The 72089-nt window shown below is 42.4% G+C and overlaps 1 protein-coding gene across 1 annotated transcript; it reads left to right on the top strand.

The window, feature by feature from the left end:
- Positions 1–31312: 31312 nt before the first annotated feature.
- Positions 31313–48981, top strand: LOC126178105 (histone deacetylase complex subunit SAP18-like). The gene is made up of 2 exons (XM_049924509.1): positions 31313–31530; positions 48738–48981. Exons 1-2 carry the CDS (start codon positions 31313–31315, stop codon positions 48979–48981), a joined length of 462 nt encoding a protein of 153 aa, XP_049780466.1.
- The last annotated feature ends 23108 nt before the right edge of the window (positions 48982–72089 follow it).

Genomic DNA, 72089 nt, shown 5'->3' with positions numbered 1-72089 from the left:
ACATAACAGCATTACGGCAAGTGGACAGCTGAGGACTCCGCACGAAATCCACTAACAAGGCATAGTCCTTGCCACTTCCACCAGTGGTTTCCGGTGATGCTATTGAGGACACCGGCTCTACTACTCATTCTTTGCGGAACGTTCACCAGGAGGATACTCCTTGCCAAGGCTCGTCCGACTACCCATGCAGCCCATTAGCGTGAGTCGCTGCACTCTAAATGCCAGGCAGCTCTAAAAATGTTCAAATGTGTGTGAAATCTTATGGGACTTAACTGCTAAGGTCATCAGTCCCTAAGCTTACACACTACTTAACCTAAATTATCGAAAGGACAAACACACACACACACACACATGCCCGAGGGAGGACTCGAACCTCCGCCGGGACCAGCCGATCAGTCCGTGACTGCAGCGCCTGAGACCGCTCGGCTAATTCCGCACGGCCCAGGCAGCTCTCCAGAAAGTGTGGAAGTTCCTCCTATTCTCACTCCCAGCGAAAAGGAGTTCCCCTGGTCAAGACCAGATGCATTTAACGGAAGAAACTACTACAAGAATGAAATGTTAGAAGTTTTGTATCCCGCCTGGGAGCCGGCGCGTGGGTAGGAACGGGAAAAGGTAATACAAGTCGGTACTGCAAGACCGTGGTTTAGTGGTGCAAAAACAAGGTGATAAACGGTTACATAACTTTGTACGTAGGCTGGCTGCAACTGATCAAATGGGCTGAAGCAGTCGCGGAGCTCGTAGACCTAGACAGCACCGGCTAGAGGGCGCTGTCGTCTGTCTCTCGTAGTGCCAACTTAAGAAACTATTCCGTGGCGTTGTTGCTATCGATACCACAAGATGGGCGGGTTATCTATATTGATAGCAATAAGCAATACTGGTGGAAAGTTGATAAATAAACTGAATCGAAAAGTAAACTAAGCCAGAGAGTCTCATAAGCAAATTCATTATGCAAATAGCATAAAATGTGAGGAGAAAGGCCGGAGACAAGCCGACAGCCCTGAGAGCGAGGGACGTTCCCAAGGGTGGTCCACCTGGACCAGCGACGGAATGGGCCACCCCAGCAATCCCTTCCCTAGTGGTGTCACACATTTGCTGGACAGGAAACCGTGCGTGGACCATAACCAGCAGCTGCGCCATTGACACAAGCATGGCGCCTGACGATTGTAGCAGAAAGAGGACGATCCGGAAAACTATGTGCAAATGAGAATGATTGAATTATGGCCTGTTGCGGCCCGTGTGCCCCTGGACGCTCACTAAGATGCGTCACTACGTCTTAACCAGTGCAGCACATCGTTAAGAGCTAGAGTTGTGTATGAATGACTCAAGGCGACACTAAGCACGTCATTTTGTATTTACATAAAAACGAGAATGGTAAAGACGAAAACCTGTGAGCTAAAGGCTGGATTCAAGTGGTATTCGCTGTGTCAAAAGAAGAGGCAATACCTCAATTCTAATACCAGTATTAAGACTAAAGACGTTCCATTCTGCCATTAGTGGACAACACTAACCCGATGACGAGAAGATATCTTCTTGGAGCCTGTCATCCGAACTTCTGGCCGGAAAACGTTCCCGTCGATATACTCCCCATCCTAACACACTGTGGTCACTTGATGGGCCAGGCGACCTGCGACAAGGAGACGACTCGAGGTACAATGCGAGAAATAAAGCTGATCGCTGTAATCGAGGATCAGCGGTCCGTCTATACCGACATGCAGCCACAGAACCCTCCCTCCACTTCCAATTGCCCTGTGACACGTCCCGATCGTCTGATGTAAGAGAACAGTAAAGTATAAATAACGAATTTAGTAGTAAGATTTAAGCTTCGTGTGATCATGTGTAGATGTAGCTTGCGAAGTCACTGCTTCTGCTTCGTTGTATTAGGTCTTGCATATGTGTAATTACCTTTGATCTCTTGTGTGATCGTGTTCCATATGTCCCGTAATTTTTTTCTTGTTTAATGACACTGGTCGGTGACTCTAAAGGTATATATGACGGTAGTATCTGTTCCCGAAAGAACGGTTACCGTGGATGACCATGCAGCTCTGCTAGAAATGAAATGATAATTAAATGGACATCCCAACATGTCCACACCATTACATTCGTAGTGCGCCTAATAGATTAATCTGGTAGATTAATCTGCCACGAGTAATGAGTATGATGGGCAAACATCTATTAGGCGCACTACGAATGTAGTGGTGTGGACATGTTGGGAATGTGGATCTCACGGGGAGCGTGCAAGGGGTAAGTCCCTGCAAACGCACTATCCTCTGTGCCCGCGGTGGCTCAGATGGATTGCCGGCACGGTAGCTCAGCGTGTTCGGTCCGAGGGTTCACAGCCCTCTGTAACAAAAAAACTGAGTTAATCGATCAACAATGAACTTAAACGGATGTCTTACGACGTCCGCCCTGAGCAGATTCAACGCACCAGAGCGAACAAAATGAGATTAAAAAAAAAAAAAAAAAAACAGATGGATAGAGCGTCTGCCATGTAAGCACGAGATCCGGGGTTCGAGTCCCGGTCGGGGCACACATTTTCAATATGTCCCCAATGAAGTTCATCAACGCCTGTTTGCAGCTAGGGTGTCCATTTAATTACCATTTCGACTCTAAAGGTGGCCTATTAACACCCATTGAATAGCTAGTAAATTTTTAACTTAGTTTAGGTGAGCATTTCTCTTGTGTACTTTTGCAAACTATGTCTTTAACGATTTCTTATCATTGTTTTCCTAGCGTATTGTTGATCGGTATTTGCGTGTAAAGAGCTTCTCTAATTTTTTCGTATGCACGCCAGTTTCCTTCGTATTTTAGCTTCAGTATCTGACATTGATTACATGTACAAGTCAGACACTTCTTCTCTCACTGTGACCTTTAATCAGTTACCATTTCAGTTTTTTGTCGTACATCAATTTAAATGTCATTGATGACTGTGTTGTTCGTTGCTTGATAAGCTATCTGTGGTGTCAGTTTTTTTAATATAATTTTATGCGTTGCAGTTTTCTTTTCGCAGTAATGCTTGTCGATTTCTTTTTATTTCCATGACGCCATTTATGGGCCAATTCAAGGATATGATTTAACTAGACTAGATATACATATTCTAAACTTACTTCGATTTGGATTTGAAAATGCTTACTCATGTAACTGATATATATTTCTTATAGATATATTAAGCGTTCGTCTTTACTTTCACAGTCCAAGTTGATTCGCGTCCTTTTTAAAAAATGGTTCAAATGGCTCTGGCACTATGGGACTTAACTTCTGAGGTCATCAGTCCCCTAGAACTCCGAACTACTTAAACGTAATTAACCTAAGGACATCACAGACATCCATGCCCGAGGCAGGATTCGAACCTGCGACCGTAGCGGTCGCGCAGCTCCAGACTGTAGCGCCTAAAACCACTCAGCCACCCCTGCCGGCTCTTCCTTTTTAAATTGGTACGATTTTGACCGCACTGTGAGAGAAGCAAGTAATAAACATTATAGAAAAAATACTTTAAACTACATTTCCATTGGGAATATACTTCTGGCGCATTGTTTCCGTTCGGGACATTGGCCTGATGAGAGATTTATTGGATTCTTCGCATATCGTTGTGCTTTTCTAAACTATTCGTTGGCTCTTGCCACTTGCTAAATTTTTATGAAATAACCAGCCTCACAGAAAGATATGCTATTGTTTTCTTGGAGTTTGATAAGTGATAACCTGGGTCTTGACTCCCCACTTCCTTCCAAATCCAAATAATATAAAAATCCAATCTGGCAGCAAACAACAAAAAGGAAAAAGGAGCATTGGAAAAGGCTGGCATGTGTCTCACTACCTGCATTTTGATCGACACATCCTCCTGTTCTGTTTAGAAGTCGGCTAAGGTTGGTTTCCACTAGTAATTTCAGTGTGAACAGAACAGAAACAATTGCAGTCCTCCTTTTGGTTCAAATAGTTCGAATGGCTCTGAGCACTATGGGTCTTAATATCCGAGGTCATCAGTGCCCTAGAACTTAGAACTACTTATACCTAACTAACCTAAGGACATCACACACATCCATGCCAAAGGCAGGATTCGAACCTGAGACCGTAGCGGTCGCGCGGGTCCGAGTTGCTAGGAAGGCAGTCCTCTTTGTGTCCCTCAGACACTGCAGAACCTCCGCGTAATGGATTCAGAGGACACACTGCCCAGGGGGCGGGGGAGGGGGGGGGGGCGCTTCACATGTCCGATAGGGGTTCGCGTGGTCCATTCTTGGAGCTATGCACCAGGGAGGGCGTTTCACCGATTAACGGTGGGGACATGCCCCTTGCAAACATGACGGTTCAAGCATCGAAAAGACTGTTTAGAAAGTGATGACTCCGTACACCCCCAGGTAACATACTGGTGCCAGTGGAGAGATAACAGCCTGCTGATTAAGTGGGAAGTTACGGCCACGGCAGATGTACTGATGCCAAAGCTCTTTTACCAAAACCGTAGGGAAGAGTTTCAACGCTCTCGAAAGTATTCACTGTTGTCGTGGAATAAACGAGTATTTGCTAGGCACGGCTAGAGCTCTCATTGGCTACTAATATGTGACATGGATCATTCTGAGAGTCATAGTACGAGAGGAAGGGCCTCGTTTAGAAAATTTTCAACCTTCCGATTGGTCAAACAGATTAATATGAGTTCTGCTTGGATGACGCTAGCTTTTGCCATAATTATTTATGTTGAGACGCCAGAGTTAGAGAACTGAAAATACGAAGAACAGTCTGTTCCGGAAAGTGATGGAGAGAACTTTCTATTCCGGGCAGCAGCGAAGAGAACTGTCTACTCTGGAGAGCAGTGGAGAACAGCAGCTTCCTTGTTCTCAGATCGATGGTGAGCAGATGGTCTTCATGTAAGATCCGAGCCAGCAGTCAGATTAGAGATTATTCTAGCTACTGTATTTGCATCTAACTGAGATGAATATCAAGCGAAGTTTCGGAACTTTATGAAAAATTTAGAGTCGTTCCACTGCCACAGTCACGATTTTTAACTTTTAATTTAAATTCTTTTGCGTTTCGGGATGCAAAATTTGTTACAGTGAATCTTGAGTTACCTTTGATTTGCTCGTTAATTCAACTGGTACACGTGTTAATTCCGGTTCATGTCTAACCTCTGTTTAATACCATGGGTGAAGCAGGTATTTCTGCAACATCAGATCGGTCGCGATCTGGACGTAAAGCCTCTTTTACACTGTGTTTTCCAGTACCTTCCGGATACACCAGACGGGCAGTATTTGTAAGTGAGACAGTTTAGTACTTCAAGTACTTCTATTTATTTTGTATGAAGACGTTCACCATGCTTAGCTCTCGTCGTATGTAGTTCTTTGTGAAATAAATGTGTGGTAATAGTATTCTTAATGTCATTTGAATATACACTGGTGGGAAAAGTCTAGGTAACATATATAAGTGATTAATATTGCAAAGCCGGCCGCTGCAGCTGAGCGGTTCTAGGCGCTTCAGCCTGGAACAGCGCGACCGCTACGGTCGCAGGTTAGAATCCTGCCTCGGGCATGAATGTGTGTGATGTCCTTAGGTTAGTTAGGTTTAAGTAGTTCTAAGTCTAGGCGACTGATGACCTCAGATGTTAAGTCTCACAGTGCTCAGAGTCATTTGAACCATTTGAATATTGTAAAACCTCATGTTAACGTAAGTGCGAGGAGGCCACCACAAATGTGAAATGCTGGTACATTAATAATCGTTGTAACCGCAAGACCATTCAATGCAAGCATGCAAACGTGCATGCATTGTTTTGTACAGGCGCATCGGGAATGGTTAATGCTGTTAGTGAATGACACTGGAGTTGTCGTCCGATGATGTCCCATACGTGCTCGACTAGACACTTATCTGGTGATCGACCAGGCCAAGGCAACATGACGCCACTTAGTACAGTATGTTGGGTTGCAACATCGGTATGTGGACGAGCGTTATCCTGTTGGAAAACACTCCCTGGAACGCTGTTCATGAATGGCAGCACAACAGATCTAATTACCATATTGACGTACCAATCTGCAGTCGGGATGTTTGGATTAAGCAGGAGACTGCTCCTCATGTCATGCAAAATTGCACCCCAGACCATGACTCCACGAGACAGTTTGGTTGCAGGGCCTCAACCTGCCTTCTTCTAACCAACACATGGCCATCACTGGTACCGAGGCAGAACCACCTTTTATCAGAAAACGGAACTCCACTCTGTCCTCCAATGAGCTCTCACTTGATACTGCAGAAGTCGCAAATGGCGGTGGTTTGGGGTCGGTGGAACGCACGCTACACGGCGTCTGGCTCGGAGATTTCCTCAAAGTAACGGATTTGTAACAGCTGGTTGTTCCACTGTGGTGCCAACTGCTGCTCGATTGCTGCGCTCGGTAGTCCCACGTGATCGTCAGGGGCCTGGTTTTCTTCCGACTGTACATCCTCGTGACCACTAGCAATCATATACAGTGGCTACATTCCTGCAAAGTCTCTCTGCAGTATCGCAGAAGGAATATCCAGCTCCTCGTAGCGCTATTACATGACCTCGTTCACACTCAGTGAGGTGTTGATGATGACATCTTTGTAACCTTAAAGCCATTCTTTACTAACATCCAGTCAACGTAACTAACGCTCACGAACGTTACAGCCTGTATTTAAAGCTAACTTGATTTGCATCCTCATAGTGGCGCTACTAACGCTACTCTTATGCGAATGGTGCGAAATCTGAATAGATTTCATCTTTCAGATGTAGAAACACTCCTGCCAACTTTCGTTCATATCGCATAGCTCTTTCTAGGTGTTGCCATTTTTCTCCGTCAGTTTAGATTAACCAAGGCCTTTAGCTAAACTTCTATGGGAGAGACATTGTTTCTTATGACAATTCATGGTGAAAATCTTCCTTTAAATAACGAAGAGCTTCAGATCAGCCTACAGGCAATAGGATAATTATATTCGTTTATTTTGTGTTAATCACCCAGGCTCGGACATCTGGCGACCCCTGTATTGACTCATTATTAGAATGTAACAGTAGCTGGATGCATATATTCTGTTATAGTAGAACTCCTTCATTTAGCTCACCCAGCCAGAATAACAGTAGACATCTTTCATTCAACTCATCCAGCCAGGATGTTATTCACATATTCGTTAATAACAGGCTTCTTTTAGTATATAACTCCCATTGTTGAAATGTGTGTGAAATATTATGGGACTTAACTGCTCAGGTCATCAGTCCCTAAGCTTACAAACTACTTAACCTAAACTATGCTAAGGACAAACACACACACCCATGCCCGAGGGAGGACTCGAACCTCCGCCGCACAGTCCATGACTGTAGTGCCCTAGACCGCACGGCTAATGCCGCGCGGCTAACCCCCATCGTATTTTTCATAAAAATAATTATACAAGCAATACAAATAATGGGTGCGAATTTTCAAAATCTAGCGGAAATTGATCCAGACATTGCTGAGTTGCGCATGTGCTCTTCTACATGCCCTTTTCATCCTCATCCCGACTCCTGTAAGACGCAGATGTTTCTTACCCCCACAGCGATTCTTTACGGATAATAAGAGTTATGTGCACCAAGTTTGGTCCAAACAGGTCTACTGGTTTAGGAGAAAATGTATAATGTACACATACACGAACAAACATGTACACAAACAATGATTTTTATAAATATGTAGATAGTGAAGGTGAAGCGTTATCTCTTACCTGCGACCAGTGGCTAATGTGTGATTTGTAGTTGTGTCGTCATGAGGTCTTGATGATCCATTGGTGTTAGAATGAGCATAGAATAAACGAAGATAATGAGACACGATATCTCTTCGTAATGTATTACAGAGAACTGTCAAACATCATATAGTTTTATGAAATGACACAGGCATGCTGACCAGTGTTCAACCTCTGGTCGTCCAGGTAAGAACTGTTCAAATCGATAAGTGTTTAAAACTCAGGTCGCTATGGAGTTCTTCTTCCATCCTGGTAGGCTAAACTTGTACTTCGTCCGTCTACGAGACGTTGAAATCTTCCTCATTTTGTTCTGCCTAGTACAAGGTGCGTTCCATGTTAATACACAGCATTTTTTCCTATGACTCATCGTGCGTCAAACGACTCATCGTTGCTGTTTACAAGAAAATAGTTCAAATGGCTCTGAGCACTATGGGACTTACCATCTGAGGTCATCAGTCCCCTAGAGCTTAGAACTACTTAAAACTAACTAACCTAAGGACATCACACACATCCATGCCCGAGGCAGGATTCGAACCTGTGACCGTAGCGGACACGCAGTTCCAGACTGAAGCGCCTAGAACCGCACGGCCACACAAGCCGGCCCGAACAACATGGAATGTGATAATCAAAGATAGCGCTGGACGACGTGGTTTCTGTGGAAGGAGACTATAACAACTGCGGACGTTGAGAGATGTCTGGTGGCAGTGTGAGGAGACAGTTGTAAGTAGGCTGTTTAGGTTTTCTTATTGGTAACGCCACGTAGCGCTCTGTATAAAAATCACTGGCTGTGCTGTGTGCAGTCTGTGGCTAGTTTGCATTGTTGTCTGGCATTGTAGTGTTGGGCAACTGGATGTGAACAGCGCGTAGCGTTGCGCAGTTGGAAGTGAGCCGCCAGCAGTGGTGGATGTGGGGAGAGAGATGGCGGAGTTTTGAAATTTGTAATACTGGATATCATGAACTGCTATATACATTATGACTTTTGAACAATATTAAGGTAAATACATATTTTGTTCTTTATCAAAACCTTTCATTTGCTAACTATGCCTATCGGTAGTTAGTGCCTTCAGTAGTTTGAATCTTTTATTTAGGTGGCAGTAGTGGCGCTCGCTGTATTGCAGTAGCTTGAGTAACGAAGATTTTTGTGAGGTAAGTGATTTGTGAAACGTATAGGTTAATTTTGTCAGGGCCATTCTTTTGTAGGGATTTTTGAAAGTCAGATTGCGTTGCGCTAAAAATATTCAGTGTGAGGAGACAGTGCACCAATCCAAATAGCGTTCACCGTACTATCCTGACTTGGCCCTTTCTGATTACCACCAGGGCTATGAAGAAACCTGTATGCTGACATCATTTTGCAGTAGTCCAGGAACTTCGAGCAGCTGTCCTGCATTGAGTGGTTGAAGGAGGGCCTGCAGAAGTTAAAGGGGTCAACTCAGGAGAATGCGGTAGCTGTGACAGTACCTGGAACCCCATTACAGCTTTCAGCTACGACCGTCGTGGTTTTCCGACTGGTATGGGAACGAGAGTTGTCGCATTGCAAGAATATTTTTAGAGGCGGTGCACTCTCTCTGCACACTGTCACTAATCACCTGTAAATATTCACAGTGTTTATACTCGTCTTCTACAGAAATCACGTCTTAGAGCGCTGCACTTGATGATCCAGTCCGTCTTGTCCTTTCATTTAATGACAGTCGCTGGGAAAGTGCGGTGTACAGAGCAGGAATTGCACTTCTAGTTAACGTTCTGCTATCTGCGGTTAGCCCAGGGTACTACATACTTGAAGCTGTAATGACTAGTCAAATTGCGCACTATGAATGAAGGAAAAATATCGTATTACGTAAATAAGTCTCTCGTCGGTTGTAAAAAAAAATTGTTCAAATGGCTCTGAGCACTATGGGACATAACTTCTGAGGTCATCAGTCCCCTAGAACTTAGAACTACTTAAACCTAACTAACCTAAGGACATCACACACATCCATGCCCGAGGCAGGATTCGAACCTGCGACCGTAGCGGTCGCACGGTTCCAGACTGTAGCGCATAGAACCGCTCGGCCACCCCGGCCGGCTCGTCGGTTATAAATGGTTGTCTATAAGAGAATTTTATAATTTCGAAGGCCACTGTTTTCAGATCCAATGGCTCCTCTTGGAAGTCTCAACACTTCGTCCCATTTCCTGAGTTACGGCGTAGATGTATAACCAATACTTACCGTGCTCGCTGTTGACAGTAGTGAGTGTTCGCTGAAACGCACATCACCACAGAAGCGTGAAACCGCATTTTAAATATAGAAATTCGAGCAGGTTTCTGCTGCCAGCGTTATTGTTGTCGTCACCGCTATTATCCCAAAGCGTAACGACACTACCCTTACGTTTTTATGCCAGAAACCAAAGCTATTCACCTTCTATCTTGCTATTAATGCTAATGGCGCAAAAACTGGCGAAAACTACTCGGTGGAAATGGTCAGTAAGTCTGATTTCCAGGAGGAGGAGGTCACAGTTTCAAATCCCGGTAGTGTTAGTTTTTTCCGTGGCAGGTGGATAAGAACAGGGTGCACCGAGCCTCATGCGGAAATCTGAGAAGCTACACTCGGGGAATCAGGCAGAAAGGGACGGGAGGGGACCAACTGTCCCTCAGGCTTGGGTCCAGTGGCGTCAGCACGAAACAGCGGTAAGCTGGCAACACGTGCTTCAAGCGCCTCCATTCTGGGATCATTACTTTGTTTAACACTTGGCGTGCTGTAAACAAGAATTTAGAAACAGCAAACACATATCGCTACAGAGCCGTAACTTCTAACTTTGATTAGAAAAGGCAGACAGAACTTTTGTGAATAGTCCACGTAGCATTCTGATAAATATACTAAAGTATTTACTTGCCCATTTTCGCTAAGCATCACGCTGTTGTATGAGGCATTCTCAGAACAAATTTTTCAACGTTTCATTTCTATTGTATCGTTTTCACAAAAATGAGATGCGAACGTCCTCGCCTGCTGAAGCTGATATAGTGGGAGCTATTCGGAAAAAAACAGAGGGTGGACAAAAAATGGATATAGCGCTAGAAATGGCTGCTTGAACATAAATACCATGAATACAGCTGTTAGCCAAGCCTGCGTGTTGCGCTGTTATATCTGACTACGAACGGCACTTGTGTATTGTCCTCAATAGGTTGCAATTGTAATTTCTTGTCAGACAGTGTTCTGCGTACTTGTGAGTGCGATATGTCGGAGCTCAGTGGATTCGAACGTCGGCAAACTAAAAAAAAATGTTCAAATGTTGAAAGGTGGCTACACTGAGCCACAGCGCCAAAAATCGCGCCAGAGAGTATTGTTCCGCCGCCTCCACTGGCAGTGCTTATTGAGACGTAGCGGCAGGCAGTTCTTGCCGAGAAGTTGTGGTGGACACTGCTTGTAGCTGAAGTTAGACTGAGATGCGGTAGTGGAGTGTGTTGTTCCATGTTTATGCAGTTATTTGATGGGAGAGATAGCAGATGTTGTTCCAATGGAGATATTATAATGATCTGAGTGCTTTTCGTCAATATAAATTAAGGTAACTAACTACTGTTCTTTATTTTCTTATTATTTGTGTGTCCTGAATAATGCTTCATTACAGGTTCAGTCAACAAAGCATCTGGCGTGTGTTCTTGTATTAGAGTGTAATTTTGGTTTTCTTGAACAATTATAGTATTTCTAATTTTCTTTTATCACGTCAGTATAATTGGTATTTAAAAATTCTTGTCTTGTTGAAGAAGAACCGTGCCAGATGTGCGTTGAGTCATACTTCCACATACAGAACAGCTACACTTGAGTTTGTTGTTTCGTAGGTTTTATAGTTGCTGGGGACTTAATTAATTAACTGTGTTAACGAAAATTTTCTTACATTCTTTGTTGTCATTCTATGCAGTCAGATTGCGTACTAAAACTAGTCAGGGCCAGCCGTTTACGAGACTTGCGTAATCGGACATACAGCTAACAAAAAAATATTTGCATTCCATAAATATAAAATAAAGCCCCCATGCACGTGGCGACCCTGCCAGGATCGTCCCTTGGAATTCTTATGATTGGAAAAATAGTAGACAGTAGTATTGTTGTAGTAATTTGTAGTTTAGTAATTGTAGTTTGTATTGCATGTGTAGATTTGGTGATTGTCATTCTTCTATTGTTCGTTAATCGTGTTTGAAGGAAGCATTTCGTGTGATTGATATTGTTGGTGATAAAGTGTCATTGTATATAAATTTCATATAGTGACGAGTTTTGTATGTTTTGTAAATGATTACGCGATCTATGGAAAAGGCAAAAATGATGAATAGTGAGAATAACGAAATTGTTAACATGGCGAATTCGCCAACAGAGGAAAACAGTATCATGAATAATGAAGTGGAAAACAATTTAATCAGTCGGGAAAATAGTCCGGAAACAGTTCAAAATTTTTCACAATCGAAAAATTCTCAGAATACGAGATTAACGATAGAAGATTCTGAAATATTATCGAACACAGATAGCGTTATGGCTATGCAGAAGGAAGTTAGTTTTGCGGGAAATGTTAGGGGCGAAAAGAATTTCGAACCGGCTAACATGGAGCAGTTGATGGATGCTATATTACATTTGGGATCACAGATGGGAACTTTGCGATCTGAATTAAAAACAGAGATAGGGACAATTAAAACAGAAATGGGAACAATGGAAACACGGTTAGACTCATTGGGATCACTGTTAGGATCTGAATTAAAAACAGAGATAGGGACAATTAAAACTGAGATGGGAACAATGGAAACACGGTTAGACTCACGAATAGGGACATGTTTCAAAAACATGAAAGATGAATTAAAGAAAGAAATCAGAGAAGAAGTACAACCGATTTTGAATGCTCACAATAATAGATTAATTGCAGTAGAGATTAGACAAAGGGAACAAGATAGAGAACAGGAAGAAAGAGATCGCGTGATAGTACAGAAATTTTCAGAGTTAAATTTACAACGTGCAAAGGATAAGGAAGAAATATTTGAGAGAATCGAGGAATCCGTACCAAATGACAGATTAAATAACCTAACACAACAATATGAACAGCTAACTACCAAATGTGTCAATACTGAAACCCGAGTCGCGACACTTACGGAAGACGTAAATAAACAGAAAGAACAATTAGGTGACTTATCGGAAAGAGTTGAGGAGATTTCAGACAAATTGACAAATCTTAGTTTAAGTGGGGACAGAGATTCAGATGATACAGCACCATTGCCATTTGCAGAAACCGAAGAATACCAGAACATAAATAAGCATGTTGAAAATCAGGGAAAATTTAATGAACGCGTGAAAAGGGAATTTGAGGTATTAAAAAAGCAAGTCAAACAAATTGAAGGCGAAATCATAGGAAAAGGCGGCAAAGGAAATTTAGAATCACAGATACCAGAAGGGTTTGAAGAAAATAATTTGTTTCATTTACGGGATGCAACAAGAGAGCGCCAGGCGCGCGAACTTGACAATAATCGACATTCGGACTGGGACAGACGCGGTAGGTCTTTGTCGCCACGAGGCGAAAACTTTGACTATAAACACTTTTTGACTGTTCGGAAATTTAAGATCTTTCGCTAATCTAAGAATGACATACATCCATGTTCATGGTTAGATCAATTTACGTACGCACTTCCGCCAAATTTGCCACTAAGTCACAAACTGAAATTTATGTGCGGCTATTAAAGTCCTCAGGGGATTCACTACTCTTAAGTGAATATGTGCCGTAGCGAGCATAGGGCCCCGAGCTGTAGTGGTGCTATTTCTCTTTTAGTTTTCTGTACCGCTGCCTACTCTTTCACTATTCTTTGCATCTGTCAAAACAACTCTTCGACTATCAATCTATCTAGTGAGTAAGTAAACAATAACCGGATATGACTATTTACCTAAATGTGATTTCGTAAATTACCGTTTGGACTTTACCTTCAGCAGCATTCATTCGTAGTTTAAATGAAATTTTACCTGTTTATCTTCGTGACAATATTACTTCATATGTTGACGACATTCTTATTGCTAAACGTTCTTGGAGTGAGCACAACAAAATTTTGGATTCATTATTACGTATCTTTGCAAGAGTTGGCATTACAGTGAACTTAGAAAAATCTGAATTTGGTCGTTCTCAGGTGAGATTTCTCGGTCACATTATTTCTACAGAAGGTATTCTTCCTGATCCAGAAAAATTAGACGCTATTCGTAATTATGCTGTTCCTACCACAAAACGTGATGTTCGTAGTTTCCTTGGTGTCTGTAATTTTCTTCGACGCTTTGTTAAATTGGACGATTTGGCCACACCTCGTTTATGTGAACTATCTGGAAAGAAATCTAATTGGTGTTGGGATGAGGAAGCTCAGTCAGAATTTGAACAACTTCGAGATGCTTTAGTTGCTGCTCCACTTCTTTCACACCCGGATTTATCTAAAGATTTTTGTTTGGCGACGGACTCATCATACAAAGGCCTAGGTGCACATTTATTTCAAGAGATAGAAGAAAACGGCGTTGTAGTACAAAAGACTATTGCATTTGGAAGTCGTGTTCTCTCGAAATCAGAAAAGAATTATTCGATTACGGAACTTGAAGTTTTGGCTGTTGTTTGGGCTTTTACAAAATTGCGCACATTTTTGTTTGGCAGACATACTAAGGTTTACACCGATCATCGAGCTCTGGAGCTTCTTATGTCGACAAAATTAACTCATGGGAGATTGTCACGATGGGCGTTGTACCTGCAGGAGTTTGATTTTAGTATTGTTTACATACAGGGTTCTTCAAATATTGTTGCCGATGCTTTATCACGTGCACCTATGGGTTTGAAACAAAGTGCTGAAGAGGACTGCAAGGAAAACAATTATTGTTTGATGTATATTCAAGGTGTTGCGTTTGAGAACTTTATTTCGTCTTCGCTTCAGGACATCGCTAAGGAGCAAAATAAGGATCCAATCTGGAAGGACATTAAGGAGAAGTGGAGGAGAAAGGAAAGCGTAGCGATTAGACAGCATTATTTAGTTCGCAATGACATTCTTTTTAAACGAAAATCGGTCGACAACTCTGTTTGGTTAGTTTGTATTCCTGATGAGTGGGTTAATAAGCTGATTTGGTATACGCATTTCAGTTATGCACACTTTGGTCCCAGAAAATGCTTTCATAAATTACAAGAAAATTGCTACTTCAATAATATGGAAAAACGTATTCGATTTGTTCTTGCCAAATGCAAATTATGTCATAAGGCTAAGCCGCCGACAGTTTCTCACAGAGCACCGTTGTTTCCTATCATTCCAGCAAAATTAAAGGACATGGCTGCAGTTGATTTGTTCGGTCCAGTGGTTCGATCTACTAATGGTTTTGCGTACATTTTCGTAGCAGTGGAACTGACATCAAAATATGTGTGTTTTACACCTTTACGCAAAGCAACAGCTCGTTCAGTATCTAACGCTTTCATCAAACATTTTCTTAAAGAAGTGGGTCATGTTGATAAGGTTATATCAGATAATGGATCACAGTTTCGTTCTAAAATTTGGCTTCGTACTCTACGGCGTCGTAAAATTAACCCAATTTTCATTTCACTTTTTCACCCTCAATCTAACGCTTCAGAGAGATGGACGAAGGAAATCAATAAATTGTGTCGTCTTTATTGTCATCAGAATCACAGAACTTGGGATCAGTATCTTCATATTTTTCAAAACATTCTGAATGAACTTCCTAACGACTCAACTTCTTTACCACCTATACTGATATTAAAAAACAAAGCACCGACAAATCGCATTTCTGAAATCGTTACTTTTCCGCCTACACGGAAACTGCGGCATTCTGAAGTTGTCAACCTGGCTCTACAAAATATTGCATCTGCGGCTGCTAGAAGAGAGAAATCAGCTAAGCGTCCTGGTCGTTTAAAAATCTTGTCAGTTGGTCAGAAAGTGTTAATTAAGTCTCATCGTTTGTCTCAGAAAGGAAAAGGCTTGTGTCGGAAATTTTTTTCTGCTTTATAACGGCCCATATAGAATTCGCAAAATTATTCATGATAACACTATCGAAGTAGAAACTCTTAAATCACGACGCTCTAAGGGAATACATCATATATCTAACGTTAAAATTTTTGTGGAATGAAATACTTTTGAAAAATTTTTGTAGAATGACATACTTGTGAGAAACTAACAGCTACATGTAAACATGCGGAGAGTACAAGGATACCGCGCTGTGTTTTGGCGGCGGCACATACTCAAAGCAACAGTCAAGTCTGCGCGCCGCACAGGGCAGTCGTTGACCGCAAACAATTGCTTCCTACGTCACGCGCCTACAGCTGATCGAGCGCTCAGTGCGAATGCACTGACAGCCGTAAACAAATACACAGTCTAATTTCTCCGACTAAATTCAGTATAAAGCTATAGTGACTTGATGAATTCTGTTATTAACATTCAGTATTTTTCAGGATACGGTTCTATAAAATATTTAAGAACTTCAGGTAAATTCTGTGCGTGTCCGACGTTAAAGACGACTTGCTATCGAGAAAATTTCAGGAAAAATGTCATTTCGAAGAAGAAAGTAATAAACTAAAAAGGTAATTATTAATTGAGTTTATTTTTCAGGTAACATATTTCCACTTAGGTACGTACTTTAGACGTAACTTGCTGCTCGCGATTACGTGATTCATACTTTGTGCTAATTACATGTTCAATGAAATTACTTGTGAAGCGACGTGCTTGCGTACGTTAACTGATTTTGACAATGATTATTAATGAACTGGATTGTTACTTGTGTATATTATGCATCGCTTGGCTGCACTGCTTTTTCACTGATGTCATATTTTTAATTATGTGCCTGCTGTGCCTATTTATTTAAATTATAATTGTCACCTGATTAATTGTGCTGATGTGGTTAGGTATGTAAGTTATACTTTGTGATTTATCTGCTTGCGCCTTCATGTTTACTTATTAAGATACGATGCTAATGACCTGTTTAGTACGTAAGATATATGTTTACTGCTATGCGTATGGATTGCACATTTACACATTTCTGCTTGTTGTCATAACTATACTTTAATTTGGTATATAGCAATGCTGATGTACAGTGTACAAACATAGAGTTTAGGTTACACTATGGTACTAGTTACAGATTGTTCGCTTGGCAGAGCCTCGTTGTAAGAATTGTGCTGCATCCACTTGTTGACATTCTGTTCACTACTGGTATATTTACTCGCTGTTGCTTGTTTTGCTTACGCTCAGTGCTTTATGTTTTAACATAAGAAAATGAACTGCAGTAATTCGACGAGCGACTTTAGTACAAGAAACATCATAGAAGTCACATGAGCTGAAGGTTTTATGAAAGCTGTATAAATGTATGCCAATAGGAAGGAAGCTAACGACATGACATACCAACACAGTTATTGCACTGCATTTTTCGTGAGCAATTGAAATAGGAAGTGACACTTGACACAAGAAATACTCCACATGTTTGCTTCTGTTTGCCATAATTCTTGAAGTGGTGTACACACTGTGAAATATTAGGATCATTCACACTCCGTAATCGTACTTAATTACTGAGAGTTATTCGAACTAAGTCTGTTAGAGGTCATGTATGCATTCTTTGTTTATAATTCATAATGAGTAGAAGATTTTGGTCAGATGGATTACACAGAGGTTGTGTGTTGACAGTGTGTCTTCGGATTGTATGGGATGAGGAGGTTTGCATTAGGATTTTATCTGTACTCGATCGAGGAGACTGACTAGAGGAAAGAGTTGTTATGGAAGTGAAATGATACTGGCAATAAGGTTTATATGTATCGACGTATTGAAGAGGTATTATGGAGGTATTGAGATTATATGAAGTTGATTGGAGTTATGGTGTATAAGAGGTAAAATAAGTGAGGTGCATATTTTTTTTTTTTGTTGTTTGTCCATATGGAACAAGGAGGATGAAGATAGCAGACTAGAACACTAAAATGGAAGGAAGATTGTCTACACACACTTTGTTAAATCACTAAGCAGTATGTACTTTTTTTTTTTTTTTTGGAGAGAGGAAGTTGCATATCTTGGCACACTGACAGTTGTTCAGCAACCGTACATTTTGATCTGGCTTGGCAAACATTGGTCTTGACATGATGACTATGACGTTGACTTAACTATTATTGACTGTTATACATTGCTGCCACTATTACTTGATACACATGATGAACATGAAATTTTGACAGAAGTGCATGTACACAGTTAACACTGTTCAATTACACAGTAGTACTTAATGTGGATGAAAGATGAGTGAGTGTGTTTTGTGTGTTTTCCTTTCCTAATCCTACCCACCTATCTCCTAAATATTATTTTATTTGTTTGTAGTGGCTTGCACTGACACCCATAAATATTATAGGTTTACTGATGTTTGTGTATTTGTAATAGTAATATAACAATTATCTGATATCATTTGTGTGTTTGTTATGATTTGTATGTTTAGTGTAAGAGCATTGTAAAGGCATTTGTATGTGCATTCAAACTATTGTTCATGCTTGAACTGTCTGATTAGTGATAGTTAACATTATGGACTGTTACTTGTACTTTTCTACATGATTGGTGACACTTAGAAATGTTTAATTTCTGCTGATGAACTGTCTAATTAGTGATAGTAAATATTATGGACTGTTACTTGCTCTTTTTCTACGTGATTGGTTCCACTAGGACATGTTTCATTTCTGCTGATAAACTCTGATCAACAGTGTGATTAGTGATAGTGAATATTATGGACTGATGTCTGCACCTGCTCAACATTGCTGGGTGCCACTGATGGAACTGCTTTTACTGAAATGATGTCACTTGTTGCTGTCTGCACCTGTTCAACATTACTGGGTGCCACTGATGGAACTGCTTCTACTGACATAATGTCACTTATTGGTGTCTGCACCTACTCAACATTGCTGGTGCCACTGATGGACTGCTTCTACTGAAATGATGTCACCTGATGGTGTCTGCACCTACTCAACATTGCTGGGCGCCACTGATGGACTGCTTCTACTGAAATGATGTCACCTGTTGGTGTCTGCACCTATTCCACAGTGCTGGGTGCCACTGATGGACTGCTTCTACTGAAATGATGGCACCTGTTGGTGTCTGCACCTATTCCACAATGCTGGGTGCCACTGATGGACTGCTTCTACTGAAATGTCACCTGATGGTGTCTGCACCTATTCCACAATGCTGGGTGCCACCGATGGACTGCTTCTACTGAGATGATGTCACTTGTTGCTGTCAGCACCTATTCAACAGTGCTGGGTGCTACTGCTGGAACTGTGAACTACTTGTTGTGAATATTTGTATTAACTGATTTTTTGTGTATTACTGTTTGTGAACAGTTATGAGACTCTTACCTGTACATATTCGTCATTGCTGACGCCATTGATTGAACTGTTTAACCACATAATACTTGTGTAAACTATTATGTAAAGTCACATGTATGAAAGAATTTGTATTGCTTAGTGTATTTTATATATTAGGCTATTGAAAGGTCAGCGCAAAGCCAAAATTTTATCTAGTTATATGATATTTACGTATTAATATTATCTTTTATTTTTGTCTGTATTTTTTTTGACGAATTTGGTGGTATTTTCACCACCAATGCTGGCAAAAATACCATCAAATTCTAGCCCGTGGAGGAAGGGCATATGAAAGGTGGCTACACTGAGCCACAGCGCCAAAAATCGCGCCAGAGAGTATTGTTCCGCCGCCTCCACTGGCAGTGCTTATTGAGACGTAGCGGCAGGCAGTTCTTGCCGAGAAGTTGTGGTGGACACTGCTTGTAGCTGAAGTTAGACTGAGATGCGGTAGTGGAGTGTGTTGTTCCATGTTTATGCAGTTATTTGATGGGAGAGATAGCAGATGTTGTTCCAATGGAGATATTATAATGATCTGAGTGCTTTTCGTCAATATAAATTAAGGTAACTAACTACTGTTCTTTATTTTCTTATTATTTGTGTGTCCTGAATAATGCTTCATTACAGGTTCAGTCAACAAAGCATCTGGCGTGTGTTCTTGTATTAGAGTGTAATTTTGGTTTTCTTGAACAATTATAGTATTTCTAATTTTCTTTTATCACGTCAGTATAATTGGTATTTAAAAATTCTTGTCTTGTTGAAGAAGAACCGTGCCAGATGTGCGTTGAGTCATACTTCCACATACAGAACAGCTACACTTGAGTTTGTTGTTTCGTAGGTTTTATAGTTGCTGGGGACTTAATTAATTAACTGTGTTAACGAAAATTTTCTTACATTCTTTGTTGTCATTCTATGCAGTCAGATTGCGTACTAAAACTAGTCAGGGCCAGCCGTTTACGAGACTTGCGTAATCGGACATACAGCTAACAAAAAAATATTTGCATTCCATAAATATAAAATAAAGCCCCCATGCAATGTGTGTGAAATCTTATGGGACTTAACTGCTAAGGTCATCAGTCCCTAAGCTTACACACTGCTTAACCTAAATTATCCTAAGGACAAACACAAACACCCATGCCCGAGGGAGGACTTGAACCTCCGCCGGGACCAGCCGCACAGTCCATGACTGCAGCGCCTCAGACCGCTCGGCTGATCGTGCGCGGCCGTCGGCAAACTGTTGGTACTCCTATGGTGGGTGCTTCCGAAGTAGATGATGTTTCAAAAGGTACCGTATCGAAGATTTATATGGCGTACGGGGAAAGCCGAAAAAAATCATCCGATAAGTCACAAACAAGGTGGACAAAAGTGTCTTGTGAGTGATCGTGACAGACGGTCACTGAAGAGGATTGTATCGAAACATAAGAGGACTAGTGATACAAACCTGAATGTCGCACTCGCGAACTCTGGTAACTCGGAAACGACTCGAAGAGAGCTTCATAAGCCGGGAACTGCAGGGCGACCTCGAATTCCAAAACCACGTATCAGTGAAGCAAATGCCCGTAACAGGAAGATGTGCCGAGGTCATAAATCTTCGGCTATGAAGAAATGGAACAAAGTCATTTGTCGGATTAGACCTACCGTTCCCAACTTCTGGTCGAATTTACACCACAAGAGTGAAACCGGGCGGGGTATCGGTGATGATTTTGACAAGCATATCGTGGTATTTCATGGGCCCTATGGTTACTCTGTGAAAAACACGAGGATGGCCGCCAAATTCAGCAATCTGAATATCATTCGTCCTTTGTGATCTGCTTTGGAGAGAAAAGTGTTTGATCACTATTCATCTCCATAATCTTTATCTGAACCTGGCACTATTTCGTAGGTAGAATGGTTTAAGACATTTTCTATTCCATTCTAGCAGTTCCGAATTATTTCGGAATAAAAACAGTCTTGCCTGCGAAATTATTTAATATCAAAGAGGCATTTCACTCTTTTGGGACATCATCAGATTCTGTAAAAGTAGCTGGATGTCTAACCCATTCGTCTCAAAGCCATATAAAATGGAAAATGGACGTAACAGTAACTGCATACGTAACCCGTCCGTCGTAATTATACATCTAGTTACTATTCCGTCTGTTTTCTATTTCACATGGCTTTACGACGGATGGGTTAAGTATCCAGCTACTTTTATAGAATCTGATCATGTCCCAAAAGAGTGAAACGCGTCATTGATTATAAATAATTTCGCAACCAAGACTGTTTTTATTCTGAAATGGTATTAAATTTCCTTTAAAACCATATAGGACCTGTATTTATCAATTCCGAGACGATTGGTAGCTGCTTTGTATGCCAGCAGGTTTCCTCCACAATATCCGACATCGTAATGTGCTATATTTTCTGTGTTTCCGTATTTGTGTCCAACCCCTGTACCTTTGAAAGGGGGAGGGGGAGGTGTACGTCTTCAAGCCTTCTACCACTTACAGATCTTTCCGCCACTGTAAATCCAATCTACGCAACATACAAGAGAAACACTTACTTTTTGTCATATTGCTCTGTGGGACCAGTACTAAACAAGACTAACAGGGGATACTGATCGCATACAAGGTAGGGCAGCACGAACTGTCACGGGTTTGTTTGGCCTGTGGAAGGGCGTCATGGAGATGCTGAAACACCTCGACAATACGTCACTACCTCGCAGAAAGTTAGTTACAGAATTTCTGGAATCAGTATTAAATGATGGATAGAAGAATGTACGACAATTCGCTACGTATCGTTCCCATTGGAGAACCTCACAGAGATTCGGAAAAATCTCGACTGGCAGGCCATTCAAAATATACGTCACTAGCTCCCAAAAGCTTAAAAAATTTCAAGAACCTTTATCAAATGGGGAACTAAGGAATATGCACTAACCCTCTACGTATCGCTCACTTCATGACCGCGAAGAGTAGATTAAGCTTAATACACGACGCGCAGAGGCTTTTAAGGGACTAAATACATGAATGGTACGGGAATCCGGGTCTAGTGAAGCAGGGGATACACCCCGTCGGCTTTGACCAATGACGTCAGAATTGGCCAGAGAGCATTTATTACAAAGATGAAAGAGCTGAGAAGAATGTTCAGAAACAGAGTAATGCGAGAGAGGAAAACTATAGTTCACATATATAAGGACCAGTAGTATTTTCACGTTAACGATATCGCGTGTTGGTATCTTATTATTTCTCCGCAAAATAAAATGGAAGAAATGAATGAAATATGTTAGTAGCAAAGAATACATCACATCACATGAATATGAGTTGTATCTCGAAGCTCATTCGAACTGTATTGCGTAAGTGCAGTACGGGATACAAGTTTAGCGTACGTCGATTTCTTCGTTTTCACTAGCATTACTGTCCTGTTGGTCACTTGCACTATGTATCCCCTGCTTCACTAAACCCTAAATGGAACACGAGATACAAATTGTAGATGCGTTGTTTATTTCGTCTCTGCTATTACTAACAGTCTATTCTTACGGACATATCAGTACTACCGATGACAGAAGGAGCTACGTACATAATATTTGTATACCATACTTTCGTTGACCCCTATATATGTACACTGCTAACGAAAAGGTAGAAAAAGATGTACGTTACATTTGCAACCTGTACCTCAGTTGAACTACACGAAGAGGCAATAAGACGACACATATACAATTTGTATCCCGTACTTCACTATGGGGTAAATTTTTTTGTCGCCTTCGACGCTAATAGTATATAATTTTTTATTTGAGCTATCTTGCTATAAGCAACATTTGTAACTTGCACTCCAACTGACATATGTAGTGTCAGTGTAAAGATGAAGGACGGGATACAAATTTTAGTTGTGTCGGGGGTTTCGCCTTTAGTATACCAAGTACAGATTCGAAAAAGTTGAACTGATACTAGTGCTAGGAAACGAAAGAAGATCGACAGCTGAGAAATTTCTATTACGTACTTCACTACACGAAAATACACATATTGGTGCAATGAAATACATCAAAATAGTGAAATACAGTAAAAGAAGCAAATGGAAAAGTGAACTTACCAGACGGAAATCTCTCTCTCTCTCTGTCACACACACACACACACACACACACACACACACACACACACACTCACAGACACATCCATTCACCAACCCCCCCCCCCCCCCCCCCAATGTGAAATTAGCTGAGATATTTGGGACGGTACATTTTGACAACATGTTTAATAAAATATTTAAGCGGGCAAAATGTCCGCGGAATACTGTGTCTCCATGAATACTCGTCTAGGTGGCTTTGAAGTGTCGAAATCTGATGTTTCCCTTTCCCTATAAGACGTTTCACCGCTGACCAGTAACCCTCTATACTGTCTGTGTAAGCCCCTGTGGATAATGATCTAAATTCAATGTTGTAGTTTACTACAAGATGTTGATAACCCCTATCCCCTAAATCCCTATATGGAGAAAACCCGTGTGTTAATAACACTCTGCAACGTGATCTTCAATTAAGCTAACCAAAACTTCCTTACTTCCATTCGGTACTACTTTGAACACTACATCGTCACAATGCTGACCTGAAACCACTGCCCCCAAACCCATAATCCCATCGGAGGTTCCCCCCTCTTGTACTTCCTTTTGCCAAAATGTGATTCGTCAATTTCGACCATAACACCTGCCCCCCCCCCCCCCCCCACCCACCAACGGCCCCCTATATTTCATGTATTCCCCACAAACTTCCCTACAAAAAGAGTACCAGTCCACTACCGTACGCTTACTCACACGACATTCGTGCACACAGAGTCACACAGTATATCTTAAACACCAACCGTAAGCGATTTTCATAATGTCTCTCAGGGCGAGCTTAGATTTCTTGAACCACGTTCCCCTCCTAATGGATCGCCACAACCTATCTCTGCTGCACCTCCATACAAATAAGTCGTGAGTCCGGCGACAAGATACACTGGTGAGGCGCTTATGTTCGCCACACTCACGACATCAGACGTATTCAGCAATAAGACCACACATGTGCAAGAAACAAATTGTGGTCAACATGTCTTCGCCCATAGCTTGTCGCAAGTCATCAAGGTTCGTTGAAACAGGCAAGTCCATTCCTACAAACGAAAATAAGACACTAAAAATTGTTCTACAGTAAGAAACTAATAGTCCAAATTACCTCAATATCACTACGAATGACATTAAGCACCGAATGAATGAGAAACAACCAGTTAATTTAATTAAATCACACGAGGAATATTTTGAGCAATACGAGGGAGGAGGAGGAGGAGATTACTGTTTAACGTCCCGTCGACAACGAGGTCATTAGAGACGGAGCACAAGCTCGGATTAGGGAAGGATGGGGAAGGAAATCGGCCGTGCCCTTTCTAAGGAACCACACCGGCATTTGCCTGAAGCGATTTAGGGAAATCACGGAAAACCTAAATCAGGGTGGCCGGACGCGGGGTTGAACGGTCGTCCTCCCGAATGCGAGTCCAGTGTGCTAACCAATGCGCCACCTCGCTCGGTTTTGAGCAATACGAAGCGATCGCTTTTAGAATCACATTCAATTATTTCAATGTATAATGATACCGCTTATCCGGGACCTTCGACCATAAATATAATAGACTGGCCCTGATGTCAGTTTCGTGGCTCCAACATCTCTGGGCTAAAGTCACATGAATGTTGGCAAAACATGGTTGTTTCGTGTTGCGCTTATGGCTGTACTCAGCGTTTTGTCGGGGGAAATGGCATTACATTTCATGTGTGATTCTATGATAGTGCAGATGCGTTTATGGAAATCTGCTGACGTGACTTTTATATGTTTTTTATACTTGAAATAGAGTATCACGTAAATTAAAGTGTTGAAAGTGATGCCTGTAAAGTCAGACTCATACTACATTTTGGAAAGTATCTGTGACAATTCGGTTACAGAAGTAAGTATAACTGTTTCTCGTTCCTACTCATAGGTTCACTAAGAATGAAAACCGAAGGCAGCTTTGGATACAGGCCCTGAATCGGAGAAACTTTAAGCCATCTGCACATACGATGTATTTGTTAGATTTTATAAATGGTGCTGTGAAAAAATCCAGGTCAAATGTAGTTCTGACATAATTTTTCGCAAATAAAAAAGTAATTTTTGTTGGAAGCGTTTGGCAGTCAATTGATAAATGTGGTAAAATAAGATACAAACATAGGATGGCAGACCGCTGATTTGAAATCCCGCCACGTTTTGCCAACAGTCACGTGGTTTATGTTGGAGCCACACCAGCCCTATAGCTTCTGCACTGCAAGGCCGGTCTACTAGTATCTATGGTCGAAGTCCGGGACACAAAACTGTTTAATTATCTATGCCTCGAAGTGAAGACATTACTATCTATGACTAATGTATGACGTCATTGGTCAAAGCCGACGGGTTGTATCACCACCACCTAGAGACAAGGCCGCGGCGTGAAATTCATAGCAGGCCGTGACGTCACTCCAAGCGGGCCACCAGGTTGTGTTTCGAAGCGTTTGTTTATCTACACGTTTGTTGGATCGAGTGCTATATTCGTGCTTAAAACTAGCGATTACAGTGTTTACGTGTAGTGAAGCTACTGTGAACATGGTTTACAAGTGTTGTGTGCCAAAGTGTCGTGGGAATTACGGAACTCGACCGAAAGTAATGTTGTTTTCCTTTCCTAAAGATGCGAATCTGCGATGGAAATGTTTTTCAGCGATTCATCGGGACAATTTCCAACCCACTGAGCACACGAAGGTATGTAAAAACTATATACCTAGTACAATTATTATTTTTTTCTGGTGGAATATCTTGCATTTTGGATACATTTGACTAAAATTGTGAGCAAAAGTTCGCAGTAAATAGGCCTAGTATTCGTTATCAAGTGGCTTTATTTTGATTTTGAAAACGAAATATAAATTTGAGTCTCGTGTTACTTTTTATTCGTATTTAAATTTCTCTACAGTTCGTATTTTGTTACGCATTACCGATACGTTTTATTCTCTATTTGTGAGTGAGTGTTGTTTTTCACTCTCGCATTAGTTAGCATGAGTGCTAACGAATGTTGAAACTGCTGTTTTCATGTTTAAAAAGCGATCTCTCTGTATGAAGCATATCTGTTTTATTTTTCGATGTGTCAAACAACGGAACAAATTAATCTAGAAATAGGTTAAATTTATTATTGACGTTTTTAGCTTGACACATTGTCTCATTCCAACTGCTGCAAATGGCTGCTGAAGGTTTGTAGATTTTCACTGTTGACTTATGCTCAAAATCTGCCATATTTTTACAGGAAAGAAAATTTACATTACAATAACAACGCATAATTGTTTTTGTGAGGTGAGTTAAAAGTGATTGTTTGCTTGGGGAATGTACTCAGCTTTCCTGAGGGAGCTCTATAAACAGCTACACAATATTTATTTAGGATACTAAAGGCAGAGGAATTTAATATTATACACTGTATTAGTGCAGAATTTTTCAAGTGAGTGTAAATAATAGTTGTCTGGTCCAGAAAGAATGTACTTTATCACAGTGCATTTTTCACAAATGTACCTTGTTTTATCATGTATATCGCAATATTATTTACATCCCGCACTCGTACATTTTCACTGGCTATTGATAAGCCTTATGCAATTACATTACCGGTAGAAAAGAATTATAACCTATAGTTTTTGCTATATCGCGATTGATAAAGTTACTTATTTTAACCATTCGGCAAAGTACTCTCCTCTTTGCGTGGTATCATTTGCCAAGATCTCGTTTCGTTATCTCCAGCGGTTTACGAGATATGACAGGCGTTATGAATATTTCATTCCCGCGCGTTGTGATTGGAAGTGAAGTTGCTGCAGATGCTCAATTTTTTCGAGATTGGAAGCAGATATTGATCCAAAGTCTTACGAAAATTTCAAAACCTCATCTGTATTTCATACTCAGCAATAGAATGTGTAATATGCATCAAACACAAATTCATAGCGACCCCTATTTTTTATGGCAACGTTCTCAAATTTGATACTCATCTGTGAAATACCACAATAGTTATGACCATTATCGAAATGATTGGCACTTCATCATGAAGCTGCCATATAAAGCTAAAAGTATTTCAGAAATTAATTATTTTTTACGGAATAGGTTCTGTAAAACCGTTTGACACAGATTTGCAGGCCGTGCGTCTCGATTCTTTAAGCGCAGCGCCAAGCCAACCCTGGCCCGCTTTGCGTGACGTCACAAGAGCGTGCCGCGGCCTTCTCTTTAGGTGGTGGTGGTTGTATACCCTGCTTCACTAGACCCGGGAATCCAGGTGGGCGCAGAAAGCTATGTGCAGAAAGCAACGTGTTTTCTCAGTTGTGCGCATGACGTCACGGTGGAAGCAGCTGTGCCAAACAGTACACAGTTCGAATTGTGTGTGATTGTTTTTCTTGTGTTGTTTCGTGTTTGAAGGAGTATTTTGATTGAGTTCTTTCTTCTGAGGTACTCAGTCAACAGCGGAAACATTCGGAATTCAGGAGTGTTAACGCTTTTTGCTGTAATTGATATTTGATTCGGAACTGAAATAGTTAGTTATAGTGGACAGCGGAATCAACATTGTGCTCGTCAGCTCTATAGTTTATGGTTCATCTTGTGAAATTCTTATTGGAGAATCTACAAGTGAGTGAGAAAATTAATTTTTACAATGCCAGGCTGTGCTGTAACGGGCTGTTTTTCCTACAACTGGAGCACAAAAGGAACTGACGTAATGTATCACAGTTTCCCGCGTAATGAAACATTACAAAAACTATGGTTGTCGAAATGTTGTAGGAAAGACAGTGTAAATGTTGCGCATGCAAGAATATGTTCTCGCCATTTCGCAGGAACATATTACTTAAGGGATTTACAGTCTGAATTACTTAATTTGTCCCGAAAAAGAATGCTCAAGCCAGATGCAGTTCCTTCACGCAATTTGCCGTGCAGTAGTGCGACTGTCAATGTGTTACCCGCAACAGAAGATAGAACCAAACAGTATAAGAAACGAGAACTACATAAGAAATCTCTGGAAACTCTGGAAAAGCTGTCACCAAATAAGAAACATCATAATAAGAGCACATGTACAGATGACAGTTTTTTTTTCAGACACAGATAAAGTTACTTTGATGAATACTATAGCGGCTTTAGAAAGAAGGAATGCTGTTCTTACAAACAAGTGTGTGAAACTTCGAGCTCTTAAGTAAATTCATTTCAATGCGATTAAATGAATAGTTTCTGATTTATTTGAGCCGAGGTTTCGAATTTCAAGTGTGTGTCAGTGTGGTTGTGATCTGACATTTTACCGATGTGTGAGGCATAAGCTGCGAAAGAATATAACTCATCAGTTTTAACTGTAATATTTTAGCAGCAGAAAAGCAGTTTAGACATCTCATTTCTGGTATAAACAAAATCTACCGCCAAAAACTTGACGTAAACGCGCATGCCGTGTCGACTGCTTGTGAGCGCTTGCTTCCACGCTGACGTCACTAGGCCAGCCAATGGCAGAGCAGAGCGCTTACTGCCCAACCTTATTATTTAGTAACCTTGCGGGAATCCTAATACGTGGACAATTCTAGTGTCCGATACCACCCGTCGGCTTTGACCAATGACGTAATGTGTGATGTTATTTTGTTTGTGCCGCAGATTGCTGTCGAAAACGTTAAATGATTTCTCTGGATTTCCTCGTTACACGCGTATATTAAAAATTCGATGTAGATTGTTTCGTTTTCATCTCGTAATTTGTTTTCGGCATCTTCTGTTAATGAAAGTAGTCGTGATTTATAAGGTCTTGATATCTGACGCTGTTCGTTATGGATGAGTTAGTTGTTTTTACTGCGAAAATTCTGCTTCAGAAAATGAGTGACCGTAAATAAACTATAATATTTTTGCAGTCATTGGGCGTCATTGCTGAATTTTGCAAGTGCGGTGTCTGTGGAAATTAATGGTTTTGACAAAGTTTTTGTCATCACGAACTTCCGACGAATTCATGTGGAGGTGCAGAAAAAATATGGCTGAGCGGTTCTAGGCACTTCAGTCTGGAACCGCGCTGCTGCGACGGTCGCAGGCTCGAATCCTGACTCGGGCATGAATGTGTGTGATGTCCTCATGTTAGTTAGATTTAAGTAGTTCTAAATATAGGGGACTGATGACGTCAGATGTTAAGTGCCTTAGTGCTTAGAGCCATTTGAACCATTTTGCAGAAAAAATAACAGGGAAGGAGAAGGATTTCTGTGATGCAAGGCCTTTTAGATGAATACTGCTGGAGGAAGAGTATTCCTAAAGGTTATTGTTTATTTCTTGCATTTATGAAAGTAGTCAGCAAAATGTACAAGCCTCGTTTTGTTAGTTAGATTTCGGTGGGTCTGGAACTTTTTCTTGTTTTACGTTGCGTTTTTTTTGTTACTGTTTTGTGCCAGTGCTACTTTTTTGTTTCTCGGGAGGGAGGTTATCCAGTCGTTTTAATATTTTCTGGTTACAATGGTGGGCCTAGGGGTATTGCTGTGTCTTTGCCGGAGGGTTTATGTTATTGACTCGTGGTTTCATTTTTTTTGTTATTTTAAAATTTTGCGTCTGATTGAGGGCGGGTGGTACGGAAGAAATTACTTGGGTGGTACCTCATTCGTGCCAGGTAGTTTGTGTTTCTTATTATTTTGTTTCATTAATTATTCTGGATTATGCTTCTTTCGTTACAGTTTGGCCTTCTAACATTGTTATTTCTTGTTATGGCCTTATTTCGTTCTTGTCAGCCTCGATCTTTGAATCCTTTGGAAGTTCATATGCGGTAAGTTTCTCTTTATGTAGCCACTTTTATGTTTTCCTTTTCGATGTTTCTGCTACACTTCTTTTATTTTTACTGCCACTCGGGTCGACAGAAGCGTCCGATCCCACGCGTCGGCTCTGACCCGTGACGTAAGGGTGTTGTCGTGTGTGACGTCATGACGGCGCGGAGTTTGGTTTGAGTGTGGCTGTCTCCAGTTCTGTTTTATTTTGTTTACTTTTCTGATCTGTTCGTTCTATCTCGTGAGATTTTTTAAAATTAAAAACGCTTATTACTTATTTTAATGATCTGTTTCCTCCGATTTCTGTTTTAGTTTATTATATTTATCTTTCTGATCTGTTCGTTCTATCCCGTGAGATTTTTTTTAAAAGACAAAAAACACTAATCAGCTACTGAAGCATCTTTATCTTCTATGGGTTGCAGGGGTTACGACCCCTGGGGAGGTGGGCGGGTATTCATGCATGGCTGTCTTCACTTACACGTTGTAGCTACGCAAGGCGTCTAAATCTGTTTATATTTAGTTTTCCCCCACCCAAAACACCCCATTTCCCACGCTTGTCCCGTTAGTGTCATTAGGCTTCTTGTGGAAAGTGTGTGTGTTTGTTTTTGTTTCCCCCATATTTGTGACGTCATGGGTCAAAGCAGACGGGCGGGATCGGACGCTTCCGTATTTCCCTGCCACTCCTGGTGTATCCATTTTACTGAGTGTTATTTGGAGCTACTGTAGCTGGTGTGACATTTGGAGCTAGTGTGGCTGGTGTGACTTTCGTATCGTATTGTTATGTTGCTACGTTTGGTCATTTTTGCGTTTCATTTCTGTGCGTGTGCAGTAATGTGTGTAAGGCTTTTCATTTTTTGAAAGTCTAGTTGTTATCTGTAGTTCACTAACAAAATCATTTTTAAGCACGTTTCTGATATAAGATTTTTGTGCAACAAACAGTAATATTGGAATCGGTAACATAGGTTGCTTCTAGTTACCGATTCCAACTATTCATTATTTAGATCGTTTTTGCAGTATTGCAGTACGTGTGGAAAATGTAATGCAATATATCCACTCGTAATTGTCCGCGTGTTATTTATTTCAGTCATCTTCAACTCGTTTAAATGAAATTCGCGCGTAAATAATAGTCACGTTAAATATATTATTATACGGCATGCTACATTCGTTTATTTAAGAGTATGATCCGTTCCATTCATAGATTGTCCATTGCAGCAACTTTGCCTTACGTATGACGTCATTGCTCAAAGCCGACGGGTGGTATGGGACACTAGAATTTATCCAGTACCATCTGCCATGCACTTCAGTGGTTTGCAGAGTACGGATGTAGTATAGTGCAGATATCAATTTTTTACAGGATCAGTCCTGAAACTGGCTCATGGAACTCTTATTACCAGTAGCGTCTTCCCTTTTACTCTTTGACGTCGCGTTATTCTGCGAGCGTTGCCTTGGCTGTTTGGCTGTACAAGGAGTGGGAGCAGCGAGCAGCTGTTGTGTGTCTGAGGGGAGCAGGATGGCTGCCAGTTGCACGGAGCTTTGCGACTCGTGGTCTTCGTCGGACGGGCAGCAGCAAACGCGGGTCGACCGCGAGAAGACGTGCCCCATGCTGATCCGAGTCTTTCCTAGCGAGGGCCGGCACCACAGCCTCGCTTATTACCAGGATGGCGAAACACCAGTCTCAGAGCTCCACCTCTACTCCTGGATGGACGCCACGCTCGACGAACTCTCCAAGTAAGCCGCCCACACTACGTGGCACACTATTTTTGACACTCAGTGCTGTTGCACCTTAAATTTAATTTGCGCACGAAAAAAAATATAAAATACCTAGGAAATTGCAATTCTAGCTGGCAGCTTTGACCAGTGACGTAGTGAATATGTGGGTAGTATCGAAGAATGTTTGCCTATCGAAGTATGAAAGTCGTAGCTATTTTGTAATACCTTGATTTCTCACGCAATTGCTTTTCATCATGGATGAGTCAGTTGTGTTTACAGCGAAAATTCTCTTTGGGAAAATGACTGACCGTAAAACCACTATAAGATTTTTGCAGTCATTGGGCATTATTGCAGAATTTTGCGAGTGTAGTGTTTGTGGAAATTATATGATTTTGACAAAGCTTCCATCATAACGAACTTCCGACAAATACATATCATATAGAGGTGCAGAAAAAATATATGGAGATCTATCCGCAGGAAGACCTGGTTCGAAAGATCGAGGTTGAATTTAGAAGTAATAGTCATGTTAACCTACTATTTTTGGTATCAATATTCTTGTAAATCTGTCATCCATGAATCAGGGGTTTCGTGTGGCACTGTAGTTGACTGGTTTTCATTTTGTAGAGAAGTTTGCGTCGAATTCGTAAAGTATAAGGGATCTTTGGGGGGGGGGGGGGGGGGCGGGCAGAGGTTACAGTCGAAGTAGATGAGTGACATTTTGGAAAGAGAAGGTATGAAAGGGGGCATAATGTTGTTGGGCTTCGGGTTTTTGGAGTAGTAGCTTCTGGAGGGGATTGTGCTGATGTTGTATTTAGGGTCGTACCAAATCATACTAAGTAAGTGTTGACATCATTAACAGAAGAATATGTTGAAGAAGGTTCCGTAGTCACGTCGAATGGGTTTGCTTCGAGCAAGGGGTTGGGTGAAAGGGGGTTATCATCATTTGGTCGTGAATAACAGTATTCAGTTTAAAGCTTACAAGACCCCCGTCTTGTACCAATACTATCGAGGGGTATTGGGAGGCTGTAAAATCTGTTTCGGCGGGAAAAGAGAAGGATTTCAGTGTGGTAAGCCCATTTGAAAGAATGCTGTTCTAGCAAGAGTATTCCTAAAGGTTATTGTGTGTCTCTTGCGCTACAGTCTGGAACCGCGCGACCGCTACGGTCGCAGGTTCGAATCCTGCCTCGGGCATCGATGTGTGTGATGTTCATAAGTTAGTTAGGTTTAAGTAGTTCTAAGTTCTAGGGGACTCATGACCTGAGAAGTTAAGTCCCATAGTGCTCAGAGCCATTTGATTTTTTGTATCTCTTGCATTTATGAAAATAGTCAGCAAAATGTAGAAGCCACCTTTTGTTACGTAGGTGTTGGTGGGTCTGATATCTTCTTGTTTTACGTTGCGTTTTTTTCTGTTATTGTACTATGTGCTTGCTACTTTTTTGGATTCTCTTGGGGAGAGAGGAATTTTTTCTGTCGTTTTAATATTTTTTGTTTACAATAGTGGGGAGAGGGAGAGGGGATTGCTGTATCTTGTGCCGGTGGGTTTTTGTGATAGACTTGTGACATCGTTTTTTTAATTATATTAAAATTTTGCGTGTGGTTGAGGACCGGTGGTAGGGAATAACTGATTTGGGTGGTGCCTCTTTCGTGCCTCGCAGTTTGTGTTTCTTTTTAATTTCTTGATTAGTTATTCTGGATAATGCGTATTTCGTTATAGTTTGACCTCCTGACATCATTATTTCTTGTTATGTCCTATTTTGTTCTTCTGGTCACCCTCTATCTTTAACTCCTTTGGAAGTTCATATGTGCTAAGTTTCTTTTTTTTTGTAGCTACTTGTATGTTTTCCTTTTCGAAGTTTTTACTATATTTCTCTTAATTTTACTTTCATTCCTGATGTATCAATTTTTCTGAGTGTTATTTTGGGGCTACTGTAGCTGGTCTGACTTTCGTGTAGTATAGTTACCGGTTCAAAGGTTTGGTCATTTTTGCGTTTTATTTTTTGAGTGTGCAGTAATGTTTCAAAAGATTTTAATCTTTTGAAAATCTAGTCGTATTATGTAGTTTACTAACAAGATCGTTTTTTAAGCAGGTTTCTCATTTGTTATAAGATTTTTGCGCTTGTAATTGCTCTTTGCACTACCGCGAAACAGTAATATTTTAATCGGAACATAGAAGTGACTCCTATATAGGTTACTTCGACTTAACGATACCAGCGATTCGATGGTTTATTACTTAGATCCTTTATGCAGTGCGTGTGGAAAATATAATACAATATCTGCATTCGTAATTGCTCTCTGAAGTTTTGCGAAAAAGTTAGTAATATTGGAATCGGTAACTAGAAATGGCCTCTTCTATAGGTCAACTCTAGTTACAGATTCCAATATTTGCTAATTTTAATTGGATTATCGTTACTTGAGTTCCTGCCCTGTTTAGGATTTACTGTGTTCGTTCCTCCATATTTTACGTTAGTAATTCGTATTTGTTATAATGCGCTTCATTTTCCCGCTGTTCTGTTCTAATTTAATTTCTCTCCGCCCAAAACCACAACTTCCCTGCGCTTCTCCCATTTGAATGAATAATCAATAATAGAATTAAGGTAATTTTGCAATAAGACGATTTCACCAAGCGCTATACTGTAACACAGTTTATGGTACTCTGTGCCCCTCCACTTGCATAAATTATGATAATAAAACTAATTAGACACAAATGGTTTACACTCCGGTTCTTGTTTCTTACGGTTATCTTCAACTCGTTTACACGTAATTCGTGCGCAAATAATAATCGCGTTAAATGTGAATATTATTTTTCGCATGCTATATTCGATTGTTTACGAGTATGATTCATTCCCTTCATAGATTTCCGATATGCAGCATCTTTGCCTTACGTATGACGTCATTGGTCAAAACCGACAAGTGGAATCGGGCATTAGAATTTATCCGAAATCGGTAACTAGAATCAATGTATATAGGGCAATTACAGTTACCTATTCCAATATTTGTTACTTTTTGTGAATTTTCGTTATCTGTGTATGGGCTTTCTTTTTAGGATTTCTGTGTCGGTTTTTCCACATTTCATACATCTGTTTCATATACGTTATTATGTACTTCATTTTCCCATTATTGTGTTGCATTTCAGTTTCTACCCGCAAAAACCCCCACTCTCCTCCAGTAGTCTCGTTAGATTCAATAATTATTATCATAAATCAACACTATTTTATAATATTACTTCACTGTGCGTTATACAGCAGTAGAATTAAAGATTCTCTATACTCGCATAAATTACAATTTATATCTATTTAACACACACACACACACACACACACACACACACACACACACACACACACACACACACACACACATATATATATATATATATATATATATATATATATATATATATATATATATATATATATATATCGTCATTTCGATATAGTTCGTAGTTAAATAAATAATCGCGTGAATTGTGACTTAATTTTATCGTATGCTTCATTTGATTGTTTATGAATATAATCTATTGCTTCCAAAGATTGCCTCTCTGTAGCACCCTTCCTTGCCTTTGCTATGACGTCATTGCTCAAAGCAGACGAATGGATTTGGACACTAGAATTTTTCCCGAGAACTTACTACATCGGAAAAAAACAGTTCAAATTAAAACTGTTATGATCAATTACACATAAATAAGAGAAACATTTGTTCGAACTGTAACGAATCAGGTATCGTAGAAAGTAGTTCAGCAGCTGTAGTGGAGCCATAGATACGCTGTACGAAAGAAAAACAGTATGTATCTTACAGATATCGTAGCTAGTATTGGAAAATACTCTTGAAGTATAGAGCTAAAATGGAGACAGCGTACGTAGTTCCAAATAGATGTACTTATCAGTATTAAATCGAAATTTTAATATAACAAGAAGAACTTTAACTATTGACCGGAAAGCTCACGAACAGCGTAGGGGTGGTTGTCGTGCAGTGCTACGCTTTTTAGATTTCACCTCTTACCAGGCTTGTAATGGAAGTTTAACGTACTTTTTTAGTAGATTTTGAAAATTTCCAAGGTGCAACATAGTCTTGCACCTAGGAGCAAATATTCTATTCAAATTTAATAGTCCGTGTGTTACATTATTACTCTGCAATACACCAATAATCGATACGTGAAATCAAATTAAGCAGAAGCTCTACAAAAACGATTACAAATTACTTTTTGAAATAGAAGCTGTCGACAGTAATACAGATTCCACTTTTCGACAGAGAGAAAATTGTTACACATTAAACAAATCCAGTTAACTTGCAAATATCGCGTGTTCCTCGGTAAAAAATACCTTCCGTTTCAGGTAAAATTTTGAGCAGGGTGGTTAAGTATGGCTCAACCATCCACTCATTATGTAATTCATCTTAAAAATATACAACAATAAAGAAACTACAATAACCAGAATATAGATTTTAAGGGTAAGTCCCGTCGACATCGAGGTTATCAGAGACGGAGCACAAGCTCAAATGTCGCCAAGGATGGGGAAGGGAATCGTCCACACCCTATCAAAGGAACCGTCTCGGTATTTGTCTAGGGCGATTTAGGGATATCACGGTAAACCTAAATCAGGATGGCTGTATGTGGGTTTGAGGCGTCGTCCTCCTGAAAAAAATAGATTTAAAGTGATAAAAGTGTACTTGCTGTTTTGTTAGGTATTTTCGACATTCCCCTGTTTCCGAAGTCGCGGAAACCGAATATGGCTCTGAGCACTATGGGACTCAACTTCTGAGGTCATTAGTCCCCTAGAACTTAGAACTAGTTAAACCTAACTAACCTAAGGACATCAAAAACATCCATGCCCGAGGCAGGAGTCGAACCTGCGACCGTAGCGGTCTTGCGGTTCCAGAGATGCAGCGCCTTTAACCGCACGGCCACTTCGGCCAAACCGAAGAGTATAGTGCAAATTTTGTAGAATACTCTTTTATATGACAACATTCCGCACAATATATTCCTTATCCCCCTTGTAATTACAGATCACGAAATTTACAGATCGATATTCTCTCATTGGTTTCCGATTCATTATTCGTCGTGTTCACTTCCAGTCATTCACCCCGTGAACAGTTACCAACAGCAGTACGCGACATAAAAGCCATCGACACCGGAAGTACACTTCTACCTTTGATGTACTATGCAGTTATTACATGTGTAGAACTCGTAATATTTACAAACGCAGAACAAAACACAACCTCATGTCTCACAGCAACATGAAAAAATTTAAAAAAAACGTCGGAAGCATGTTTATGCCGGTCTCTACTGCGCGTTCCTTAATGCGATTCTAAAACATGTCACCAATAGAAACAGCGACCAGGAAACAATATTCGCTCCTAGGTACACTTCCAAGTACAACACTCTCCCCCACTGATAAATGCAGCGTTCAGGTGAAAAGGATTTTGTAATACAACCTGTAGGTTTTGCGCTGCGTCAATGCCACTGCGTCATTCCACGCCAGATATTTAGAACTAGAAGTTTTCAGTGAGGGTGGCAAAGTAATATGCATTACGTTCTTTCTTCTTCTCAACGACTATAGCACTATTTCTGGTAAGAGTTACGTAGGCGTATGCCGTCTCACTCGCCACTCACTGCATTATACGCACAGTAAGCAACAAAATACTTGTCAGAGATTTGAATATCTAATTACACACTTCTAAATTTTCTTTAAAGTTTTACTTTTTATAAAGAAACGTTCTTTAAATATGGCGCGAACGGTGGTTTCCCTGTTCTGTACTAACTGGTAATTTACGATAACGTTCATTTTGCATTCAGTTCCGTTACATTCACCATCTCACAACAAAGTTCTCACCTTCCAAACCTATGTTGAACCTCTGGTTACGTTACCGATCAGGCTGTCACCAGTACCATGATTTTGGTGGACGCTTATGTTTCTATTACAAGTAATTCAAGTGGCTACTGTGATACGCAATTAATAACTAAGGAACCGAAAATACAAATGCACAATTTTGTTACTGAAATAGTCATTTTGTAAAAACATTTCTTATCAATACACTTCTGTGTATAAATATACTTGTCGACTTTTCCTTCATTGTAGTCAAGCAATGTACTGTACCTCGATCAGAGAAATATGGCTATAGATTTTAACTTGAGATTCGCAGAATTTCTTGGAGCAAATCTGCCTGTTACATGTAAACTAGAGCTGTATGTCTGAAAAATGTTTCCAGCTGATAACTTTGTAGTCCCGCTGCAGAGCCGGCAATCTCTGTATATAAAGGCTATGCCTTGATAGACAGACTGCATGACCGACAATCATCCACCCGAAACCGCTAACGATGGAAACTTGAAATTTGGAGAAGGTGTGGATCTTATACTGTAGGCGACGTTTAGGAATAGATTTTTCGAAATACCAACCGTAAGGGGGTGAAATAGGTGATAAAGGGTTTTTTTGAAAAATGTCGCTATTAATGAAATTTTGAAGCCAGTCCTAAGAAATTTGTATTGGCTTCTTGGAAATATGTCTTTCACATTTTTAGTAATTTAACTCTTTGTGGGTAGAAAAATGGTTAAAATGGCTCTGTGTACTATGGGACTTAACAGCTATGGCCACCAGTCCCCTAGAACTTAGAACTACTTAAACCTAACTAACCTAAGGACATCAAACAACACAGTCATCACGAGGCAGAGAAAATCCCTGACCCCACCGGGAATCGAACCCGTGATTGGGGGTAGAAGTATTTTTAAGTACATCGTTATTAAAGAACTACTAAAGTATTTTAAAGCTATATCAATGAACAGTACTATTTGACTTCTCAGTTACAAATAAAAGGTACATGTTTCTGTTTCTGGAAACTGAACTGCTAAGGAGCATGAAATAGGGGATGAGGTTTTTGTCAAAATATTTTATTATGAAAGCATTTTTAAAGCTGAAGTTGTAAAAATTTAAATTTGTCTTCTCAGTTAGAAATAAAAAATATACATGTTTCACTGTCTTTGAAAATTCAACCCCTATGGTGGTTAAACGGGAGGCTGAAAGTTTCTATGGACATATTTCACTGTGCAAGAATATTTAAAGCTAAAGCTATGAAAATTTGTATTTGACTTCCCCATTAGATATAAAACACACGCTTGTCACTGTTCTTGGAAATTAATTCCTAAGGGGGGAAAGTAGAGCGTGAAACGTTTCATGAAAATATTTCGTTGCAAAACCATTTTTAAAGCTAAGTCTTTGAAAATTGCTGTTTGGCTTCTCAGTTAGAGATGAAAAAAATACGTGTTTCACAGAACTACGAAAACTGGTATTGGATTTCTCTGTCAGAAAATGAAAAGTACGTGTTTCAACATTTTTGGAAATTAGCCGCTAAATAAAATAGTAGATGAAAGATTTTTTAAAATGAATAATTACTGAGGAACTACTAAAGGATTTTTAAAGTTCAAAATGGTTCAAATGGCTCTGAGCACTATGCGACTTAACTTCTGAGGTCATCAGTCCCCTAGAACTTAGAACTAATTAAACCTAACTAACCTAAGGACATCACACACATCCATGCCCGAGGCAGGATTCGAACCTGCGACCGTAGCGGTCGCTCGGTTCCAGACTTTAGCACCTAGACCCGCTCGGCCAATTCGGCCGGCGATTTTTAAGGTTACTTCTTTGCCATTTGATATTTGACTACTCGGTTAGAAAGTAAAAAATACCTGTTTCGGTGTTTCTGGAAATTCAACCCCTAAAGGAGTCCAGTAGGGAATGGAAACTTTTAATAAAATATTTCTTTACATCAAAAAACTCTTAAAATTAAATTATGAAAATTCATTTCATTTCTTGGTTCGATACAAAGTAACACTTGTTAGGGGAAATTTGTTAGAGGATGAAGGATGCTGTAGAAGTATCTACACAAGAACCCAAAAGGCATGATTAACTAAAACTTTGGACTCCAGATATCACAATCGCTTTTTGGTCAGAAGTACATTCGGAAAAGAACATGCTTATATGGCATTAATTAGCGTGAAGAGCTTAGGAGATGCTGCAATATGCAAACAACATAAAATTGGATGAAATAAAAATAAAACATACTGTCTACGCGAGAGAAGCAACGGGCGATATGCTAGTTATGTATTATGGTTAGGAATGACGCGACATTTATGCAAATATTAGATTTTATTATAAGAAAATCCCTGCCAAATACCCTATTAATTCCACAGGGGTCGTGATGGGTTATGAAACGCAGAAAACGCACGACGATATGACGTTTCCCTGATGCTGGCTACATAGGTCTAGCGCGCACCGCCTCATTCATTGAGCCACAGATCAAACAAGACACGCTGCAGAGCGTCATTTCCATCTTACCTCGACGTTCCAGGCGGCACCTACCCGCAAAACTTTTGGGTACAAGTTACTTGATAGTAACCCACTCTTCCCACACCTTCATACTTTTCATTTTGTTTCTATGTAATACGCACCAAAAGTCGATGGTAATTTTTCTGTTTAATACAATGTTTTTTTCTGAGTTTTCAGTTTTATTCTTAAAGCTAGTTAGATATAAAGCGCATGACGGCAACGACGGATTCATCACAGAATTATAAATCGCAGAACCTATCACCCGTGAATGGTTAACGAGTCTCGATGACTCGCATTAAACATGTTACCAACGAAGATAGACTTCCGATTGCGCCAAGGGTCAATGTGTCACCATAACTAAGATTTCGGAAGTTGGTGGTGGTTTAAGTGTAAAGTGCACCGTCACATTCCAACACGATTCTCCTGCTCTTGTGTGTTTTTGTGATATTCCTTGTGCGTTATGCACCTTTCTACATTATTAAAAACAATCGGAAACACTAAAATAGTTTATGGATAACTTAGGTGTTTTACGAATAATGTTCCCCAATGAACTTCGGGAAAGCTAAAAATAAACTTAATGTAGGCACTTTCTATTCAAACCAGATAGTACTCAAAACCTGATGAAACACGACAGCTCCAGCTATGAGTCGTTTGTCCATTATGTTGTTCTTCACCGCAACATGCCAGCGCTTTATAACTAGCTGTTGTGAGGTTCAAACCTGTCGTATGTTGGTATAAACCAAGGTATTGCTCACTCATGCTGTGGCAAGTTAATTTTTGGGTCCTGACATTGTTCATTTAATGTGAAGCTTGTCGATTTAAAAAATTTTTACCTTCCTTCGCCATTGCAAAATTGTATGTGGCATCGATCAAAACGTGTCAGGTATTGATTTTACTTCATTGTTTTATTACACCATTAACAATTTTCATTATCCGTGTTGGAAGCTTTCCGATTCCATTGAAATACTTAATCGCTGCTATCTTATCTGTAAACTTTTCGCGACCCTCTCATTCATGTTGGGAGCCGTGTCTCTATTGTGTTTTACATGCTTAGTAATCGGCATAAAGATTCAATTTATGATGTGCATTTAAGGGCGCTCATTAACACTCACCGATGTTCTACCATTACCTACTTCAGTTCATGAGATTCCACTTAAAATCAAACAAAGGTTGCACTGAAAATGGGAATAATGTGAGCGAAGTAAAGAATAGTATTACATCTGTAAAAAAAGTAAAGTAACGTAGGTGGATGACTTTAATGTTTAAATATCTATCGCAATGTCAACTGCAATGAAGAGACAGATGAACATTACCACGTGCAGCAATCGGGGAACCCGCAGCAACTCGATATTCCCGGACAGGAACTACTAAATCACTGAGACGAAACAAATTAGACACACATCAAAGAAGTTTTGCATCACCTCGGTTCCGGATCCTTTACAGAAAATTGGAAAGAGATCAATGTAAACATCATTTCCGTCCTTTTTATTGATCATGAAAACCACACATTGCATTTTGTACCACCATACATCGAGACCTTCACAGGTGGTAGTCCAAATTGCTGTACACACCAGTACCTTTAGTACCCAGCAGTACGTCTTCTTGCATTGATGCATATCTGTATTCTTCGTGGTATACTATCCACAAGTTCATCAAGGCACTGTTGGTCCAAGCTGTCCCACTCCTCAACGGTGATTCGGCGTAGATCCATCACAGTGGTTGGTGGGTCACGTCGTCCGTAAACAGCCCCTATCAATCTATCCCAGGTATTGTCGATAGGGTTCATGTCTGGAGAACATGCCAGCCACTCTAGTCGAGCGATGCCTTTATCCTGAAGAAGTCATTCACAGGATGTGCACGATGGGGGCGCGAATTGTCGTCCATGAACACGAATGCCCCGCCAATGTGCTGCCGATATGGTTGCACTATCGGTTGGAGGATGGCATTCATGTACCCTACAGCCATTACGGCGTCTTCCGCGACCACCAGCGGCGTACGTCGGCCCCACATGATGCCCCCAAAACAGCAGGGAACCTCCACCTTGGTACACTCGCTGAACAGTGTGTCTAAGGCGTTAAGCCTGACCGGGTAACCTCCAAACACGTCTCCGACGATTGTGTGGCTGAAGGCATATGCGACACTCATCGGTGAAGAGAACGTGATGCCAATCCTGAGCGGTCCATTCGGCATGTTGTTGGGCCCATCTGAACCGCGCTGCAAGGTGTCGTGGTTTCAAAGATGGACCTCGCCATGGACGTTGGGATTGATGTTGCGCATCATCTAGCCTATTGCGCACAGTTTGAGTCGTAACACGACGTCCTGTGGCTGCACGAAAAACATTATTACACATGGTGGCGTTGCTGTCAGGGTTCGTCCGAGCCATAATCCGTAGGTAGTGATCATCCACTGCAGTAGTAGCCCTTGGGTGCCCAGAGCGAGGCATGTCATCAACAGTTTCTGTTTCTCTGTGTGTCCTCCATGTCCGAACAACATCGCTTTAGTTCACTCCGAGACGCCTGGACACTTCCTTATTGAGAGCCCTTCCTGGTACAAAGAACAATGCGGACGCGATCGATCCGTGATATTGACCGTCCATGCATGCTTGAACTACAGAGAATACGAGCCGTGAACGTCCTTCTTGGTGGAATGACTGGAACTGATCGACTGTCGGGCCCGGTTCGTCTAGTAGGCGCTGCTCATGCATGGTTGTTTACATCTTTGGGCAGGTTTAGTGACTTCTCTGAACAGTCAAAGGGATTGTCTGTGATACAGTATCCACAGTCAACGTCTATCTTCAGGAGATCTGAGAACTGGGGTGATCCAAAAGTAATTAACGAGCAAAGGCGCATGTCAGGTCGAAGCGTATATCTGAAGGATAAAATGAAATACAATCTATAGCACTGAAAGTTATTTCATTGATAAAACTTGGGATGTAACGGTATATTTGCCAACTCATGTGTGGACTGACATAAAGTCATAAACTTCCACAAGATTTCTCTAATAACGTCTGTTTGTCGACTAGATACGCTATCACTGCACTATCTTGTCAAATTATTGACTATCAGTCTCCTGAATCTGTTCGGCTCAGCTGGATCTCTGTACTGTTGAACATGAATTTGAGCATAACATGCAGAAACACAACATCTATTCTATAAAATTCACAAAGATAATATAAAAGGTTCACTAAGGATCATAACATCTATGAGTTAAGATGCGTTTTCTTTTTAATCAGGGATACATTCGGAAAATATATTTTTACGGAATTTCAGTCTCGCCGTTGTTATTATCTTAAAACTGCGAGATATACCATCGCCATGTTCATTGTGTCATGGATCAAAATCTTTTCGAATCCCATAGCTTTCTGAACCTATGTATCGAGGTGTTCTCCATAAAGACAGCATTCTCTGACCAGACCATCGACGTAAAATAACACGAGGAATAATTCAGCTGAGCAGCAAAATTAGGTAATCTGGTGTATTAGTGCACACCAAGAAATTGTTGGAACTAAGAAGTTATGGTACTGGCATAGCTCGTCGCATGCTCTACTGCGTATTTTATATAATTTCGTAAAGGTTTCATTGGTGTTCATGTAGTCTGACAGCAGTGATATTCTGTTAGGAGATTTCATTTTGAAGTCACACTTATTTTGAACGTAATTAGTATCGTCAATATTATACGGGTTTTTGGAGTATCCAGAAAGGTTTGAATTATGTTTAGTAAGAAAGCATAACATAAAATGCCATCGGCAGCACTATATTAAAGCACTTATTACAAATTGTCTAGAGTACTTAGTCTTCCATGGTTGTTTTGCATAACCCTTTCGTTCAGTTGAAGGTATCCCTACGTACCACAAATACGGCTTTATCGTTGGTCTCGCCAATCTTAATTGATGTAGGCCCCTCCATTGTTATCAGTCATTCTTATTTTTTAGGCGTTCCCAGTAACTGACTGTTCGTAAAGATTGATATAAATATACTGCCGCCGGCCGGAGTGGCCGAGCGGTTCTAGGCGCTGCAGTCTGGAACCACGCGACCGCTACGGTCGCAGGTTCGAATCTTGCCTTGGGCATGGATGTGTGTGATGTCTTTAGCTTAGTTAGGTTTAAGTAGTTCTAAGTTCTAGGGGACTGATGACCTCAGAAGTTAAGTCCCTTAGTGCTCAGAGCCATTTGAACCATTTTTTTATACTGCCAAAGGTAGTTCTGTACAGCGAACAGATAAATGATAATCGTGAATTTTATTTGAAAACGTTAATTTTTGTAATTCAGTTCTTACCAAAGGATGTATTTCTTAATGACTAAGAAAAAACTTCGGCATAAGAGGCGTGTTTGTTGACACTGATATCTAGTAATTTGCCCTCTGTGTAATTTATGTATTGATGTCAGTGGGGTGGGGTGGGGAGCGGGGTTCGAGCATGAAGGGGAACGCCTCCCACTGTAGATAATACACAGCACCGAAGAGCGTCCGCTTACACGATGGCAGCCCCTTCCCTTCCCTCCTCTCTCCTACCAAGTGCATCTTACAACCTTCACCATTACTACTAGGCGTATTGCTTCTCCTTTTTAACCACATGCGTAAAAGCTGAACACGACAGATGTTAATCAAGACTAGTAAGATTAGCATTTCGATAAATGATACGCACCATCTATTCAGACTTCGAGGGGAGGAGGAACTGATTACCTTGTAGTTAAATCGCTTTAAACCACCATCATCTAACAAGGTTGTTGAACAACACATACGCTACCATTAGTCTTTATGTTCTAAAACTGTCTCTAGCAATATTGTTAACTTAACGTGGGCAATTAGCCACCTCAAAAACGAAGTGCCTAGTGGGGAAAAATACATTATTTGGTCAACAGTAGTTTCCACACATTGCCTGTAACACACAGGCTGTAACCAGGCATGACTTAATGTTACTTACTGCAAAATACAGCCATCGCCTGCCTGTAAAAATCCTGTGGTGAATTTGTTGAGAAAGTGTTACTAACCTCAAACATGATGTAACACGAATCTTGCTTCATCTATTCGGACAATTCGACTGTACTTTTTTCTTGGCCACTTTGCGAAGCAGTTGATTTCATATTTTCGAGGTCTTTCATTTTAATATGGACCAATTATTATCGTCTGGTCCTGCTGAAGTCTCAGTTCATGGTGTAAGTTAATTTACAGCATACCTATGTCATCTACCGACAAAGCGAGTTTCTAAAAAATGTATAATTACTCTGTGCTAAAAACCACTTGTCTCCACTAACATTATACTCTGTTGATAGCTGAATCAAAATCTCATCTAAGGATACAGGTTGACATATACGATTGTCTTAGGACATGGGAAACTGTCCTTCGAGCCTTTTCTGGGATGAGCGGATCAAGGCGAGGGTGAGGGGGATTTTGCTTTAAATTCCTCAGTTACTGCTATAACATAGCACGATTAATATAATTTGTCATTCAGTTGCGAGATAGAGCCAACCACCTTATGGCAGTGGTCACACTAGTTCCCGTCAGATCACGGAAGTAAGGCGCTGTCTGACTTGGCTAACACTTGGATGGGTGACCATCCGGTCTGCCGAGCGCTGCCGGTAAGCGTGGCCAATTGAGGAGCTACTTGATGATAAAGGTAGGGAGAGCAGTGTGTTGACCACATGTCCCTCCATATTCGCATTCTGTGACGTCTGTGGGATGAGGATGACACGGCGATCGGTCGGTACTGTTGAGCCTTCAAGGACTGTTCTGACGGAGTTTCGTTTTAGTTGAGAGATATGGTCAACGTCATCAGTCAGTGTCATCGGATTCTCTGCTGGCACGGTCCTGTGGCAGTGCGTAGGCAACTTCATACACTAAGATTCCTGCACCCTACGTCACCATCATCTTCACATACTGACGCGTAATTTCGCGTGTCTTATCTTCCTCGTCATGACCGGTTTTAGCATCCATTGCTGGATATAGGACCCTTCCTACATCTGTCCGGTCACATTTGTCTTCTTTGTATACTCTCAAGCAGTCTTCATCTACATCTACATTCTGCGGGCCGACGTATGGTGTGTGGCGCAGGGTATTTCATGTACTGCTGCGCATTCTTCCCTTTCCTACTTCAGTTGCTGATGACATGGGGTAAGACGATAACTGGTAAGGTTGCATGTGAATTCGAATCTCTCTAATTTTACAATCTTGGTGTTTCAGAGAGATATACAGGTACATAGGAAAGTACGCTGGAAGGCTGCTGACAATAAATCACATCGTGATGCACAACACCTCTCTTGTAGAGTCTGCCACTGGAGTTGGATGAGCATCTCCGCGGCGCTCTCCGCGCTCACTAGACGATCCTATGACGAAACGAGCTGGTCTTCTCTGTTTCCTCTGGACAATTCTATTTGATACCTATCTAGACTGAATTGCAATATTAAACTATCGATCTAACGGTGGTTTTGTAAGCTATGTGCTTTATGAGTGTATTACAGTTCAGAAGGATTCTCTCTTGTGGTGTCACCGCCAGATACCACACTTGCTAGGTGGCAGCCTTTAAATCGGCCGCGGTCCGCTAGTAAACGACGGACCCGCGTGGCGCCACTGTCAGTGATTGCAGACCGAGCGCCGCCACACGGCAGGTCTAGAGACACTTCCTAGGACTCGCCCCAGTTGTACAGCCGACGTTGCTAGCAATAGTTCACTGAAGGATTACGCTCTCATTTGCCGAGACGATAGTTAGCATAGCCTTCAGCTACGTCATTTGCTACGACCTAGCAAGGCGCCTTTATCCTTTACTAAGTATTCCATGCCTGTACCCTCAGACCGATGTACACCAATTATGGATTAAAGTTAAGTATTCCAGCAGCAACGTACCTTATTGGCTATATTAATTACATTGTCCTGTTCCAGACCTCACGCCAGCCTGCGTGAGCTTAACGCGTGCTTTTCGGCTACCGGGTATAGTGGATTGGCTGTCTGGCCAGTCCACTACATCTCTTACGGCTCTGTGATCTGCCTTTAATAAGATTTGCTTTAGATCTTTCATCCACAAGAAATCGGTCCGTATACTGTCCATACTACCAGACATTCAATTTATGTGACTGCTGCAGCAAAGTACACGCTCTAATTCGTCCGAAAAGTGGTCCGTTGGTTTGAGGTCAGGACTCTACCACAGGCCAGACCATTACAGGAGTGTTGTCCACAGACCATTGCCTTACACATGGTGCTTCATGATGGGGTGCATTGTCACAATGAAACAAATAAACATCGTCTTCTAACTGTTACTCTACTGTACACAGTCACAATGATGTAAAATGTGTTGATAGGCTTCTTCGTTTAGCGTTTTCTTAAGGGTAATAAGGGGAGCATACGCTAACGAAGAAAAACACTTCCATATCTTACCACCAGCTCCTCTGTATTTGTCTGGTGGCACTACACATGATGAGATGTAATGTCTGCAGCCACTAGTTGAGCCCAAATCTTTCCATCGGATTGACACAGGCTGTACCGCGATTCATCACTCCAAATCACTCATTTTCAGTCATTCTCCGTCCAGTGGCATCTCTCTTCGCGTCACGTTGTGTGGCTGGTTGGCACTGCCTATAGAAATGTGTGGCTTATGAGGAGCTGCCCGACTATTGTATCTCATTCTTTCTAGTTCTCTATCCACCATCATTGTGCTATCTGGACTCCTGATAGGTCTTCTGAACTCACGTGTGATTCCCTCCACTGCTTTCAGGCGATTTCCTGCAACCAACGTTTGCAATGCTCGATGGTTCCTGTCCGTACATGAGATCTGCCTGATCTTAGTTCAGATGTTATTCCTTCGCGTTTCCACGTCAAAGTCACATCACCATTAGGCAATTTGGGCAGCTTTAGAAGGGTGGGAATATCTGGTGAATTTGTTACCCAACTAACATCCAATGACTTGTCCCCGTTTGAAGTCACTGAGCTCTCCCGACGAACCCATTATGCTATTACTACTTCCTTACTGACAACGGTTCTAGGCGCTTCAGTCCGGAACCGCGCTCCTGCTACGGTCGCAGGTTCGAATCCTGCCTAGGGCATGGGTGTGTGTGATGTCCTTCGGTTAGTTAGATTAAAGTAGTTCTAAGTCTAGGGGACTGATGACCTCAAATGTTAAGTCCCATAGTGCTTAGAGCCTTTTGAACCATTTTTTTACTTACAACAGAATACTCCCAGCTTTCTTTAACACTGGCAGCCCCCTCTCCTGACACCTACTGGCCAATCCCGCATTACATAGTGGTGCCTGGGTAATTTTGATAAGATATGTTACACCAGCTGATATATTCCTCGAGCTGGAGTCCCATCCACTATGTCCTTTCTTATCACGAGGAATATTTTGGAGAACATCCTTCATCCGTCGCTCATCATTTTGTCTCACTACATGGCCAGTCTATCTCCATTATAATTGCGTCACTGACACAGCTTCTCTTCCTATCCTATCTTATCCGTTTGTTTGTCTTCCTGACCCTTCGCCACGCGGGGTAGCCGCGCAGTCTGGGGCGCCTTGCCATGGTTCGCGTGGCTCCCCTAGTCGGAGGCTCGAGTCCTCCCTCAGGCTTGGGTGTGTGTAGCTCTTCAGGCTTTCCCGGCGAGATCTTGACATGAGGAATAATCGGGTCTACTGTGACACAAACATCCGGCAGTAGACCCGAATATTCCACATGGGTGTGTGTTTTGTCCTTAGCGTAAGTTAAAGTTAGGTTACGTAGTGTGTAAGCCTAGGAACCGATGAAGTCGGCAGTTTGGTCACACAGAAATTTACCACAAATTTCCAAATTTCCTAACCCTTCTTGCTCCGTCCAACACGAATCGCTCCGTTGCTCGATGGGCTACCCTCAGTTTCTAAACTGCACAATAAGGTAGGCGTTTGACACCCGTTAGTCCATAATGACGTGTGTGTGGGGAATGTTGCGTGCGACAGGTGCCTGGCCCGATTGATGCCAGACGTGGCGAGCGACGGCACACACCTGGTGTTCGCGCGCGTCTTCCCCGACAAGAGACCAGAGTCCGAGCCGGGCAGCTACGCGATGAAGGAGGTGGGCGTCGTCTGCTGCGGCGTCGCGGGGCTGGACGACGGCAAGACGCTGGCGCAGGCCAAGTTCTGCCCGGGGGACTTCCTCGACGTCGCGGTCTTACCCAGCCGCAGGCCGCGCTACTCGTACTGACGTGTTTCAAGCGAACACTCGGTTACTGGATTTTTAAACAACTTGTATATTTTCGAAGTATATTTTAAGTGAGATTTACTTTTTAAGTCAAACGTATTTTTTAACTAAGATGTATTTTGTAAGGTAAGATGTATATATTTAATATGATGTATCATTTAGTAAGATTTATATTTTTAGTAAGATGTATGTACTATGATGTATATTTTAAGTAATGTATATATATTGGAACGCCATTTATTCAACAGAAAAATATTTCCTTGACGATATTTTTTTATACTTTTATTTAGCTGGATGTTACCGTGGTAGCTTGATAAGTGAAATAAATACCTTGTTTTTGGGAAAAAAATCTTTTTATAACCTCAATACATCCGGTCTAGCTAGATACCAATAATTATTTTCTTCAGGAAAGATTTTTCCTTATATCGATAAACTCGCCTGCAGTTTACATACCATCTTCATTAGCCTTAGAACCAATAAGCATTCATTAGCCCTAGAACCAACAAGCAGGAGCAAAAACTGCCCGTACATTTTTCTTATATTAAAAAATCATAACTAATATCTCTACGTTTATCAGTCTTTGTATATTCCTCTTTCACTTTGTAAAGTGCAAACATTAGATTCATACAGTTAAAATTTGAAATAAAAAACACTACTTTCCGCTCAAGAGCATATTTTTTTTTCCTTGGGTTGGTACTACCTCTGACCTTAATTCAAACTGTGTCTAAATTTCATTTCGTAACCTCGACAAGCAGTAACCGCAGTATTTCTTTCACCTGTTCTTTCTTCAAGTAAATTTGTGGATTCTTATCTACTACGTTCGTACTGTGTCCATTTGTTTACTCGTATTCACAAATTATTGAGGATGGGGAGTGTCGCCATCTGTCCATCAGTTATATGGAGTGAAACATTTTGTCTGTAGGCGGTAAATGTCATATGTAAATGACATTCTCTCCAACTGAACGGTAGCTCTTGAAAGTTTTCAGTATCCCGTAATCTGTTTTTGTGCAAGTGTCCTAATTTCTATTTTTGAAACGTTTCGTTAAGGACAAAACTGTACTATTCATTTATTAGACCAAAGAGTGAACAGAAATTTTGTTCAGTCTGTATATTCAAGTACAGACTTTAAGTTTCTAGTTTATACAAACGATAACCGTACAAGTTTTGGCCACTGTTGCTTGTTATACCTTTCATCAGAGTAAAATAATATATTAACGTATACATTTTTGGAAACACTGTTACAAACATTACGATATTAGTTATAACGTCAACGAGCATCTTAAACTGATCTCACATTGGAAAAACAGTCACATAAAATAAATCAAATAACAAGATTTATAGCCTATTGCAACATGGTCAATTTTGCACTTGGTCGGTGCTCTAAGTGACATAAGATAATTTGGTACTCTTAAGGTTAGATTCCTGTTTCCCTAAGATGCCTCGTACTTAGGAAAGTCGTAAAGGCACAAACTGGCGAATAGAGTAAGTGGGAGACCCATTTTAGAGTCCCGTTCGCCTCTGAATAAGTGTTGAACAGGAGTGGTCCACTCAGAAGACTTAGATCTGAAGGAAAGGAATATAATGATTAGAATAGAAGGGCCAGGGAACTGGCCTTCTAGGGAGATTTGATCAGGGTGAACCCTCACAAACAGGATCTTCGGCGCGACAGGTAGAGGAGAAACTTTCGAAAACATATGGATGTCCACAGTGAAATCAGATACAGGATCAAATTAAAATTCCATCAGAAACCGTACATAACCGACTCAAATTTCAGCTGGTCTCACTGCGAGGTGTATTCACGTTGCCCCTTACCCGCAAAAAGGGCGCAGGAACCAGCAAAGTGGACGAAGAAGACGAAACTGCTCAACCAGAAAATGAGACTTCTGGGCTAAAAAGAAACGGAAGACTCTTGTAAACTGTCCAAACGAGCCCCGTCGACCCAAGTAGATCCAAACGAAAAGGAGGAGTAGAAGAATCCAGACTGGGTTGATTTGCCGTCTCAACACTCAGTACATGTGAAGGTAATACACAGACCGCATTTTTGCCACCTAATTTTTCACTAGCAGTTCCAAACGTAGAGTAATATTAATTACGGTGGTCATTGTATTATCTTTTCTTGTCATCAATGCTTTGTTTTCCATATTTTTTTCAGCAACATGACCTGTAAAGCTGAATGTGCCACAACTGATGCATTTATCCGTCTTGTATCTTTGTGATTGTGTGGACGATATTTGTCCGAGAATCTATTGGAATGCGTCCAGTTCCGCAGAAGTTATAAACGAATTTGAATAGTTTTGTTGCCACTCTCCAAAATGATGAATTTATTAATATTAATTTATTTAATAACAAGTCTTTGAAACATCTGTTAAACATTGACTCGAATAGCGGATTCCCTATATCCGGATCCCCTATACGTTTAAATTCTCATTTCTTCTTCTATCACGTTTTAGATAGTTCCTTCCCCTGGTAGGTTATCAGGGAATTACTTACAGGGTACTAACGGGAGCTTCAGAGGTAAAAACACTATTGTAAGGCTGAGATTACAATACATTCAATAAATGAGTGCTGTTCTTGTGTTCTCCCTACGTTCCTTTCCTCGCCGACTCTGCTGCAAACCTCCTCATTTCCTATTAGTCCACCATGCTTCTATCCTCGTCTTTTCCGGTTTTCCACAGTCCGCTATTCATTCCCACACAACACTGTGCTCCAAAACACAATCTCAGAAATTTCTTCCTCAAATTAATGCGGATGCTTGATACCAGCAGACTTCTTTTGGACAGAAATTCCCTCTCCATCTGTACTAGGCTGTTTGTTATGTATCCTTGCTTCGTAGGTCAGTTCTGTCTTCCTTTACGTCATCTACATCTTTTTCACCAATTTTGATGTGAAGTTATCAAATTCAAATGGCTCTGAGCACTATGGGACTTAACATCTATGGTCATCAGTCCCCTAGAACTTAGAACTACTTAAACCTAACTAACCTAAGGACATCACACAACACCCAGCCATCACGAGGCAGAGAAAATCCCTGACCCCGCCGGGAATCGAACCCGGGAACCCGGGCGCGGGAAGCGAGAACGCTACCGCACGACCACGAGCTGCGGGCTGTGAAGTTATCCATTATCACTTCCGCTGCTCCTGATCACTTAAGTCTTTCTTCGGGTTAGCCGGCCGAAGTGGCCGAGCGGTTCTAGGAGCTTCAGTCTGGAACCGTGCGACCACCACGGTCGCAGGTTCGAATCCTGTCTCGGGCATGGATGTGTGTGATGTCCTTAGGTGTAAGTAGTTCTAAGTTCTAGGGGACTGATGACCACAGATGTCAAGTCTCATAATGCTCAGAGCCATTTGAACCATCCCCCCTCCCTCCCCATTTGAATACAAAGCACGGAACAATACAAGCATATGAAACTATCAGAAAAGTCTTTGTTTGAGCTGCTGTTCAACTCGCGCGTCACCTTTTATTGAATGTCAGTTGTGCCGTCAGAGCGATCACCTTTCATGTGAATTTCTGCACCTCTTCGTTTTGTGGTAGCTTTGTATTGATGTCACCAAGTCTCGACACTCGAGATAATTTTTCCCGGGAACAGAATTGTCCGCCATTTCAGTGAAGTCGCGGTAAAAGTCCAAACATTGTTGTTTTCGTTCAGGAATAAAGATATGAGGTAAAAACATTGCACACACGTTTCTCCTTTTAAAAACGTTCTAGAGAAAGTATTGATCCCTTGATTTTAGGCATGGATTCATTGCGACTGTCGACACAACTACTTTGACACTCCGCGGCCGCACGTCGACTAATTGACACTGCCTGCTCACAAGTGGCTGGTCGGATGCACATCTATAGTTTACAGCTGTTAGTTCAGGCTACCACCGTAGCTACTGCGCTGACGTCACTTTCACAGAAGGAATAATCAGCCTGGAAATTTTTTAGACGGACGCTGTATTCCTGTGACGCTTGCATGACTGCATATGCTTGTTTTGTTGTCTAAGTCATGATTACGGAAATTAAAACAGGGCACTGTGTACGTCTAGGTCTAAGGGATCTGCGTAGTTCAGATTTCTCTCCAACTCCCAACCACTAACAGTGATGGTTGTCTCATTGACGGTCTGTAATACTTAGGTAAAGCCGTCATACCACAGTTCTGTACTAGGCATCGACTTTTGAAGTTGGTATGTCTCTGTTTAACGTAGACTCCAAATTTATATTTTTCACACTAACATAGTCAAAGATAGAAGAAGTGATGACATAATATTTACGGAACTTGATCGCAGATTGAAGCCTAGACATTTGCATGTTTAGTCTGGCGCCTCAACACCTTTTATTACTAACAATGATGATAATATTACTATTTTCCGTCTGTTTCTTCGCTTTCTTCCCTCTAAAGTTATTCTATGTGGATGTCGAATGACGTCAGTCAGTCAGTCAGTCTAATGATAACTTTCCTCAGTTTTTGTAATCACCGAAGGCAGCCAACGCGCTGACCTACCGCACCGGCGCTGCTCAACCCCTGAGCCACATAACCCGTAGCAGTACAAAATTGGTCAGCGGTAATCGCAGCCAGTGTCGTGTGAAGCACTGAGGTAGGACATTCGTTACTTTTCCAGTGTTATGGGGACACACGTGACACCTTTTATTACTTGAATCTAACGCGGAAACGGACCTACTAATATGCTACGCATACTACAAGAAGACAAAAGCTTTTTACAGATATAATGCGCTGCCGTTGTTTTAGGTATGACTGACACAAAAGTTGGAGAGTTCCCTACGTTCACACTTTCCATACTGAGGGAGTGTGTGTGTGTGTGTGTGTGTGTGTGTGTGTGTGTGTGTGTGTGTGTGTGTGTGAAAAAGAGGCTATGGGGAAGAGGAGAACATTGCACTTAACATAAGAGAAAGTTTACATCTTCTAAAAGTCTATACAACATTTTGAATTAAATTAACAGTGCAACCAAATAAAATTAAATACAAGACAAGAGTACTGAAAAAAAACTTCGAAAGGTATTATATACAGAAGGAAACGCCGAAACGGCAAAAGCAATGACAATTGTCACAAGGAATACATAAAATTAGTGGTACATTATGGACTGAGGTGTCAATTTAAACAAGGATTGGGGCATGGCACTATATTTGTTAAGATCTCGCCGGTCATCACAGCCACCAGAGCTGAGAAAATGTGCGTTTAAGGGAATATGAGTGATCCCTGAAAAACAAAAGAGCGTCAATGGGCGCGGTCGGCGTAGGTAGTTGAAATCAAAATCCATACTTACCGTACTACGAGTGTTGTTATAAACGCGAAACTTTTCACCACCAGACCGCGAAACCGATTTTTATAAGATTTTATATCGAAATATCTTTAACTGTGAGGAAGAAAGTCTGCTACTTCAGAAAGTTAAAACGGAAAAACATGGACCCGTAAGAGTATGAGGTAGAGAATGGTACATCGTTTTTTACATCAATGAACATAAACCACGTAAATAAATATTACATTTGTTGCGTAATACGAGTATACACGTTGTATAATGTATACCTAGGTACTTCAATAGCAAGATGGAAGGAGGCGCACTGGCCGGCCGGTGTGGCCGAGCGGCTCTAGGCGCTACAGTCTGGAACCGCGCGAACGCTACTGTCGCAGGTTCGAATCCTGCCTCGGGCATGGATGTGTGTGATGATCTTATGTAAGTTAGGTTTAACGAGTTCTAAGTTCTAGGGGACTGATGACCTCAGATGTTAAGTCCCATAGTGCTCAGAGCCATTTGGTCCATTTGGAGGTGCGCTATCACCCATGGCCCTCTGCACGCACCGCTTTACCGAGGCGGAAATTGGCGGGAAGAGTGATGGGAGAGGGAAGGGGCACACAATATGAGCTATGGTTACCCAAACAGGTAGACAGGTGAGGCCAGCTGGCGTTAATGAATGTACACTAGCTTGCTTACTCTACGGTCTCGGAAACTGACATACGGCCGGGAGAGCGGTGTGCTGACCACAAACCCCTCCATATCCGCATCCAGTGACGCCTATGGGCTGAGGATGACACGGCGTCCGGTCGGTATAGTTGGGCCTTCATGGCCTGTTCGGGAGGAGTGTAGTTTTAGCTTATTTACTCACCACCATTCATCATAAAACTACTGAAATAGGGGCGCACCCATAGCTAAATGGCTAGTCAGCTATAAATAGCGGACAGCGACCAACAATACTGTTATCTGGTTGTGATCCCTCTAGCGAGTACAATTAAGCTGGCAACTTACAGGGTCTGGAGGAGACAGCTGGGTCGGTTGACGGAATATTGTCTAAAATGGAAACAGCAATATAACTGGTTACCTGCAAGCACCCTATTAATCCATCAGGCCGAGAAAACCTCATAGATCACAATATATAAGGTAAACTATATATCGATTGTATTAAGAATTGATGTAGGGAAGATCCGCGTATAATAAAACAACACAATAAATGAATTACATAGACATTCATAATGTGATGAGTAAAAACAAGGAAAATGGAGTAATATGAAGTAGCCTTAGACCACAGATACATACTGACTGTGCACGCTCAAATCTCTGCTGTGGTAACGTTTAAAGCCAACATCTAAGTCACGTGTATGTGTACGAAGTGGGAGCCGAAAGTTCGAGTTTTTCTCGTTTATAGCTGAAACCAAGCACTAATGTTAACGTCGAATGACTTGTTATGGCAATGTTAGGCGTTTAGGCATGTTTTGGCCAGGTGAAATGGTGACAAACAGTTTGAAACATTAGTTACAGCTCTTTCTGTTCCAAGTGACAGAATTGCAGTTCTTCAGTGTATTCGTGCATTTTATGCATTGATAGTCATTTAGTTCACATCCTCCATGGGAGTTCAAATAGCTCTGAGCACTATGGGACTTAAGATCTGAGGTTATCTGTCTCCATGGGAGTATTTTAGACAAAATAAATATTTATGTTGTATTACTTTTCTTGATTAGTATACGCACCGACACAGTATAAAGACGAAAAACGTAATAGCCTATGTTAGAAAACGTTCATTTTAGAAAAAGCTAAAAGCTCTTGTGGTGAGATGCTGTCTTCTCCAAAAGCTTCGTCATTCATCGAGTTCTGGTATGAGAACCAGCGTATGTTTATGGGGTGGATGTATAACGACTCTTATCATTCAATTAGTAACATTTGGACACAACTAAATATTCTCCAATAGAAGACAATTCGTATCTCCTTCGTAACGATGTCACCGCTTAGCTTCAGTCCGTGCATTCACTGACTTCGCTGTTTTTTGTGTGTTTTTCAAACAAGTTGACCGTTTGAGGGACGTATCAGTTCCTTAAGGCTGCAGAAGTTTCACCATTAGAATAAGGAAATCTTTATTTAAAATCTCACATTTAAGATGAACTGAAAAAAGTCGCCTGCAAATAGATTCCGCCACTTGTCACCTGATCGAGATGTTGGTCTCAGTATAATGTCATGCGTCGTCTCAGTTACCTATGGTCCAAGGAAGTATATATATATATATATATATATATATATATATATATATATATATATAGTGGAGGACATGGGATTGTGGCTAATATTTGTGATCTTCACTCGATATACGCTCAACAAATATGGAACCAAGATTATGCAACCTCCAGCTGCGCCCACATTCAGGCAGTCTAGTTACTATGTCACTGCCTTATTGACTAACATAAAACTTATTATAGTCGAGCAAGTAACTGTATTGAAAATACACTGCAGCGCCAAAGAAACTGGTTTAGGCATGAGCATTCAAATACACAGATATGTAAACATGCAGAATTCGGCGCTGCGTCTGGCAGCGCCTGTAAAAGACAACGAGCGTCTGGCGCAGTTGTTAGACCGGTTACTGCTGCCACAATTGCAGGTTATCAAGATTTAAGTGAGTCTGACGTGGTGTTGCAGACTGTGCACGAGCGATGGGACACAGCATCTCCGAGGTAGCGATAAAGTGGGAATTTTCCTGTACGACCATTTCACGAGTGTACCGTAAGTAACAGGAATTCGGTAAAACATCCAATCTCCGATATCGATGCGGCCGGAAAAATATCCTGCAAGAACGGGACCAACGACGTCTGAAGAGAATCGTTCAACGTGACAGAAGTGCAACCCATCCGCAAATTGCTGCAGATTTCAATGCTGGGCCATCAACTACTGTCAGCGTGCGAACCATTCAACGAAACATCATCGATGTGGGCTTTCGGAGCAGAACGGCCACTCGTGTACTCTTGATGACTGCACGACACAAAGCTTTACGCCTCGCCTGTTACCGTCATCACCGACATTGGACTATTGAAGACTGGAAACATGCTGCCTGGTCGGACGAGTCTCGTTTCAAATTTTATCGAGCGGATGCACCTGTAGGGATACAGAGACAACTTCATGAATCCATGGACTCTACATCTCAGCAACGGATTGTTCAAGCTGGTGGTGGCTATGTAATGGTGTGGGGCGTATGCAGTTGGAGTGATATGGGACCTCTCATACGTCTAGATACGACTCTGAAAGGTGACATGTACGTAAACATCCTATCTGAACACCTGCATGGTGTCAATTCCGTCCAGCACTACTTCAAACATTCCAACCCACGTCGTGTTGCGGCACTTCTGCGTGCTCGCGGGGGCCATACACGATATTAGGCAAGTGTACCAGTTTCTTTGTCTCTTCAATGTGTATTTTTATTAACTTCGCCTTCTCGGTCAATGTCACTTTTCTTGTTACGTTTGCTTCAGTTAGCGCTCCGATAGAATATATAAGGGGAAATCAAATGAAAATGACACAGATGGAAAAACGTAAGAAAACTGTTTATTATTTCAAATATAATCGCTATAACTGTTAATACTTCTATCCCACTATGACCCAAGACGATCAGTGTCTTCCTGGAAAAATATTTGCTATTGTCTATGCAACCACAACTGAACCCATGCGCTCACCTCTTCATCCAAAGCAAATGGATGGCCACGAATCTCTCTCTTCGGGGCTCCAAAAATGGAAACGGCATGCGGGAGACATCAGAAGTGCAGCGTAGTCGAAACAACTTTGACATCTTGTGGGCGTACATTATCCTGCAACAGAATGTAGTCTCCCGTCAACATCCTTTGGCGTCTGGACTTATGGCACCCGTCAGCTTTGGCAAAGTGCCCATGTACCGCTGTGCGTTAATTGCCGCGCCGTGTTCCAGAACGTCAATTAGCAGCGGGTCCTTCCAGTCAAAGAAATAGGTCATCATGTTTTCCCCGGAGATGGCATGCATGGCTTTGGATATTTTCGGTTGGCGTGAATACATGTGCTTCCATTGTTGGCTCTGGCGCCTAGTGTCCCGCTCAAAATGTTGACACCGTGTTTCATCTCCCGCGACAGTAAGGAACAGGAAACGATATTCTTCATCGTGGTACCGTTCCAGATGCTGCAGTGATGTCGACATTCTGTTGAACCTCCACCCGTCTGTCAGGCTACGTGGAACGCACTGTGTACAGATTTTCCGAAACTTCAGATGCCCTACCATGATGGCATGAGTGGTGCTATGACCGATTCCCAACATGAGATGAATTTCTGCCGCAGTCGGTCACTTCTGACGGCAATATCCAGTGCAGCAATGACAGTACGGGTCTGTCCTGACCCACTGCTGTTTTTCAGTGAAACCCGACCGTCTCAGAATCGTTTATTCCACGCTAATTCACGTGCACATAACAAACAGTATTCGTCACACTCACCAGATATTCAGGCATAAATTCCGCTTCCTTCCACTTACACCGCTCTCAAAAACCCGCACTACACTTCGCTGTTCGTCTTTGCTTGGTAGAAAATCCGAAGAAATTCTGGTCGTATGTAAAGTACACAAGCGGCAAGACGCAGTCAATACCTTCGCTGCGCAGCGCCGATGGTACTGTTACCGACGACTGTGCCGCTAAAGCGGAGTTATTGAACGCAGTTTTCCGAAATTCCTTCACCAGGGAAGATGAATGGAATATTCCAGAATTTGAAACACGAACAGCTGCTAGCATGAGTTTCTTAGAGGTAGATACCTTAGGGTTTGCGAAGCAACTCAAATCGCTTGATACGGGCAAGTCTTCAGATCCAGATTGTATACCGATTAGGTTCCTTTCAGATTACGCTGATACAGTAGCTCCCCACTTAGCAATCATATACAACCGCTCGCTCACCGATTGATCTGTACCTACAGATTGGAAAATTGCGCAGGTCGCACCAGTGTTTAAAAAGGGTAGTAGGAGTAATCCATCGAACTACAGACCTATATCATTGACGTCGGTTTGCAGTAGGGTTTTGGAGCGTATACTGTATTCAAACGTTATGAATCACCTCGAAAGGAACGATCTATTGATACGCAATCAGCATGGCTTCAGAAAACATGGTTCTTTATTCGCACGAAGTAATGGCCGCTATCGAAGGCGATCTCAAGTTGATTCCGTATTTCTAGATTTCCGGAAAGCTTTTGACACCGTTCCTCACAAGCGACTTCTAATCAAGCTGCGGGCCTATGGGGTATCGTTTCAGTTGTGCGACTGGATTCGTGATTTACTGTCAGGAAGGACGCAGTTCGTAGTAATAGACGGCAAATCATTGAGTAAAACTGAAGTGATATCAGGTGTTCCCCAGGGAAGTGTCCTGGGACCTCTGCTGTTCCTGATCTATATAAATGACCTGGGTGACAATCTGAGCAGATGATGCTGTAATTTACCGTCTAGTAAGGTCATCCGAAGACCAGTATCAGTTGCAAAGCGATTTAGAAAAGATTGCTGTAGGTTGTGGCAGGTGGCAGTTGACGCTAAATAACGAAAAGTGTGAGGTGATCCACGTGAGTTCCAAAAGAAATCCGTTGGAATTCGATTACTCGATAAATAGTACAATTCTCAAGGCTGTCAATTCAACTAAGTACCTGGGTGTTAAAATTACGAACAACTTCAGTTGGAAAGACCACGTAGATAATATTGTGGGGAAGGCGAGCCGAAGGTTGCGTTTCATTGGCAGGACACTTAGAAGATGCAACAAGTCCACTAATGAGACAGCTTACACTACAGTCGTTCGTCCTCTGTTAGAATATTGCTGCGCGGTGTGGGATCCTTACCAGGTGGGATTGACAGAGGACATCGAAAGGGTTCAAAAAAGGGCAGCTCGTTTTGTATTATCACGTAGTAGGGGAGAGAGTGTGGCAGATATACGCGAATTGGGATGGAAGTCATTACAGCAAAGAAGTTTTTCGTCGCGGCGAGATCTACTTACGAAATTTCAGTCACCAACTTTCTCTTCCAAAGACGAAAATATTTTGTTGAGCCCAACCTACATAGGTAGGAATGATCATCAAAATAAAATAAGAGAAATCAGAGCTCGAATAGAAAGGTTTAGTTGTTCGTTTTTCCCGCGTGCTGTTCGGGAGTGGAATGGTAGAGAGATAGTATGATTGTGGTTCGACGAACCCTCTGCCAAGCACTTAAATGTGAATTGCAGAGTAGTCATGTAGATGTAGATTCTGGACTCCATAGTGAATTTAGTCGCACGCAGGGCTGGCTGACCTCATACCTCAGTTGGCGCTGTTCCTTCCCCATTCCCAATAGAGGGCTCTTTTGTATGTAGACACCTACAAGCATTACCACCGTTCATGCCATGCTTGTTATACAGGGTGTAACGGATATGCAGATATTGTTATATGTGGAACCTCAATAGGGAGAGACATAAGGGTGCTGGTCGTTTTTTCTCTGCGTCAAACAGTCTCCTCCCAAACACGTCACAAACTTAACGACCTGACGTTTTCAGCACGGTCGCAAATACTGCAATAAGTTGATTACGCCTGTCAGTGCAGACTAACCGGTTTGAACATGACCTGCTGCCCAGGGAAAATTAAGCGTTATTAGCTTGCTCTTATCAAATGTTCTTGCAGGTACTAACCAACCTAAAATCATACAACTTGTAACGGCTGTAATTACTAGACTGCAAATGACTTAAATACTCGTGTAATGTTGTTCAGAACACCAAAAGAAATATCTGCAGTTAAGACACGCTGCACCCTGTATAGTCTGTCTCGTTTTCCTTTGATTGGCGCTTATGTGTTTGTTCGCCTGTTGTAAGGTGCTGGAACAACGTTGCACAAAGCAGGACTTGATCGAGGTAAATAACCGGCTGCTGCAGAGGAAGAGCAGCAGATTGCTAACTGAAGCAGCCTGGGTTTGATTCCCAGCCGGGTTGGAGATTTCTCCACTCGGGGACTGGGTGCTGTACATACATTCGTATCGTCTCTATTGACGAGAAAATCGTCTCGAACACACTGCGTATCGTCTTTCCACTACTGAGATGGCTGCGTGGGCACGAATAGAAAGCCATACCTTTAAACTAAAAATTAATCGAGGCAAATAACAAGGCCATCAGTGTTGCTGCGTTCTGGCTGTACTGACCGGACATGGAAATTGAAATGTTCACGCTGTAGTCAGCCTCATGTTTCTTTTTCCTTGTTACTCAGCACACTTAATCCATTGATAAGACAGGTCTATTAATCAATAAATTCCTAGGCAAAAGAGCAGTATTACATGTGAGTGTGGGTGGTGATTATAGAGGATTTCCTTTGACTTCTCTTAATTCTAAAGAGCATGCTGAATTCATTCTCGTAGTTAGCGGGGAGTGAAAACATAGCCCTCACGGTTGGGTTCGCCTTGGGCAGCCTTCAGCGGACAAGGCAGCTGACTGGACACGATGGGTAGTGACGGGTGTGGCGGTGAGGGGAGGGGAGGGGGGGGGGGGGGGAAGCCGGCCATCTGAGACCGGCGGGTGGGTGCCCGCTGTCGCATTCACCGCAGGAGAGGGGGCAGCGTACGTCTTTGGCAAAATTAGCCACGCTCGGGAAAGAATGCATTTGCGTGCTAAGTTCAGCAAGCTCGCCTTGTCCTCGCCAGTTGACGAATACGGATACAGAGGTTTCTCCGAACGACAGACGACCCACGCAAGTAGCACGTCCTACGCTATAACAGGCGACTCTTTTGTTTAGTGCCTTAAGGGCCGCTTACGCCTTCAGCGTAAACACTGAGAAGACAAATTTAGGGAAAGTTTTTGGCGGGAAGCCGTTTGATGTGTCGAAACTTGGAATCTTTTGGAGGGGCGTTGTGCCACAGGGCGGCAGTCGCAAATTTCTGGAAAGAGTTCGGATAGGTCGGTGTTTGGAACCTCACAAAAAATCGATGCCAAACCTTCCGGAACAAAATTCTTAGGTTGTTTCAGATTAGCAGAATAAAGCACGTGGTCTCACACTGGCCAAAATTCTAGTTTGGGGGGGGGGGGGGGGCGGCGGCTCACGCTGAGAAGGAGCAGGATTTTAAAGCATCAGGACTTCCTCACTGGGAGCCATAGTAAACACTTCTTTGCTAGGAGCCACGGGAAACAGTTCTTCACCAGGAGCCACAGTAGAGAAGAAAAGAACAGTCTTCTTCTTGCAGAAACCACATAACGCGACGTATTGCCACATAGTGTTCTGCACAAAGTCTAGTTTATTATATTTTAATTTATTTATTTAAGAAATTTAGTTTAAGAAAAGTCTCTGCTTTTTTATTTTTAGTTATGATTTCCAGTGGTTTTATTTAGGTTTTAGCTTCACTCTTTTAAAATCTAAAGAATGTAAGTCTTTGGTTTTAAATACCACAGGAAAGCTACATATATGTCCTGTACCGTCGATCTCGCAGATACTCCTCGTCGGAACTGCTTCACTTGAAATCTCTAAAATTTTTATTTCGCTGCGAGCATCGTTCGGCATAACTAGGTGTTATGTTATATAATGCGTATGGAATATTATCTAACTTTTTTTATCAACGAAAAGATCTTTGCTTCTTAGATATTCTCTCGAAGAATATTGACCGTGAAAAGAAGCAGGCTCGTAGTATCATTCCACACTGCACCTCCGATCGATCTACGTCATGTGATATCTGAAGAACAGAAAATCTTTTATAAATTGATGAATACACACCTTGAATGCGTATTATTTTCTTGGATTTGTTTATTGTGCCACTGACTAACTAAACATTCACAATGGAGCTTAATAGCGGCGCACAACAACAGCAAAATCTCTCCAACATAAAACACGTCCGATCTCTGTAATTGCTTCACACACAGTTTTTCACCATTTACGATCCATTGCAATGCCCCTTTTCGGGCGCGGATTTTCTTTATAAGACAATACGGGGCCAAAACTATAACAAAGTTGACCCTACTGTTTCCTACAATATTACTGTGTGGAATATGCTGGCGGCTGATGACAACTTTTGCCGCTTATGAACTTCGTGTACCTTTCATACTCACTCGCTACTTCTCATAAGGTTAAATATTTTGACATTAGCCATTTAGGTAACTCTGTACACGGTTCATGTGGCCATGGACTTCCGATCAGAAGGGCTTTCCCATTCGGGCAAGGGTACCTGAGGGAAACCATGGAAAACCTGGAACAAGGCTGATTTAACCTTACGTTCCATCCAGTAATTTACAAAAATTAATTAAAAGTTTAAATAACAGATCTGACATTGTCTTTATATAGGCTGTTTTTACATTGGTGGAGTCTGGTAAATATGATGTCTTGGTAGCGACGCCAACACGACGTCTGATGGAAGTTGCAGGACAGGTCTGTGTAGAGACCAGAATGACCCTCTTGCTAGTGTGCGTGGGATGGTAGGGATGGTCAGGAACAGGGTTGATCCTCAGGTAGGAGAACGGCTGGATCATACCCTCACAGGGCCATTCACAGGGCAGTGATGTGTGAACATGTAACATACCCCTGAACAAGTATCAATGCTAATCATTGCTGATTGGAAAGCTCTGTGAGAGAACAGGTTAGTACATATACTCTTCATTCTCACGCTACTGGTCTGAATTTAGTGATTCTGAAGAAGTAATATACATTTTATTGCTCAATATTCAGGTAACCTTTCCCCACAATTATCGATAGTTGTCTTCTTTACGCACTTGTTTATTAATATCAGAGTAATATGTCCACACTCGTTGTCCTTGGTAAACTCAAGTGATAATTCTCTTTCGTGACTTCCCATTTTCCTTCAATGAAGCACAAAATCGTTTTCGAATATGACTCACATGAGTATATCCTTGCTTATTAGTACACACATAACCACTCTTGTGTCTCATCACTAGTTTCTTTTTATGACACTGCAACAGCACGTGTTCATAATTTATTTTGTACCCGGAAACACACAACACTTCACGTGAAGTTCGTTGCTGTTCATGGAATCCATCACTACTCCGCACTTCTATCAGTCTGCGAAATTAGCTTTAATCTTTACAGAATATAATTACGAATTTATCTACTTCCTCTGAATCTACACGAATTCAGCCCAGTCGTTTCTCTTCATCATTTATCATACTTAAAATAATTACAATTTAATACCAAACACTCCACAACGATCACACACATCCCTCTCAATCTGGTCCAGCATGATGAAAACAAACAGATATCCAATATAACTATATTTTTATATTTTTTACTGAAATTAAAAAGAAACATAATAATTACTTTTCCTTAAAATATACAAAATCATGTTGCTGAAAGATAACACATATATTTACATAATCATTATAATTCATCTCTTATGGATCCCTGTCAACCCATCATAATATTACCTGAAATTATGAAAAAATACTTATATTACTGTTACAAAATTATCTTCCTTTTCTTATATTTCTTCATTCTCTCAGGAATGAAACTTTTTTTAAATCGTGATGAGGATATAATTCCTTTATATTTCTGGTCTCAGGATGTCCTAAGCATATGCTCCTGTATTTGGTATCCTATTCACTTCAAATAGTCCTTTCGTATATCAATTGCCATTTTTTATTTGTCTTGTTTAGCAGCGACACACGAGGATGGGTACGTAACAATTGTCTTTCGCCAATGCCAAAGGATTGTCTGTGTAATATTCTTTTGTCAAAAGTTATCTTCCTCTTTCTAGCACTTTCGGTCAGATTTGTTAAAGCTGTTCTGATCTTATCTTGCCATTGGGTTTCTCCTTCTGATATCTTTGGAATCTTGTCTATCCATTCATTTCTTTCTCTTCTCTCGAACAATAGTTCAGCAGGTGTAAAGTTTGTGATAATATGAGGCAAACTGTTCATGATTTCCTCAAATGTATCGAGATATTCTATCCATCTTGTCTGCTTTGCATGACAACATGTTTGCATAAATCTATTTAATTCGCGAAAAAGATCTGTCGATCGGGTTCGCTCCTGGGTTATATCTGGATGTTAATATTTGTGTGGTGATGGCTCGAGCTAATGCATGCCTCCACCTATATATAGTGAAATTTTTAGCTGTCAAGATGTCATCCATAAACAATGTTATGTGACTTCTTAGTTCAGGTCCTAATAATGCATGCAATGTGGATATGAATACTCCTGCACTGATATTCAAACCAGACGGAAGACCCTTGAAATGATAACTATTTCTGGCATATACAATTGCAGTATACTTTCTCGACCCTTCGTCTAACTTGACCTGCCAGCATGAAGTACACAAATCGATTGTTCTAAAATATTTCACTCCATTGAACTTTTGGATCAACTCATCTATATTTTCTGGATGAGTACATTCTGGTACAATAATGGTGTTAATTACACGAGCATCGAGTACAAGAGGTACCTTTCCAACTGGTTTCAGCGCAACGAGAAGCAGACTGCAGTAAGGACTGTTTGAAGGTTCAATTAGATTCCAGTCTAACATCCTGTCTATTTCTTGGTGCACTGCATTGCGTTGTTTCCACGGAATGGGATAGAAACTATGGCAGTATGTTATGTGTGGTTTGACATTCAAATGACATGTGTAATCGTTAATGATACCGGTTGTTTTTCAAGCATTCTCATAAACTTGCTTAATAGGATAGACAATTGTGTCCTTTGCTCATCCGTAAGGTGCTCTGGCTCGCTCAACTTCTATTTTATCTGCTCGGATATTTCTACTACTAGGATAATATTAAGCAAACTTGTTTTGCATTGCTGTAGCTCTTTCATTATCACTTGCAACTTTACCCCTGTGCAGTATTCCCGTGTTTTCCTTCTTTCCTTAGCAAATCTACCTGGGCTAGGGCTCCGTCGATCGACCCCCCAGCGGGTCCGGGGATTAGAATAGGCCCGAGGTATTCCTGCCTGTCGTAAGAGGCGACTAAAAGGAGTCCATCCCCCTCACGGGGGTAGTTAGCGCCTGCGTCCGGAGACGGACGGTTCCACGACCTATAATTGTGGTCTTTTTGGTTTTTCACTTCTCGTTTCTTCCTTCCTTTTGTTGGTTCCTTTCTTTGCTCTTCTCCACCTCACTGTCTTCCTTACTCTTTCCCTTGACTTCTCCTTGCCTTCTCATTGCCTTCTTCTCCTTGCCTTCTCATTGCCTTCTTCTCCTTGCCTTCTCTGGTCTCCGCCTCGGCGTTTGAGACAGTCTGTCCTCTTTCTCCCTCTCTCTCTTCTTTTTCCTCTTCTTCCTTCCTCCCTGTGCGTGCCTGAAAGCCGACCCTCGCGTTCGCACGCGTAGCCGGTGACGGGGTAACGCGTAAGTCCCCGCCCTGGGTAGACATGTAAGGCACGCGCGTACCCCCTGGTAAAGGCCAGGCCCGGGGAGGGGTGATTGCCTGAGCTGATACCTTCTGACCATGCCGATTGGTCCCTCCGTCTGTTTCTCGGGAGGTGTGACCTGAGGTGTAAACATTCACCTAAGGCGGGAGTGCCCTCTGAGAGGGTCCCCACAAGGAAGGAGCGCGCCATCGGAGACGCTGGCAATCATGGGGGATTCCTCCGCAATGGATTTTACTCCATCGCTTTCGACTTCTGCCCAAAAACGGAAACGTGACCAGCCAACAGTGACAAAAGTACTACCGCCTGCCCCACAGTTCCTCGTCGTTTCTCGATCTGAGGACGGAAAGGATTTTTCCTCTGTCAACCCTTTCATTATCCAGAAGGGCGTAGATGCCGTAGCCGGATCTGTCAAATCTTGTACCAGGTTGCGTAACGGTACCTAATTACTAGAAACTGAGAGCGCCTTTCAGGCACAAAAACTGCTTCGGGCCACACTCCTGTACACGTTCCCTGTCCGGGTGGAGGCCCACCGAACTTTGAATTCGTCTCGTGGTGTAGTCTATACTAGCTCCCTCGACGGATTGACTGACGAGGAGATTCAATCTTTCCTCGCTGAGCAGGGCGTGACGGCTGTCCATAGGGTCACGAAAAAGGTCAACAATGACCTTGTACCGACCCGGACACTTTTCTTGACCTTCGATAGTGTTAAGCTGCCATCGCGCATCAAGGCGGGCTACGAGGTTATTTCTGTTCGCCCCTATGTCCCGACACCTACGCGCTGCTACCAGTGTCAGCGTTTCAGTCACACGCGACAGTCTTGTTCCAATGCGGCTAAATGTGTCACTTGTGGCAGGGATGCCCATGAGGGTGACTGTCCACCTCCGTCTCCTCGTTGTGTGAACTGTCAGGGTGACCATGCCGCATCCTCCCGCGACTGTCCTGTCTATAAGGAAGAACGCTGTATCCAAGAAATTCGGGTCAAAGAGAAAGTGTCCACCTCGGCTGCTCGCAAGCTATTGGCTAGTAGGAAGCCCACGCTGCTCCCAGCGGGGAAATACAGTACTGTCCTCGCCTCTCCTCGGACTACCCGGGAGGTAGCAACCCAGATATGCGATCTGACCTTCAGCACCACGGTCGTCCGTTCGGCCAGTGCTAAGATCGCGCGGTGGACGTCTCCTCTTCCTCCCATCACCCCACAGACACCAGCCCCTTCCTCAGTTTCTGCTAAGACGAAGACCCCGAAGTCAGATGCACGGGCCTTCAAGAAGGAACCATCCCGTGCAGACTTCCTACGTTCCTCGACCTCCCAGCCTTCGACCGGTACTTCCACCAAACGTCCTTCCAAAAAGGCTCATAGGAAGCACAGTTCTCCTTCTCCGCCACGGCGCATTTCTTCTCCTGCGCCACCCAGCGGTTGCCGCCCCCAGGCCGTCATCCGTTTCGCCTGGCCGCACCGCTGGTAGCCGTACATCTGGCCGTTCACCGGCGGAGGAAGCTCCCCCTCCCGGCCATCCTCCCGAGATGGCCGATGAACCTATGGGCCCAATGGACGATGACTGTCCGCCTACTGATAGCGGCGGCGGTGCTCGCTCGAAGCCATGCCCTCAGCGGCCTTCGAGGTGACCCCTTTTTTCATCTTCCTTTTCTTACGATGGCACTTATTCACTGGAATATTCGCAGTATTCGCTCCAACCGAGAGGACTTGAAGTTGCTGCTCCGCTTGCACCGTCCGCTCGTCGTAGCCCTCCAGGAAACGAAGCTACGCCCATGCGATCAAATTGCCTTGGCACACTACACCTCTGTGCGTTTTGACCTACCCCCTGTGGTAGGTATCCCAGCTCATGGAGGGGTTATGTTGCTGGTCCGGGATGATATTTACTACGATCCCATCACGTTGCACACCGGCCTGCAGGCAGTTGCCATCCGCATTACTCTCCCCACTTTTACGTTTTCCTTTTGTACCGTTTACACTCCATCGTCATCTGCCGTTACCAGGGCAGGCATGATGCAACTTATTGCTCAGCTACCTGCACCATTTTTGTTAACTGGAGACTTCAATGCCCACCATCCCCTTTGGGGCTCTCCAGCATCCTGCCCAACGGGCTCCTTGTTAGCAGACCTTTTCAACCAGATCAATCTTGTCTGCCTCAATACTGGCGCCCCTACTTTTCTTTCGGACACATCTCACACCTATTCCCATTTAGACCTCTCTATATGTACTCCCCAACTTGCACGCCGGTTTGAGTGGTATGCACTTGCTGATACATATTCGAGCGACCACTTCCCGTGTGTTATCCATCTCCTGCAGCATACTCCGTCTCCGTGCTCCTCTAGTTGGACCATCTCCAAGGCAGACTGGGGGCTCTTCTCTTCCAGGGCGACCTTTCAGGATCAAACCTTCACAAGCTGCGATCGTCAGGTCGCACACCTCACCGAAGTCATTCTCGCTGCTGCTGAATATTCCATCCCTCACCCTACTTCTTCTCCACGTCGCGTACCGGTCCTCTGGTGGACCGCAGCATGTAGAGACGCTTTACGTGCTCGTCGACGTGCTTTACGCACCTTTAAACGCCACCCTACAGTGGCGAATTGTATTAATTATAAACGATTACGTGCTCAGTGTCGTCGTATTATTAAAGAAAGCAAGAAAGCCAGCTGGGCTGCTTTCACAAGCACCTTCAACAGTTTTACTCCTTCTGTTGTCTGGGGTAGCCTGCGCCGGCTATCTGGCACTAAAGTCCACTCACCAGTTTCTGGCTTGAAGGTCGCGAATGACGTCCTTGTGGCCCCTGAGGCTGTCTCCAATGCCTTCGGCCGCTTTTTCGCAGAGGTTTCGAGCTCCGCTCATTACCACCCTGCCTTCCCCCCCCCCCCCCCCCGCAAACAGGCAGAGGAGGCTAGGCCACCTAACTTCCGCTCCTCGAATTGTGAAAGTTATAATGCCCCATTCACCATGCGGGAACTCGAAACCGCACTTGGCCGGTCACGGTCCTCCGCTCCAGGGCCTGATTCTATTCATATTCAGATGCTGAAGAACCTTTCTCCTGCGGGTAAAGGTTTTCTTCTTCGTACATACAATCGCATCTGGATTGAGGGACATGTTCCCGCATGCTGGCGCGAATCTAGTGTTGTCCCGATTCCTAAGCCGGGGAAGGACAAGCACTTGCCTTCCAGTTATCGACCTATCTCGCTTACCAGCTGTGTCTGTAAAGTGATGGGGCGAATGGTTAACTCTCGATTGGTTTGGCTGCTCGAGTCTCGACGCCTACTTACCAATGTACAATGTGAATTTCGTAGGCGCCGCTCTGCTGTTGACCATCTGGTTACCTTGTCGACCTTCATTATGAATAACTTCTTGCGGAAGCGCCCGACCGCGGCTGTGTTCTTTGATTTGGAGAAGGCTTACGACACCTGTTGGAGGGCGGGCATTCTCCGCACCATGCATACATGGGGCCTTCGCGGTCGCCTCCCTCTTTTTATTCGTTCCTTTTTAATGGATCGACAGTTCAGGGTACGTGTGGGTTCTGTCCTGTCCGACACCTTTCGCCAGGAGAATGGGGTGCCACAGGGCTCAGTTTTGAGCGTCGCTCTCTTCGCCATCGCGATCAATCCAATAATGGATTGCCTCCCAGCTGATGTATCAGGCTCCCTTTTTGTGGACGATTTTACCATCTATTGCAGCGCGCAGTGTACACGTGTCCTGGAGCGCTGTCTTCAGCGTTCTCTTGACCGTCTTTACTCCTGGAGTGTCTTCCGTTTTTCTGCCGAGAAGACGGTCTGTATTAACTTCTGCCGCTACAAAGAGTTTCTCCCACCGTCCTTACGACTTGGTCCCGTTGCTCTCCCAATCGTGGAGACAACCAAATTTTTAGGCCTTACATTTGACAGGAAACTTAGCTGGTCTCCACATGTGTCATATTTGGCCGCCCGTTGTACCCGTTCTTTAAATGTCCTCCGTGTTCTCAGTGGTATGTCGTGGGGAGCGGATCGAACTGTCCTACTTCGTCTATATCGGTCGATCGTCCGCTCCAAGCTGGATTATGGGAGCTTCGTATACTCCTCTGCACGGCCATCCATCTTACGCCGCCTCAACTCCATACAACATCGGGGTTTACGACTTGCGATCGGAGCATTTTATACTAGTCCCGTAGAGAGTCTTCATGCTGACGCTGGCGAATTGCCACTCACCTACCGGCGCGATATACTGCTTTGTCGGTATGCCTGTCGGCTACTGTCAATGCCCGACCATCCGTCTTATCGTTCCTTTTTTGACGACTCTCTCGACCGTCAATACGGGTTGTTTGTCTCTGCCCTGCTGCCCCCTGGAGTTCGCTTTCGTCGCCTCCTTCAACACCTTAATTTTTCACTCCCTGCAACCTTTCGAGTGGGTGAGAGCCACACGCCACCATGGCTCCAGGCTCAGGTCCGCGTTCACCTTGACCTCAGCTCGCTCCCAAAAGAGGTTACCCCCGGTTCGGTCTACCACTCCCGTTTTTTAGAACTTCGTTCGAAGTTCATCAACATGACTTTCATTTATACAGTTGGCTCTAAGACCAATGACGGGGTCGGGTGTTCCTTTATTGTCGGGGCACAAAGTTTCAAATACCGGCTCCATGGCCATTGTTCGGTCTTCACAGCTGAGCTCTTTGCCCTTTACCAGGCTGTTCTTTACATCTGCCGCCACCGACATTCTGCTTATGTCATCTGCTCCGATTCCCTGAGCGCCATCCAGAGCCTCAGTGATCCGTACCCGGTTCACCCTTTCGTACACCGGATCCAACGCTCTCTTCAGCAGCTGGTGGACGTCGGTTCTCCGGTTAGCTTTATGTGGGTTCCTGGCCATGTCGGTATCCCTGGGAACGAAGCTGCAGATGCCGCGGCCAAGGCTGCGGTCCTCCAGCCTCGGACAGCTTCTTGTTGTGTCCCTTCGTCCGATTTTAGCAGGGTCATTTGTCGGCGCATTGTGTCGCTGTGGCATGCCGATTGGGCTGCACTTACAGACAACAAGCTTCGGGCCTTAAAACCTCTTCCCGTGGCTTGGACGTCCTCCTCACGCCCTTCTCGGCGGGAGGAGGTAGTTTTGGCCCGGTTAAGAATTGGACACTGCCGGTTCAGCCATCGCCATCTGCTGACGGCTGCGCCAGCGCCGTTCTGCCCATGTGGGCACTTGCTGACGGTTCGACACATTTTAATGTCCTGTCCATATTTTAACACACTGCGTCTAGATCTTAACCTGCCAAGTACTTTCGATGCCATTTTAGCGGATGACCCACGAGCAGTTGCTCGTGTTCTTCGTTTTATCAATTTGACAAACCTCTCTCAGGACATTTGATGATGCTGTTTTTTAATCCTATGCCTGTCAGTCTGTCTTTTATCGTGTTTTCCCTTTTAGTTGTTGTTGTCCACTTGTGCCTCGCGGTGCATTCTTAGAGTAGTCAGGGCGCTAATGACCATTGAAGTTGTGCGCCCTAAAACCACAAAAAAAAAAAAATCCGTCGATCGAAAAATTCTCTTTCCCGGTAGAGAAGTCTAATTTTGCGTCCTTCTCCCGGATAGTT

This window comes from Schistocerca cancellata, chromosome 1 (assembly GCF_023864275.1).
Source record: "Schistocerca cancellata isolate TAMUIC-IGC-003103 chromosome 1, iqSchCanc2.1, whole genome shotgun sequence".
NCBI lineage: Eukaryota > Metazoa > Arthropoda > Insecta > Orthoptera > Acrididae > Schistocerca > Schistocerca cancellata.
This window is presented reverse-complemented; position numbering and strand designations above follow the sequence as displayed.

Coding starts and splice junctions, on each gene's coding strand:
- LOC126178105 (XM_049924509.1), top strand. CDS start 31,313: ATGGCTGCCAGTTGCACGGAGCTTTGCGACTCGTGGTCTTCGTCGGAC. Junction 31,531..48,737: donor ACGCTCGACGAACTCTCCAA/GTAAGCCGCCCA, acceptor TGCGTGCGACAG/GTGCCTGGCCCGATTGATGC.